The following is a 72,089-nucleotide window of genomic DNA, read 5'->3' as shown; positions in this document are numbered from 1 at the left end:
ATGGCTATATTAACTGATATAACACTGGAAGTGCGGATAACTGAATTTGATGGCAAAATGAGCTCTTTTGAAAACCGATCAAACGGATTGATAAAGGCTTGAAATTTGAAACATAGCTCACCATTTATACCAACATTAGCCCGGAACAAACATTCTGACATGACATTCACCGGGACATTTTTACACTTGTGCAAACCTCACAAACTACAAACGGATTGAGCTTTGAAAACTGGGCAAACGGATTCATAAGGACTTGAAATTTTGCATGTTGACTCACATTTATGCATAAAATTCAATCCATTTTGAAATTATCCATGATGATCAACAGGGCAAAAGATGTAATCGCTCAAAGTAGGCTACTCAATAAAATATGCATTTTAGCCTAAAATGCACTTTCAGCTCACCCCTCGAAATGGGTACCTAGTAAAATTATCCAAACTGAATTCTGAAAGTTGCACATCACTGCATAGGCCAAATGAAAGGTGTGGGACATGAATCCCGAGCCTTACCCTCTGAAAATCAACTGGCTCCATTTTACCCCCTTGCTAACTAGGCCATTCAAACTGACTTATTTTAATCATTTGGAAATGCAGGGCAAAATTTTGAAATGGGCCTATAAAATTGACTCAGTTTTAAATACTCCCAACAATATGTACAAGGGACAAATTTGATTTGTCCTTATTTTTTAGATTTTTAATATATTTGGAGCGTATATGAATGCTTTAACATGTCTTCATTTTATGGAAATATGTGCTATTACCCCCCATATCATGAGAATGTTTCTCCTACACCCTCTTATTAGCTATTTTCAAGCAACCACAATGCTGGTTTTAGTCTAAATAGCTCTGCTATTGCAAATAACCGACATACTCATCATGCTTACCACCCACCTACCCCTGATAAGTCTTCTTGCCAGCCTAACCAAGCATACAACTAGTCTCAAGAAGACTTTTATTCTAAATCAACATGATCACATTCTTAACCAACTCCAAAATGATAATTTTGGAATTAATGAAATCAAGAGTATATTGCAAGTCTACACTGAGTGAATATATGAGATTAAAATACAAGAGTTTAATCAACAACATAATGATTTAGCTTTCCAAGCTTATTTTGAGAAACTGAGGGATGAGTAGTCTTATCAAATTCATCTCCATGGGAAAGAGGAGTTGGCTTATCAAGCCTAATTTTATAAGAAGTATCTGGTGACACAACATAGGCAGTATGAGGAAAATCTTGCAAAGGAGTTAGCTATACAAAAAGAGAAATATGAGGAAAATCTTGCAAAGTTAGAAACACAATTAATTTATTCTCCTTCATTACAAAAACCTAAGCAAGAAGCAAACCCTGGTAGTATCTTTCCAAACCCATTTTTTAAAAATGGGCATCCCTTTGTTCAATACATTATGCTTTATACAAGATGCACCACATGAGAAAGTTCAACCTACAATCCCTAAAGAGGAGCCTCTTAAAGAACCTATTTTCCTTCCAACAACTAAACAAGCTCCACAAGTTGATCTAGTGGGTCCTATTGTATCCCAAGAGAGTCGTTATATTGAGCATAGCAAACTAGAACAACAAGGTATAGAGCAAGAAAATGATGATCAACATGAAGTTGTTTTTGATTTGTTTAATGAGCTTCCACTTTTTGTTGAAGAAGAGGAGGGTATGCTATGTTCAATGCCAACAAATCATTTGGGACAACAAGATGAAAAAAAATGAAGGTAATCATGATGAAGTTTTCAATTTTTTAATTGATGAACTTCCTTGTTACAGTGGCTAGGATGAAGAAAGCATGCTCATACGAATTGAAAGTCAAGCGCACGAGCAATATGAAGGAGAAAACAATGATGCTCATGTGCAAGAGGTTGTTGTTCAAGTTGAGCGAATTCTCAAATCAGAACTTGTCATTCAAGAGTATATTATTGATGATTCATCAAACCTTGATGAAAGCTACAATGAAGTCAAACATAGTCTTTATATGTAGAAAACCAACGACTACATTGAGAAGGAATTTTTTTGCGATGATTGGAGAAATTTTGTTCAATTTTAATGGATAAGGCAACATATTTTGAAGGGGTAAACAATGAACAATAAAAGAAAGATGTACAAGAGGCCATGGTTTCACATGAGCCACATGAATTGATTCTTTCCAATCAATGGGATTAGGTTGAACAAGCAGTTCATCAGCTTGTCACCTGTTAGCACATATTTTTACAAAATATTTTTGTGCTCTATATGGATGCTTTTGCATATATTTTCATCAAAGGAGCACTTATTGTTGGATTGTATGTGCAAGTGATGTGTTGCAGTGTCTTCATAAAAGGGAATCACTTGGGAATATTCAAGGGAAGTGTTGAGTGTGATGACATTCTAGCAATCCTCATCTTCACCATTAGTCTCATTGCAAGAGTACTTTGTGGAAGGTCAGCATAGAGCAGGGTTGTGAGCATGTGTAGAGAGGTAAATGGTGTGGGAGAAACCCTTCAGTATGATTATTAAAAGTTACATCCATAAAGAGGGCTTTCTTTTGCAAAAATTGCAAAAAATTTGCTTATCGGCATAAGTCATCCCGATGAGATTGCCTAAGGAGGAAGGAGTATGTTGATCGGAGTGACTTATGCCGATGATATTTCCTAAAGTGTGAGAGGTAGGAAAAGGTGTGACTAAGTGGAAATCCATTGGGGTAAGTTACAGCAATAATATGATAGGAGGACGGAGTCATCAGGATAACATACACTATCAACAATGAGGAAAAGATGTCATCCCGATACCCGATGGGGTTATTGGTGGAGCTCTTGCCGACAACCGATGGGGTGATGTCTTCATAGTGGTGACATCGGGTTATCAAGAGGTCCCAATTAATGTTACCCCGATACCCAATGCACTAAATGGAAAAGGTGACTCTATTGGAGAGACTCTCTCCGATAAAGTGATACCAAGCAAGAAAGGGAGTCAGACTCATCGGGATAACATACATTCTCAGGGAGATGCATTTTGGGTTATCCCGATGCCCCATGAGGAAGATGAGCTCGGCATAAACAAAGTTGACTACATCGGGAAAGCCTACGCCGATAGACCGAAGCAGCCCGATAAGGAGAGTAAGGTGCAAAGGACTCATTGGGATAGCTTATGCTATCAGAGAAACATTGTTTAAGTTGTGTCGATGCCCGATGGGCAGAATGCCATAGAGGGCGTATTTATCAAGGAGACTATAAGTATCAGAAGTAAGGGAAATATGCTACTCCGACGCCCGATGAAGCAATCGGTGAAAGTTACGCTGATCAAAAGAAAGTTAGATGTCATGGGACCATCAGATGAAGTGTTAAGTGATTTCATTCCAAAGGCCGATGGAGCGACTGAAGGAATGAACAGAACGAGGTTTCATCAGAGAAACATATCCCGATGTAACATAAAGAAACGCTGACTAATAAAAAGGAAAGGTGGATCCATTGGGATAAGTCAAGCCTTAAGGATAAAGGGATTTGGATTGCGAAATGCTAGAATGTACTCAACACATCCCTTAATGTTGCCCGGGCAGATATTTTGGATATGAAGGAGACATGTGAGATGATGGAGAGAATGGTTACCATGGAGATCGCTATCAGGGATACTGTATTCAACACTAGCACTCACCAGGACGGCAAGTTTTTGGAGCATATTCAGAAATGTAACACATTATGGGATGACTAAAGTTGACTTCTTAGTTTGTAATTTTGTTTTATGTCTGGCAGTTAGGCAGTTAGGTTTTAGGTTGTAGTTAAGTTTAGTTTAACAAGATGAAAGGGTGTGTCCTTTCACTTGAATCCTTTGGCTCACATATATGTAGTGAGTCATTTTTAAAGAGATAGATAAGATTATGTCACTGGCTGGGGCTACAAGTGTTATGTTTTAGAAAAGTCTAATAGGAATGAGGAGTTTATTTTGTGCAAACTGAATATATTGGAGTATTTATAAGTGTATTTTTTGTGTACATTCTTATTCCAAAAGTTAATATACAAGATTTCATGCTTTTATCTTCATACTGTTATGTGTAATTTTGCGTTTGATGGAATCATATGTCCTCTTGATAAATATTTTAGATTTTTTGTGATGTGCCATCAAATGATGTTGTATTGAATGTTAAATTGGGTTTTTATTGTTCATGCAACACATAATGAAACTTTCACAACGATGGTCTTATAATTGTCTCTTGAGTTGATAGTGATTCTTTTCCACAAAGTTATTCATTAATGGTCAGATAAAGGCACTGGTCTATTATTAATCTTTGCTGAATAAGTTTGTATGCATTAGGTCCTTATCAAAGAAAAAAATCTTCTAATTTCTATAAGTACTACTCTTTTTCATAATGGGTTAAAGTCCTAACAATAATCTTTTGCATAACACAACTATATTCACACTTATTTTATCAGTCTTAAATGCATTCAATAAAAAGCACTTATGTTAGCATAATTGTAGGAAAACCTTTTGCCATCTCTGTAATTGCTAATTCCCATAGTTTAAATTCACTTAAAATAAACCTCTTTTGTGCTTGAGAGTGTAAGGTACACCCACCTGGGTTTAGTGGAGCCTAAAGTGCAGAGGAATTTGATTTTTGACCATTCCTGTTCATTGGCCAAGGCTGATTGGATTAACTAAGGATTAGGCAAGTCTTTGGTTTCCCAATCTATGGTTTTGGGCACCAATAGATTGGTGACTCTACTGGGAAGTTGTCTTAAGAAGTATTCAGAGTCTTTGGTGGTTTGTTTTAGACTCTACTGGAGGAAAGAACCTAGAAGATTAATAAAAGATATTGTTCCTCTTAAGAGGTGGCAACTACATTTTAATACATGAATAATAGTTGGTATTTTGAGAAAGTAAGAGAAACCCCTAGGCATTTATCAATAAAATTGATGCAAGGGAGAAGGTCTCTGCATAAAGGACAAGGTAATCTTGTTTAGTTGAGTCCAAATAAAAGGTATAAAGAAAAGAAATTAACAATAAGTATGGCACCTGGGGGTTATAAGAAGTTTCCTAGTAGAGAGGATGGCTCTTCATCTGGTAATAAGTTTGAAAATCTGAAGGAAAATCCATTCTATGCCTTAAATGCAAAAGATAATAATGGTAGCCATGATGAAACCCTGACTGCTAAGGAACAGGAGGAAAGGCAATGGGATGAAATCATACTAAAAATGGCTGACTTAAATGGCGATGAATCTAAAATGGCAAAGGCTCTTAGGAGACAACCAGATTAGATATTGCAAAAACTAGGGTTACAAAGAGATACAATTCAAAGCCCTAGGTTAGAAGGGATAGAAGACAAAAGTAAAGGTGAGGGAGGTAGACTAGCAACTCCTAAATATAGTCCCCCTCATATGAGAAGGATAGAGAAGCCTTTTGTAACCTTTGATAACCCATTATTGAATGGAGGTAGAAGATGGAGGGATGTGCATAGGGATAAAAGTGAAGAATGGCAGCGAAACAACCAGGATAATGGAGGAAGAAATGGAAATGGGGAAAATGATGTAAGTTGGAATAACACAAATAGAGGTAACAATATAAATAATAGAGGAAGTAATAGGTATGGCAATAGCCAAAATAATGGAAATAATAGAGGTAACAATGACAATTATGGAAATGGTAATGGTGGAGATAGAAACAACAATAATGGCAATGGAGGTAATAATGGAAATAATGGTGGTGGAAACAATGGGAACAATGGTAATTATGGCAGAAATGGTGGATTCAACAGAGGAAATATGAACAATCAAAACAACAATCAGGGTGGTAGACGGCTTATGATCATTGAAAGATACAGACAATTGGATTTCATTGGCATTGTTGGTTATCCAAATCAGATCACCAATGATTTAAGATTAGCCATCCCTAAATTCTCAGGAAATGGAATTGATTTAGCAGAACAACATGTAGTTAATGTAAAAAACACCATTGAAGAATTTGAGGTTCCTCATGAGGATGTATTCATGAAGTTGTTTATTCAATCTTTGACAGAAAATGCAGGAGAATGGTATAGAAGCCTTCCTGATGGATGTATTGGCAGCTAGAAGGAATTTGTAACATTTTTCTTGGAAGAATTTGGAGATCACAATGATCCTTCATTTGCATCCCATGAATTGACAAGTATAAAGAAAAATCAAAATGAATCAGTAGTTAAGTTTAATAAAAGATTTAATAAAGTATTAAATAGAATACCCAGAGATGTCAGACCGGTTGATTCATTTTTTATTAAATTTTATTTGAGTGCTTTTGACAGCAAAACCCATTATGAGATTTTGTCTCATAGACCTGATACTCTATAGCAAGCATTCAAGATAGCTGCTATCATTGAGAATAATAGGAAATTTGTTGAGAAGGTTGCCAAGAGAGATGATCTGAAGTTGTACAACACCAGGGTTCCCAAGAAAGATGAGCTTACTCAAATCATGGACATGCTTAAGGACCTAAAGGGAAAGAAAAATCCTAAGGAAAAGCCACCATATAGAAACAATAAACAAATGAATTACAATAGATCGAGACTACATGATATGTCATATAACACAAATTGGAAGGATGGGAAGCTAGTGAAGCCTAATATAAACAAAGAAACTCCTGATCCACTAAAGAAGGCCACAAATATTGTAGATGAATATCCATGGTGTGATGTTTGTAATTTACCTCATGTTGTTGAATAGTGCATGATTTCCCAAGGTTTGATAGAGGAGGAAAATCATAATGAGGATTGTGAACCTACTGTAAATGTACTTTCATCTGATCCATATTGGGGAAGGGATGAAGACTCATCCAAGGGGGAGCATTTTTCTGTTGTGCAACAAATGAGAGAAAACCAGCATTACAGTATACAATAGGTTTTTCAAAGTATAATGATGAAGACATTCTAGCTTTGAGAAGATTGTTTCAAGATGATGCAGTGCCTTCACTAAGAAACTTGACTGAGGAAGAAAAGAAAGCCTTTGCTATTGCAGTAGTAGAACAAGTTAAGAGCAATTATTAGCTAAGAAATAAGAATGTAAATAATGAGCAGGGAAGGCCAGCAAGTATATTTGCCAGAATTAAAAAACCAGATGGGAACAAAGACAACACTTTCAAAAGTAAATATGTAAATGCCAAAAAGGGAAAGGGAGCAATACCAGAACAGGCCAAGAAAGAGGAAATACCAAAACTAATTAATCCCGTGGAGAAGAAGCAATTAAGAAAACCTACTCCAAATAGTAATTCTTTCATGTCTCAGGCATTGTCTCAAGTGAAGATATCTATTCCCTTGCTAGAAGTAATGAAATTCCTAGACTACAAGAATGAGACATTGAAAATTATATCCAATGTTGGAGAAGTAAGCAGGGAAGCTCTTAAAACTAAAGAATATCCTCCTATGGTTTATCTTGGCACATCTATTACCAAAAATCTCACTCAGGTAGATCCTTTCTATTTAACATTACTAATAAACACAAAAATGCTAAAAAATTGCATGATAGATTCAGGAGTAGCAGTAAATATCATGCCAGAGGACATCATGAAAGAATTGGGAATGCATGTTGATACACCTTATGGTAAATGCTATGCCATGGACAATAGGTAAGTTCCTGTAGTAGGAATTATGAAGGACATTGAGTTCAGATTCCCAACCTGCCTAGACACTGCATATAAGAGAGATATCACAGTTGTACAAGTACCTGTGAACTATGGGATGTTGTTGTCTAGGCAATGGTCTAACTTGGTGGGTGGACATGTCCAACTTGACTTGTCATATGTGTTGGCATTATGTGAACCCATATGAGAACATGATGACATTATATGTTGTCATTGATGTCAATATACTGAAAAAGAGAGAACCGGTATATGTGAGAACCGATATGTTACCAAGAACCGGTATAACATTGTGAACCGATATATGTACCAAAGTGAAGTGGTGTGTTTGTTCAAGGTGAACCAGCATGTTGATATGGGAACTGGTACATGGAAGCTTTGTATGACTACTGGTTGGTAGTCTCAACTTCAGGGTTTCCGGTTGAAGTGCTTCAAGCCTATGTGACTCAACCGGTGACTTTGTGTGATGAGTTAGCAATGTAACAAAGAACAGATTATGTTTCCACATCAGTCTTGTGCGCGTGAAGGATCTTGCATGAAGGAGATTGTTCCTATCTACCTCAGGAATGTACAAAGTCTATAAACGATGAAAACACATGATGGGTGATCAACTTCCATGAAAGCGGTGGAAAACAAATGATGGAAAATGTCTTGAGATCGGTTCAAGACTGTTGCATTTAATGCAATGAGCTCAATGGTTAGGATTGAACCGTTTGAATTGCTTAACCTAACAGGTTTAGGGTTTAGGGTTTATGATACCAACCTCTCTATTTCCTATAAGGTCCCTGTTGTGTTTCTTTCAGAGGTTGTTGGAAAAAGTTGTATGTGTGTATCCAAGTGAAGAGATACGTGATTCTTGCCAGACCAAAGGAGAGAAGTGATACCTTCAGAAGGTGAAGAGGAGCTAAAGCGGATCTGCATTGGCATTGAGTGTTGTTACCAGATCATTGTAATACTCATTGATCTCTAACCACTTCAATAGTTGAGAAATCCCTTAACAGGGTAGCTTTAATTGGCTAACTATAAATACTTTGATAGGGTGACTCAAAACCATTGAGTTCTTGAAATCCTCTAACAAGGTAAACTTTAATAGGGTTTAACCCTTAACCGGGTATTCTAGCCATCCCTTAACTAGGTGATCCCTAACAGGATCAGTTCCTAACATAACCTATTGTATCAGTTTTAACAAGACAAGGCTCCTAATAGAGTGGACTTCTAAAGAGTTCAAAAACAACTTGTGGGTATTGATCCCCACCATGTTTTTTCCCAGTTGGGTTGCCACGTGAAAAATTTGTGTGTCATGTGTGGTGTTATTCGTGTGATGGTTTAAGTGATTTATGTTTGAAGGTAAATCATGTTGATCTAGCTATTTATATATTTTGATGATAGATTACCTGTTCATGCACTAGGGTGAAATGGAAATGAAGTATTAGATTGTATGAAAAGATAAGTGTCAACCAAGTTATGCTTGTCTCAGTTATTCTGGGTTTTGCTGGTTGTACTCTATTTAAGACCGGTGTTACTGTTTGTCTGCCAAAGCACAGTGTCTGCTGACAAACCAGTTTTAGGAATGTGTTTTTGTCTGTATTGATTCACCCCCCCTCTCAGTACCGGTTTGGTACTATCCGTTCATCATTGAGTTATCAATTGGTATCAGAGCGTCCTCCAGGTCCTTTGTGTTATAAGCTTAACCCCTTGAGGAAAATATCCCAGTCTAATGACGAAGAGGGAAGGTCTGAAGTTCAACAGAGATAATTTCAATATATGGAAAGACAGAATGAAGATATACATCAGAAGCATGGGTGCTCAACATTGGAGCTATGTTGAAAATGCTTATGTTTCCCCTACCGGTACTCTCACCGATGACCAAAAGAGAGAGATGCAGGAGAATGGGCAAGTCATGGAAGCCCTATTTAGTAGTTTATCTGACATTGAGTTTATTGATGTCCAAGATAAAGTAAATCCCAAAGAAGTATGGGATACTTTTGAAAATATCTATGGTGGTGATGAGCATGTAAAACAAGCTAAGGAAGAAAGCCTTAGAGGGAAGTTTGAAGACATGTGAATGGTTGAAGGTGAGGCCATTCAACAATATGGAATAAGAATCAAAACTATTGTCAGAGATATCAAGAGTGCAGGTGGTAAAATGGAAGATTCGACCATGGTAAGCAAAGTTCTGAGATCCTTATTACCAGTCTATGCAATAAGGGTTGTTGCTATTCAGGAGTTGAGATCAATAGACAAGACTAAGGTATCCCTAGACTCCATCATTGCAAAGTTGTCATCCTATGAGCTAAATAGTTTTGATGGCAGTGTTCAAAAGACTGAATCAACTTTTAAAGCTTCTGCTATACTATGCAGAAAAGGAAAAGAAGCAAGCACCAGTGGTGAACCTAGACAGAGCAGAGAAATGGATGATGAGGAGATTCTGATGGAATTTGAAGCTCTTCTTGCAAGGAAACTTCCTAAAGGAACCGGTAAATACAAAGGTAAGCTCCCTTTGAAATGCTTTTCTTGTAATCGGATATGACATATTGCTGTAAACTGTCCTAATGGTGACAACATGGACAAACTGGAAAGGTTCAAGAAATTCAAAGGAAGAAACTGGAGAAACTATTTGTTGGCAGTAGATGAAGGTGTCATAGATGAGGAATCAGAAGATGAAGAAAATGAAGATATTGTGTTTGTTGTTGTCAAGGAAGATGTGTTAGACAAGAAGGGTCTTGTCTCTCATTTTGATAATTCCAATGAGTGGATTATTGACAGTGGTTGTTCTCACCATATGACTAGTGACTGAAGCAAGTTTCTATCCTTGAAAGAGTATGGTGGTGGTGTGGTTCACTTTGGTAATGATGCACCATGTATGGTCAAAGGCAGAGGGTCCATCTCTCTGAATGGAAAGAGTAGTGCTGATAATGTTTATTGGGTTGATGGTCTCAGACATAACCTTCTGAGTGTTGCCCAGCTGAATGATAGTGGTCTCACTCTGAAATTCAAGAATGGAGTGTGTAGAATCAAAGGAAATAATGGTGAATTGGTGGCCACTGGCATGCAGACCAAAGGTAACCTATTTTAGCTAAATGCAAATATCAGTACATGTCTTATGGCCAAGTTCGATGACAGCTGAATATAGCATAGGAGACTCTGCCATGTAAACTTTGATAACATTGTGAAGGCTAATAAGCTCAAGGCAGTTAGAGGGTTGCCGGTGCTGAGCAAATTGGAAAATACCTTGTGCAGAGAGTGTCAACTGGGGAAAATGTCTTCCTCAACCTTTAAAGGTAAACCTTTCACTGCTGACAATTTACTTGATCTTGTGCATACTGATTTGTGTGGTCCTATGAAAACTAGGAGTGTGCAGGGTGATAGGTACTTCATGATTCTCACTAATGACTGCTCAAGAATGATGTGGGTCACATTCTTGAAAGATAAGTATGAAGCTTTTGGAAAGTTCAAATCTTTCAGAGCATTAGTGGAGAAGGAAAGCAGTAAAAGGATCAGGTGCCTTAGAACTGATCAAGGAGGGAATTCACTTCCGATGAATTCAACAAGTACTTTGAAGAACATGGCATCAAGAGGAAACTTTCTGCCCCCCGGACTCCACAATAGAATGGCCTAGCAGAGAGGAATAACCAGACTATGGTTGAAGCAGCAAGAACAATGTTGATTCAAGGAAAGGTTGCTCACACCTTTTGGAGAGAAGCGGTGAGCACTGCAGTCTACACAATGAACTGGGTACTCATCAAGAAAGGTAAGGATAAAACTCCTTATGAGTATTGGATGGGTAAGACACCTGTGGTTAGCTAGTTTAGAGTGTTTGATAGAAAATTTTACATCAAGAGGAGTGAACAATAGAGCAAATTTGATGTGAAATGTGATGAGGGAATATTCCTAGGGTATTCCACCAAGAGCAAAGCTCTCAAGTGTTTCAATAATAGGACTTAGAGAATTATGGAAAGCATCAATGTGAGAGTTGATGAAACCTCTGAAAAAACTGAGGAAACCAATAGTGAGCAAGTGGTAAATGAACCGGTTGTAACCTTCTGGGAACCGGTTGCCAGTCAACCAAGTACTAGTAATAGTGTTCCTACACTAGTAGATGTAGATGCTGATATTGATGGAGATGAGGATGAAGAAGAAAAGCAAGAGGAATCTGTTAAGACCATTCCTTGGTATGTCAAGCTGAATCATGATCCTAAGTAGATCATAGGAGATAAGGATGCGGGAATCCTTACAAGAAGAAAGGTCAGAGAAAACTCATGTATGATCTCTAAATTTGAACCTAAATCATTCAATGAGGCACATAAAGATGAAGACTAGATCAAGGCAATGGAAAAGGAACTTGACCAGATAGAGAGAAATGGTACATGGTCTTTGGTACCCATACCAGAGCATAAAAATGTCATCGGTACCAAATAGGTTTTTAGAAATAAGCTGAAAGAGGATGGCATAGTGGTTAGAAACAAAGACAGATTGGTGTGTAAAGGATATGCCCAAGAAGAAGGAGAAGACTATGGAGAAACTTTTGCTCCTATAGCCAGATTGGAAGGAGTTTGTATGCTTCTTACATATGCAGCTTTTAAAGGATTCAAAGTATATCAAATGGATGTAAAATATGCATTCCTAAATGGTGTACTTGAAGAGGAGGTGTATATAGAGCAACCAGATGGGTTTGTCCTATCTGAAGATAGTGATATGGTGTGTAGGCTACATAAAGCCTTATATGGTCTAGATTAGGCACCTAGAGCATGGTATGAATGCCTGCACTCCCATCTTTTAAAGATGGATTTGAGAGAACAAGCGAAGATAGCAATATCTACTTGAAATCTGAAGGAGATCAGATCCTGATCTGTGAGGTATTTGTTGATGACATTACCTTTCATGGAGATGACAAGATGAGTCATGAGTTTGCAGATGAGATGAAGAAAGAGTTTGAGATGTCACTCATAGGGGAGATTAAGTTCTTCATTGGACTGCAAATTCAGCAGATGAAAGATGGAATCTTTATCACTTAGTCCAAGTATGTCAAAGAGGTGTTGAAGACCTTTGGCATGGAAGATAGCAAACCGGTTGGTACACCAATGGTGACTAGTTGTAAACTATCCAAAGAGGATGACTCAGCATTGGTTAATGAGAAGGAATACCAATCAATGATTGGTAAGTTGCATTATGTAGTGCATAGCAGACCAGATATTTCACATGCAGTTGGCATTACTGCAAGGTTCCAGAAAAGTCCAAGAGAATCCCAATTGGTTGCAGTCAAGCGGATTCTTAGGTATCTGAAGGGAACTATTGATTATGGATTGTGGTATCCATATAGCAAGGATTTCAACTTGAAAGTATTCACAGATGCTGATTGGGTAGGTATTGTGGATGACTGGAAGAGCACAACCGGTGGTGCATTCTTTCTCGGTAGTAGACTGGTCTCATGGATGAGTAAGAAGCAGAGTTGTATCTCTCAGTTTACAATGGAAGCGGAGTATGTTGCAGCATTTATGAACTGTACCCAAACTATTTGGATGAAGCATGTATTGAATGGCTTCAAAGTTCCTGTATCTGAACCGGTAAGTATATTTTGTGACAATACTAGTGTAATTAACATCTCCATAAATCTGGTTTTACATTCTATAACCAAGCACTTTGAGCTTAAGTATCATTTCTTGAGGGAAAAGGTTTAGAACAAAGAGATTGCACTGGAACATGTTTCTAGTAAGGATCAGTTAGTAGACATATTCACCAAGCCTCTCCCAAAGGCTACTTTTATGTACTTAAGAGGTGAATTAGGGGTGCTTCCCCTTTAGGAGGTGAACTAAAGGTATATGCTCCACATCAAAAAGGTATTGCATAGTCAAAAAATTTTTTAGGATTGATGTGTTGAAGAATGGTACTCCTCAAGGGGAGCAGCATAATGGAATAGGGAAGCTTGTGCCTCCACTTTGGCATTGTTGTCAAAGGGTGAGAAGAAGTGAAGCGGAGAAGATATCTTGTAGAAATTGGGGGAGAAGATGTAAAGCAGAAAGATATATTTGTATATTGCCATCAATGCCAAAGGGGGAGATTGTTGGCATTATGTGAACTGGCATGAGAACATGATGACATTGTACATTGTCATTGATGTCAATATGCTGAAAAAGAGAGAACTGGTATATGTGAGAACCGGTATGTTACCAAGAACCGGTATAACATTGTGAACCAGTATATGTGCCAAAGTGAAGCGGTGTGTTTGTTCAAGGTAAACTGGCATGTTGATATGGGAACTAGTACATGGAAGCTTTGTATGACTACCGGTTTGTAGTCTCAACTTCAGGGTTTCCGGTTGAAGTGCTTCAAGCCTGTGTGACTCAACTGGTGACTTTGTGTGATGAGTTAGCATTGTAACAAAGAACAGATTATGTTTCCATGTTAGTCTTGTGCGCGTGAAGGATCTTGCATGAAGGAGATTGTTCCTATCTAACTTAGGAATGTGTGAAGTCTGTAAATGGTGAAAACGCATGATGGGTTATCAGCCGCCATGAAAGCGGTGGAAAATGAATGATGGAAAACGTCTTGAGATCGGTTCAAGACTATTGCATTTAATGCAATGAGCTCAATGGTCAAGATTGAACCATTTGAATTGCTTAACCTAACAGGTTTAGGGTTTAGGGTTTATGCTACCGACCTATCCATTTCCTATAAGGTCAATGTTGTGTTTCTTTCTGAGGTTGTTGGAAAAAGTTGTATGTGTGTATCCAAGTGAAGAGATATGTGATTCTTGCTAGACTAGAGGAGAGAAGTAATACCTGTAGAGTGTAAGTGCAGAAGGTTAAGAGGAGCTAAAGTGGATCTGCATTGGCATTGGGTGTTGTTACCAGATCATTGTAATACCTGTTGATCTCTAACCACTTCAACAGTTGATAAATCCCTTAATAGGGTAGCTTTAACCGACATACTGTAAATCCTTTCACAGGGTGACTCAAAACCATAGAGTTCTTGAAATCCTCTAACAAGGTAACCTTTAATAGGGTTTAACCCTTAACCGGGTACTCTAGCCATCACTTAACTGGGTGATCCCTAACAGGATCGGTTCCTAACAGAACCTATTGTATCAGTCTTTAACCGAACAAGGCTCCTAACAGAGTGGACTTCTAAAGAGTTCAAAAATAGCTTGTGGGTATTCATCTCCATCGTGGTTTTTCCTAGTTGGGTTTCCACGTGAAAAATTTGTGTGTCATGTGTGGTGTTATTCATGTGATGGTTTAAGTGATTTGTGTCTGAAGGTAAATCATGTTGATCTAGATGTTTATATATTTTGATGATAGATTACCTGTTCATACACTAGGGTGAAATGGAAATGAAGTATTAGATTGTATGAAAAGATAAGTGTCAACCAAGTTATGCTTGTCTCAGTTATTCTGGGTTTTGCCGGTTGTACTCTATTTAAGACCAGTGTTACTGTTTGTCTGCCAAAGCACAGTGTCTGCTGACAAACTAGTTTTAGGAATGTGTTTTTGTCTGTATTGATTCACCCCCCCTCTCAGTACCAGTTTGGTACTATCTATTCATCATTGAGTTATCAATTGGTATCAGAGCGTCCTCCAGGTCCTTTGTGTTATAAGCTTAACTGCTTGAGGAAAATATCCCAGTCTAATGATGAAGAGGGAAGGTCCAAAGTTCAACAGAGATAATTTCAATATATGGAAAGACAAAATGTAGATATACATCAGAAGCATGGGTGCTCAACACTGGAGCTATGTTGAGAATGCTTATGTTGCCCCTACCGGTACTCTCACCAATGACCAAAAGAGAGAGATGCAGGAGAATGGGCAAGTCATGGAAGCCCTAATTAGTAGTTTATCTGACATTGAGTTTATTGTTGTCCAAGATAAAGTAAATCCCAAAGAAGTATGGGATACTCTTGAAAATATCTATGGCGGTGATGAGCATGTAAAACAAGCTAAGGAAGAAAGCCTTAGAGGGAAGTTTGAAGACATGCAGATGGTTGAAGGTGAGACCATTCAACAGTATGGAATAAGAATCAACACTATTGTCAGAGATATCAAGAGTGTAGGTAGTAAAATGGAAGATTCCACCATGGTAAGAAAAGTTCTGAGATCCTTATTACTGGTCTATGCAATAAGGATTTCTGCTATTTAGGAGTTGAGATCAATAGACAAGAATAAGGTATCCCTAGACTCCATCATTGCAAAGTTGAAAGCCTATGAGCTAAATAGTTTTGATGGTAGTGTTCAAAAGACTGAATCAGCTTTTAAAGCTTCTACTGTATCATCTAGAAAAGGAAAAGAAGCAAGCACCAGTGGTGAACCAAGACAGAGCAAAGACATGGATGATGAGGAGATTCTGATGGAATTTGAAGCTCTTCTTGCCAGGAAACTTCCTAAAGGAACTGGTAAATACAAAGGTAAGATCCCTTTGAAATGCTTTTATTGTAACTAGATAGGACATATTGCTATAAACTATCCTAATGGTGACAACAAGGATAAACCGGAAAGGTTCAAGAAATTCAAAGGAAGAAACCGGAGAAACTATTTTGTTGCAGTTGATGAAGGTGTCACATATGAGGAATCAGAAGATGAAGAAAAAGAAGATATTGTGTTTGTTGTTGTCAAGGAAGATGTGTTAGACAAGAAGGTTCTTGTCTCCTGCTTTGATAATTCCAATGAGTGAATTATTGATAGTGGTTGTTCTCACCATATGACTGGCAACCGAAGCAAGTTTCTATCCTTGGAAGATTATGATGGTGGTGTGGTTTGCTTTGGTAATAATGCACCATGTATGGTCAAAGGCAGAGGGTCCATCTCTCTGAATGGAAAGAGTAGTGTTGACAATGTGTATTGGGTTGATGGTTTCAGACACAACCTTCTAAGTGTTGCCTAGCTGAATGATAGTGGTCTCACTCTAGAATTCAAGAATGGAGTGTGCAGAATCAAAGGAAATAATGGTGAATTGGTGGCCACCGGCATGAAGACCAAAGGCAACCTATTTCAGCTGAATGCAAATATCAGTACATGTCCTATGGCCAAGTTTGAGGAAAAGTGGATATGGCATAGGAGACTCTGCCATGTAAACTTTGATAACATTGTGAAGGCCAGTAAGATCAAGGTAGTTAGAGGGTTGCCGGTGCTGAGCAAACCAGAAAATGCCTTGTGCAGAGAGTGTCAACTGGGGAAAATGTCTTCCTCAACCTTTAAAGGTAATCCTTTCACTGCTAACAATTTACTTGATCTTGTGCATACTGATTTGTGTGGTCCTATGAAAACTAGGAGTGTGCAGGGTGATAGGTACTTCATGATTCTCACTGATGACTGCTCAAGAATTATGTGGGTCACATTCTTGAAAGATAATTCTAAAGATTTTGGAAAGTTCAAAGCTTTCAGAGCATTAGTGGAGAAGGAAAGCGGTAAAAGGATCAAGTGCCTTAGAACTGATCAAGGAGGGGAATTCACTTCCGGTGAATTCAACAAGTACTGTGAAGAACATAGCATCAAGAGGAAACTTTTTGCCCCCCAAACTCCACAAAAAAATGGCCTAGCAGAGAGGAATAACTGGACTATGGTTGAAGTAGCAAGAACAATGATGATTCAAGGAAATGTTGCTCACACCTTTTGGAGAGAAGCGGTGTGCACTGCAGTCTACACAATGAATTGGGTACTCAACAAGAAAGGTAAGTATAAAACTCCTTATGATTATTGGACCGGTAAGACACCTGTGGTTAGCTAGTTTAGAGTGTTTGGTAGCAAATGTTACATCAAGAGGAGAGAACACCAGAGAAAATTTGATGCGAAATGTGATGAGGGAATATTCCTAGGGTATTCCACCAAGAGAAAAGCTCTCAAGTGTTTTAATAATGGGACTCAGAGAATTATGGAAAGCATCAATGTGAGAGTTGATGAAACCTCTGAGAAAACTGAGGAAACCAATAGTGAGCAAGCAGTAAATGAACCGGTTGTAACCTTCTGGGAACTAGTTGCCAGTCAACCAAGTACCAGTAACAATGTTTCTACACCGGTAGATGTAGGTGCTAATACTGATGGAGATGAGGATGAAGAAGAAAAGCAAGAGGAATCTGTTAAGACCATCCTCGGTATGTCAAGCTGAATCATGATCCTAAGTAGATCATAGGAGATAAGGATGCAGGAATCCTTACAAGAAGAAAGGTCAGAGAAAACTCATGTATGATCTCTGAATTTGATCTCTTTGGCTCTGGCAACAGTTTTACTCAAATCCTCAACATATTCTGCCATAGATTTGCCTCCACCAATACTGATTGTCTCCAAAATTTGGACCCTGTGGCTCAACTTCTTATTATCCTCCACAACTTTCTTGTAACTATTAATTAACCAATCGATATTGTCCACAAAACCTTTCAATCCCTCAGTGGGAGGATTTGAAGGGGGGGGTTTCTCAATAGAATTGTCTTGTTCATTTTTTGGGACATCACCACTAGTGATCTTATCAACATTTCCATCAACTCTCTGATCAAAACCTTCCCCTATGATCTCCTCCTCCAATTTCTAGTCGACATCAGGATCTTTTCTCTGCACTTGTTCCTCCAGCTCCATATCATTATCTTCCCACCTCTTCTATTTGTTCCTTATCTGAATGGAAGTTTTAGTTTTCTTTTTTTTGAGGAGACTGGGGTTCATCCTTCTCAGAATCCTTAGAGACCTCCTCCTTCGAGGAGGAGCGGATTTGGAAAACCTTTTATTTAGATTTTTTCTTACCCTTCAAGGAGGAGGGCCTTGTACTCACCTATTTTTTTTCTTAACAATTTCAGCTTTAGAGTCATCCAAACTCTCCTCTGACTCACTCATCAAATCACTTTCAGACTCCTCACCCATAGAAAAACCAGAATCTGACCCTTCCTCCTTAGACTCAGAGATGGAAGGCTGAGAACAGGCAATTTGGTTGGCTTTTAGATGGTCATAAATTAACACCATAAGACCTTGATGCATGGTTGTATCACCCTTAGGGTTCTCTCTATGGGCTTTAATGGTAGCATTCATTGAACACAACAGGAAATATGGAATATTAACTTTTTCATCATACCTGAAATGATTAAGCAATAGAAAATGATAGCCATACACTTTTGTGAATCTGCCATCCAAGGTAATATAACGCCTAATAGCAAACAGGACCTCCCTCCATGGCTTAACAAATTCCCTAAGTGGGTAGTAGGTTTTACTTAGCTTTACCAGGTGCTTCTTCTCCTTTTCCGTTTCAAGGTATCGCTCAATAGCCTCCTTGTTCAATTTTTTTTCTCTGTAGTAGTTGCTTCCTTCACTGTGAAGACTCGTGACCTGAGCGATGAGGTCTTCATCAATGGAGATTTTTTGATCTCCCATCTTCAGGGTTCCCTTCCTCCAGTTTTTGCAGAAAAAGTTAGTGATTGTGGCATCCCTCCCATGGAGCCTCTCCATAAACTTCATAAACATGCCCTTCTGCAAGATGTTCCAAACTACCTCCTTTTTTTTCTACTCCTTATAGTTGTTGGGTTCATAGCGACGTCTATTTCCTCCCATATTTTCACTTTTCAAAATAGAAGCCCGAGAGTTGCAGAGAGCTATAGGCAAGAAATTTATCGAAGTGACCACATATACCCAGAAAGCATGGGAAAATGTGGCTTTTGTCTTGTAATAAATGGTACTGACATTATTATAATTACTCATATCCCTCCTATTAATCCGTTTAATCATTATTTTGTCCATTTATGATCTTTGGGGTACTATTGTATTGATCCATGAATATGATCGATTTGACATCATCGAGGAGACCCTCTTCACCCTTCTAGGTAACCATATTGTTGTGATTGACTACCACGTTGGCTTCCCAGTCAGCTGGACCATTAGCTTCACAATAAATGTGGAAAATAATGCATTTCTTGAAAGTGTTGATGAGATCTCTAGCAGCCTTTATTATGTTGTTGATAGTCCATGAAGGCTTAGAGGTTCCTTTTAGGCACTTGATGATGTTATTAGAATCCCCCTCAATCCATAGATAGGGACAGTTCCATCTTTTAGCTAGGAGAATGCCTTAGAGAGAAGCCATATCTTTTGCCATGTGGTTAGTTTGGCAAACTATATGAACAACAATCATTTCCTTACAACTTCCATTTTCATCTCTGAGAATTGTACCATATCCCGCTGGGCCAGGATTGCCTTTGGCATCTTCGTTGAAGTTGATTTGGAGCCAACCATGAGGGGGAGTGTGCCATCTAGCTTCTAGTCTCTTTTTTTGTTTGGGATCAGTACTACCAGCACTCTTCAGATTCCAAGAGCTGAAAATGTGAGTTTCCAAGGGGTTGGCAGAATTGCAAGGATCCCTAATGATCCCAATATTCTCCACAATAGCCCTTTGAATTTTCTAGAAAACAACAGCCTGGGTGAGATATGTCTCCTTGAAGATGTGGTCGATCTTTTCTTTCCAGATCCCCCACAGAATGCAAGGGAGAGATAGCTGCCACAAAGATCTCAAAGTGGGGTTAAACCAATGATAACTCCAAGAATGGAACAATTCACTGATAGTGTTAAGAAACACCCATTCCATGCAAAAAATCTTAAGAAATCTTTCCCAAATTGAAACAGTGAAGGAACAGTGGATAGCTAAATGGTCCACAGACTCTTCCTCCTCAAGACATAAAGCACATCCATTTGGGAAGGAAAAACCTCTAACCTTAAGATTATCTAAGGTCAAAATTTTGTTTTGAAGGATTGTCCAATAGAAAAAAATGATCTTAGGGATAAGACCCTTTATCCAGAAATTAGACCAAAAGGGATTCTTTGAGGGGGTAGGGGAAAGAACACCATACATTGAAGAGACAGTAATGTTGCCTTTAGGTTCATATTTCTAAATGATACTCAGAAAATAACTTTAAAGCTTCAAACATCTAGGTATGTATTACTTAATGGAGATTTATACTGGAAAAATAGAGATAGTATTCTCTTATTGTGTCTAGATGAGTGTCAAGCATCTACTATTTTAAAAGACCTACATGAAGGTGTATGTGGAGGCCACTTCTTAGCCAAAACTACTGGTCATAAAATTCTTAATGCCGGTTATTATTGGCCCCAAGTTTTCAAGGATTGTCATGCTTATATCAAAAAGTGTGAAACATGCCAAAAGTTTTCAAGGAAGCTTAAGTATAATGGAGCTATTCCTCTCAGACCCATGCATATAAAAGAACCATTCCAGATGTGGGGTATTGACTTCATAGGGGAAATAGAAAACAAATCTAGTGGTGGGTATAAATGGATTTTGGTGGCTACTGATTATTTTACTAAGTGGGTTGAAGCCATTCCCACAAGACATAAATGGGTTTTGGTGGCTACTGATTATTTTACAAATCTAGTGGTGGCATAAATGGATTTTGGTGGCATCACTTTGTCCTATTCATCACCTTACCATCGCCAAGGAAATGGAAAGTAGAATCAAGCAATAAGAACTTGTTGAAGATTATTAAAAGGATTTTGGGGGATAATAAAAGAGCTTGGGATTCAAAATTGATCTTAGCAGTATGGCCTGATAGAGTGATAGTCAATAAGTCCACAGGATTTGATCCATATGAGCTTGTATATCGCAAAGAAGCAAGATTACCCTTGAATAATTTGTTTCCAGTTTATAAGTTTGTTATAGAGGAGTGTTCAGAAGAAGTAAACTTCATGGGGGACATGTTGATGGCGTTGGCTGAATTGGATGAGTGTAGAAAAGAGGCTCAAGAAAGAAATATTCAGAGGCAATAGATGGTTAAGGCTTTACATGATAAAAAGGCTTGTGACAGAATATTTGAAGAAGGAGAATGAGTACTTAAATGGAATGCCAGGGACCAAGACAAAGGAAACATGGAAAATTTGATGCACTTTGGCTAGGACCCTATATCATTTTGGAAAAAAGTGGAGAAAATTCATATTACTTGCAGGATATTGATGGCGAAGTGTTGGAATTTCTAGTCCATGCTCAATACCTTAAGCATTTCTTCTCTTGATAATCAAGGAGTATTTCTTGTATCATAGTAATATAGTTTTCCTTTTGTTTTCTGTTATGTGTTTTCAATTTTCTATTTTGGTCTCCTTTCCAGAGATAGCTGAGATCTTGCTATGTCCCTAAAGAGAACATACATCCCCAGAAAGAGCCACTGTTAGCACATATTTTTATAAAATATTTTTGTGCTCTATATGGATGCTTTTGCATATAGTTTCATCATAGGAGAACTTATTGATGGATTGTATGTGCAGGTGATGTGTTGCAGTGTCTTCATAAAAGGGCATCACTTGGGCATATTCAAGGGAAGTGTTCAGTATGATGGCATTCTGGCAATCCTCATCTTCACCATTAGTCTCATTGCAAGAGTACTTTGTGGAAGGTCAGCATAGAGAAGGGTTGTGAGCATGTGTAGAGAGGTAAATGGTGTGGGAGAAACCCTTCAATATGATTATTAAAAGTTGCATCCATAAAGAGGGATTTCTTTTGCAAAAATTGTAAAATTTTGCTTATCAACATAAGTCTCCCCAATGAGATCGCTTGAGGAAGGAGTATGTTGGTCGGAGTAACTTATGTCGATGGTATTTCCTAAAGCATGAGTGATGGGAAAAGGTGCAACTAAGTGGAAATCCATCAGGGCAAGTTACGATGATGATATGATAGGAGGACGGAGTCATCATGATAACATACACTATCGACAATGAGGAAAAGATGTCATCCTGATACCTAATGGGGTTATCGGTGGAGCTCTTGCCGACAACTGATGGGGTGATGTCTTCATAGCAGCGACATCGGGTTATCGGGAGGTCACAATTTATGTTACCCCGATACCTGATGCACTAAATGGAAAAGGTGACTCTATCAGAGAGACTCTCTTCGATAAAGTAATACCAAGCAAGAAAGGGAGTCAGACTCATCAGGATAACATATATTGTCAGGGAGATGCATTTTGGGTTATCCTGATGCCCCATGAGGAATATGAGCTTGGCATAAACGAAGTTGACTACATTGGGAATGCCTACACTGATATACTGAAGCAACCCGATAAGGAGAGTAAGGTGCAAAGGACTCATCGGGATAGCTTACGCTACCAGAGAAACATTGTTAAAGTTGTGCCAATGCTCGATGGGCAGAATAATACAGAGGGTGGATTTATTGGGGAGACTATAAGTATCAGAAGTAAGGGAAATATGCTACTCTAATGTCCGATGAAGCAATCAGTGAAAGTTACGCCGATCAAAAGAAAGTCAGATATCATGGGACCATCAGATGAAGTGTTAAGTGATTTCATTCTAAAGGCCAATGGAGTGACTGAAGGAATGAACATAAGGAGGTTTCATCGAAGAAACATACCCTGATGTAACATAAAGAAACACTAACTAATAAAAAGGAAAGGTGGATCCATCGGGATAAGTCAAGCCTTAAGGACAAAGGGATTTGGATTGCAGAATGCTAGAATGTACTCAACACATCCCTTAATGTTGTTCGAGCAGATGTTTTGGATATGAAGGAGACAACTGAGAAGATGGAGAGAATGGTTACCATGGAGATTGCTATCAGGGATATTGTATTCAACACCAGCACTCACCAAGACAACGAGTATTTAGAGCATATTCAGAAATGTAACACATTATGGGATGACCAAAATTGACTTCCTAGTTTGTAAATTTGTTTTATGTGTGGGAGTTAGGCAATTAGGTATTAGGTTGTAGTTAAGTTTAGTTTAACAATATGAAAGGGTGTGTCCTTTCACTTGAATCATTTGGCTCACATATATGTAGTGAGTCATTTTTGTATCATAAAGAGATAGATAAGATTCTGCTACTAGTTGGGTCTACAAGTGTTATGTTTTAGAAAAGTCTAATAGGAATGAGGAGTTTATTTTGTGCAAACAGAATATATTGGAGTATTTGTAAGTATATTTTTTATGTACATTCTTATTCCAGAAGTTAATATACAAGATTTCATGCTTTTATCTTCAGACTGTTATGTGTAATTTTGTGTTTGATGGAATCATATGTCCTCTTGATAAATCTTTTAGATTTGTTGTTATGTGCCATCACATGATGTTGTATTGAATGTTAAATTGGGTTTTTATTGTTCATGCAACACATAATGAAACTTTCACAATGATGGTCTTATAATTTTCTCTTGAGTTGATAGTGATTCTTGTCCATAGAGTTATTCATTAATGGTCAGATAAAAGCACTAGTTTGCTATTAATCTTTGTTGAATAAGTTTGTATGCATTAGGTCCTTATCAAAGAAACAAATCTTTTAATGTCTATAAGTACTTCTCTTTTTCATAATGGCTTAAAGTCCTAACAATAATCTTTCCCATAACACAACTATATTCACACTTATTTTATCAGTCTTAAAGGCATTCAATAAAAAACACTTCTGTTAGCATAATTGTAGGAAAACCTTTTGCGATCTCTATAATTGCTAATTCCCACCGTTTAAATTCACTTAAAATAAACTTCTTTTATTCATGAGAGTGTAAGGTACACCCACCTAGGTTTAGTGGAGCATAAAGTGCAGAGGAATTTCGTCTTCGACCATTCTTGTTCATTGGCCAAGGCTGATTGGATTAACTAAGGATTAGGCAAGTCTTTGGTTTCCCAATCTATGGTTTTGGGCACCAACATCACCAACAAAGACAGATCAAATTTCATTCACAGTTGGCTCTCAGAGTTGTACTATGAAAACCTCTAGGATGATGACCCAAGAGTTCAAAGATAGTGGTTATCGAAAAAGGCAAATTGATGTTGAATTTATAGGTTCTTGAAGGATGATTAAAATGGTTGAGATTCATTTGAGAACTAAATTGATCAACGATTGAGATTTCATGTGACAAGTTGTTGGGAGAAAATTGCTCATGCTAATTGAATCTGATTGATAGATCAACTAGATTGATGGAAGAGTTAGCTGGTTTGATTGGGATTTATACCAAATTGATTGATTAGTAAGGGCATTTGATTGAATAGTTAAATGGATTGATTTACTAGTGAATTGTTAACTAAATTGATTGGTCAGTTAGAAAAAGAACTGATTAGTTAGAAAAGATTGATTGGGAGTTGACTGGATGTTATGTAGGAAATTAGCATGAAACATCATTTAATTTGAATTTTGGTTTTCAAAAATGTTAAATTAAATGCAAAATAATGAGAAATGAAATTAATTAGAATTAGAATTAGAAGAAATTTGAATTTGGAGAAATTTGATTTATTTGAAATGGAGGGAAATTAAATTAAATAAATTTATTGAATTCATTTATTTTGGGGGGACATAATCAAATAAAGAAATTATTTAATTATGAGAGAGATAGGAATTGAACTTAATTAAATAATGAAAACCATTTAATTAAGGTAGAATATCCCAATTAACTAAATATTTAAATAAATTATTTAATTATGAGAGAGATAGAAATTGAACTTAATTAAACAATGAAAATCATTTAATTAAAGTAGAATATCCCAATTAACTAAATATTTAAAGAAATTATTTAGTTATGAGAGAGATATAAATTGAACTTAATTAAATAATTAAAATCATTTAATTAAGGTAGAATATCCCAATTACTTAAATAATAATATAAATATTTAATTAATTTTAGAGAGGTATGGTAAAATGATTAAATGATTAGAATATAAATTGAATAATTAATCTATGATGAAAAATGATGAATATTAATTTACAAGAATAATTTTAGATTAATTAAATAATTAAAAATTAGTTAATTATTATAGAGGAATAATTAGTGATATTAATAACATTCCAATTTTAGGTGTCTACATTTTGCCTCTCTTCGAGACAATGTTCAAAGTAGCATTGTTTCAAAGAAAAACTGAAAAATTTTGCACCAGTGTGCCCCAACAATGGTAGGGTATAATGACAAGGATTCATTGTTTCTAGTTTGGTGAAGTTTTGAGCTCATTTGACTGACCTACAAGGCATTCAAAGTTGATTTTGACCATGACCATTAGGGTGGAAAAACCTTATTCTGTCTCTAAATAGGTTTCATTTTGCTCATTTTCATTTTAGGAGTTTGGAGAATTCAAAGTGGTTTGTGAGCATTATAGGAGCAATGGCAGGTATTGGAGTTCGACAACACTTGTCTGAGCGGGTTTGATAGTTCAGTCGACCAAAGGGAACGAGTGGCATGGTAGGTGCTCTGACTTGACTTGTTGAATTTTTCCCTAATTTGTCTTCCAATTTTTTTTGTCTAATGTTCAAATCTTAATTGTTTCACATTTGTTCAATGATTTTTTTGTATTTTTCATTGTTGTTCCGCATTTGTCATTTATATGCTGCCTTTGTTAAGTAGTTTGCATGTGATTGATAAATTTTGCATTTGCAAGCTCTTTCTTTTGCATCTGTTATAAGAGTGCCGAATTTGTGTAAATTGTTTCACATATCTTTTAATAGTTTCGCATGTGTGTTTAGTGTTTCGCATATGTCACAACGTTTTTGCATATGTTATAATTTTTTTGTATTTGACTGTTGATTTCCATAATTACTATATTTGGAATAGACCTGTGCATCAGACTTTTGAGGTTTTTAGGTGTACTTAGGCTCATAATGACATGCTTTTATATACTATGCATATCGTTCTTGGTACGCACGAGAATTAGCCTAGGGGCCTCACATTGCATCATCAACTAGATGATGAGAAGTGAGCTTTCTTTCAACATGTCAATTTATATCACATTCTTTACATGCCCAAGGTTATGACCAATAGGGGCCTGATTACCACACTTGTATAGAGATGTCACTCAGAGATGTGATCTTTCCATTTACCAACTAGTGAGGCATCTATGACTCTCGAGGATGTGTGGTGGATTTTGCACATTCCTATTAATGGAGAGAGAGTTATCTATGATCATCTATTAGCGATAGCCACCTTGTGTGAGTTTTACGAGTGTCAGAGCATGATCTTGGGATCAAGGCACTATATGAGATTGGATGAGATCACATGATGATGTGAGTATTGTGTTATGCAATTTGATTGTAGGTACTTTGGTTCCAGATCGACACAATCATGGATTCCCAGTGGGAACTAGGGGAGGGTATTGGTTGGGATGATAGGATAGAGTTGATTATATTCTTGGGGTCCATATATTTTGGGCATTATTTATTATCAGAGATTCAGATGCATACAATCTCTTATTTGGGTGCTCGATCAGTCAGTTGTAGCATTAAGCTCCTCCAATTTTGGGCACAAGAGCATATAGTTGTTTTCAGGCTAGTGGTGCATGTGTATCTACATGATGAAAAACTATTTTACCTAATTTATCTTAGGGGGAGTTTGTTGGAGATTTTTTCTTTCTTTGCATTGATTCTTTTCACATCCATACGTTTCCATCAATGCCAAAGGGGGAGATTGTTGGACATTATTGTTGCTAGGATACGTTGTTGTCATTGATGTCAACATATTCCTATGATTTATTGCTCTGGTGGTTGCAAATTGGTTTATTGGGATCATGGTTCAGTTTATGGAGTACTTCTAGTATCATTACATCTTTATATTTTGGTTTTGGTGATCCAAAAGCTTATCTGATCATATCTTGTGATCCGGTTTGCATTTTGGTTTTTCTAATCAGTGCTTTACAGAGCTCAGTATTCCCTCCAGTATATTTTGGTGTGATTAGATCTTGAATTGCGATTTTGGGAGATTTTTTGGAATGTTCTTGTGTATCTTCATTATAGATGGATCATGATTTGGTGCTCTGCAAGTTATCTTTCCTTGTGACAGTTGTTGTTTTAGTGTTCTTGAGTTTCAGATGTTGATCGATGAATATTTGATAAGTGGTGTTGGTACAACTATTACAGTTGATTCTAACATACTTGCTGGTATTTCCTAATTGTTTCCTATTAGTTTTGATGGTCTATATTGATCGTTGTGCTAGTTTTTGGTGATTTTGTTGAACCGGTGATATTCTTCATGTTATGCGGTATTCTTGGTGGGGTTATGTGTTGTGGTGGATATTGGCATGATTTTTGGTGGTGTTGCATGCTTGAGCATTTGATTTAGGTCCATGTTATATCATGTATATTATTATATTGGTCCGATGGTCGATCTTTGTATCATGTGATGTAATTCTATAATTGTGAGTTGAGGGTTTGGCTGACCTTGTTGTCAAGGTTAAGGAATTGTATAAATAGGTGATTTAGTCATGTAATTTGAGTGTCAAGGTAGTGTCTACATCATCAGAGAGTGGTGTATGTGTAAACAAAGGAATTCATCTTTTGGAGTGGTGTATTCCATAGAGATTGGTGTTGAGAAGACAAATGTGCTTAACTGGAATTGTCATCAGGCATTAGCAGATGCTATTATTGCAGTTCATTGCTTTCGGATTGTAGTCCAAATATTATTGTAAGTCAGTGAGACTTCCTTGAGGGTTGTATCCTTCTGGGTTATTATATCTCAAGAAGTGAGCTCTAGGCAGTGAGCCTAAATGCATGTGCATTCCCCATTGTAATTATTTTCGCATACTACTGCAGAGTATCATCTTATTGTGGGTAGGTTCCCATCGTGGTTTTTCCCTTAATCAGGTTTTCCATATAAAAATCTTGGTGTTGTGTGTTGTGCTATCAATTCTCTTATCTTTATTGTTACTGTAGCTAATCAGATTTGTATTTGTGGTTAAGTTTGATAATCCATCGAAAATTGATTCACACCCCCTCTCAATTTTCCTTCATTGGTGTTGCCAACAATAGGTATGCAGATGCATTTAGGTAGAGGTGCATGGGGTACACTTTGTATTAGAGACATTCCATTGATATACTACATCACATCACTTGGCGACCAAACCCAAGTTGCCTAGTTTGGCCTAATGACTCACAATACCTACCATATTGTAGACAATAAAGGTACTTGATAGGGTAGACAATGAGCTTGAAACAAATCATAGACATACATCTTCCTGACTATGTTTTGAGATAGTTTGGAGAGGTACAAATTTTTCCTCAAGGTAAAACATATTTTCCTAGATCATCTTGAGAGGTCTAAGACTGGGGACCTTGTATTAGTGCATAGGTAGCATACACAAAGTTTGATAGTCTCTAGCTATTATAGTGGGGATGGAGTGCAAGTGTGGTTGATCCAAGGATGAGGCCTCAGTATGAAATCTGGATGGAAGTTCATAGGTCTACTCCTTTGATAGATCCCTCAATTCCCATTTTCAAAGGGATTGGGTGATAGGTGAGATAGCGATGGGGGCCCAAGGTGGTGATGGAGGTGATAGGGGGTGGTAGGAGAGGAGTGGTGATTGGAGGGAGGATTGGATGAGGGAGATGAAGAGTTGGAGGGAGGAGAGGATGTAGGAGAGGGGGTATAGGAGATGAGGGTGGTGAGCATGATGTTAGAGGAGATGCCCTAGTGGCAGCACCTAGAGGGGAGGGGATGAGGGGATGGACATTGATATTGAGGAGATTAGTGAGTCTGAGGAGGATACTGATGATTCCACTTTTAGATCATATTTTACTAAGGAGGATGAGGAGTATGATGATGGTGATGATGATGCGAGTGATGAGAAGATGGTAGCTGCAAAGGAGGGGTTGATAGGTAGAGTTGAGGATATAAGTTTTTCCATGGGTGAGGTGTCTAGGGATCAGGTTGAGGTAGGTGGGGGTGATGATCAAATGCTAAAGTTAGAATATTTTCTTGTAGGTGAGGATGTACTATATATTCTTGATCCTTAGACCATTAAAGAGTAGATACATTCTCTTGAGTCTCAGGCTCAGGATTTATAGATAGCATTGTCCACCACATGATGTCTCAGATGAGGATAGAGATTCATTTATGTGAAAACAAGAGGCCTAGATACAAGAGAGAGATTCCCTTATTATTGAGAGGGATCAACTCAAGATTGAGTAGTACCTTGCCATTGCAAAGACAGACTTATTTCGCTAGGAGAGGGATGATACTATGAGGAAGGCTCAATTTTTCATAGATTATTATCAGCAATATTTTGTAGTAGCTACAAATACATGATAGATGACCAATTATTTATTTGAGGTGGGGTATGAGATAACTTACTTGCATAGGCACTATGAGGCCATTTTTCTTGAGGGTTAGAGGGTGCCTAGCTATTGGCCAACCAGATCACATAGCAAGTCATGAAGCCAAGCTACCAATAGTGGTGGTGTTATGGGTCCACCTCCACCATTGCCAGGTCATTTGGGTGAAGTATCTAGTGCATAGGCTCATGTTGCTCCTATAGAGGATAGAGGGATCATAGGTTAACACTTTATTGAGCCTTCTGTAAGGAAAGCAGTGTGCAGAAAATGCTCTCCTAAGGTCAATTCTAAAGGGATTTGTCAGCAAGGAAGTATTTTAACTCTTTTGCAATACATTAAGATGACACAGAAAGATGATTCACATATCCAAACACATATAGAAATGACACCAATATTTACGTGGGAAAACCCTTACAGGAAAAAACCCACCACCCAATTTCAAGACTACTTTATTTACAGTAAACAGATTACAATAAAGATACAGTCTGCAACTACAGGAATTCATTCTCAGATTCTCATAGTTCAGAACTCTGCTAGAACATCATGCAGAACCCTCAAGACTACTGGTATGCAAGACTACAACAATTTAGCCTCTCTGCATCCCTTTGTAGTCACTTTGTTCTGCTCTGACCAACCACTGTTCAGCCTCTCTTCGGCTCAGCTTCTGCAACTACCTCTCTAGCTACACACCCATCACACATCAAGCAAGGAAAAACATTCTGGAGTTACAATCATACTTCAATGACACTCCATGCCTTCTGCTCTGTGCCAGTCTGAGCATTTCACTCATCCACTCTATGTAGCCTCACAACCCCTGCATCGATTACATCTATGGCAACATATATCAGCCATCGAGCATAACCGTTCTAGAGTCCAACAGCCTAACCAATCATCCACCTGCATTTCAGTTTCCACTGGCCACTCTGATTACATCTGTCAGATGTGGTTCAGACAACCATCAGTCGCACCAACCGCCAGGAAGTCTAACCATCTACGTCGGTCTGCATTTGTGAGAAACACAATATCCCACATGCATCAGGAAGTTGGATCAGTTCGTATTCATATACACCGACAGTCTCATCCTTAGTGTCTGAGTGTTCACATTTTGGATCTCGGTTCAACCTCACTCCCATAGTTGGTCTCCTCTCCATTGGCCATCGGTATAGCTTTCAACCGGTAGAGCCGATCACCCGATGATACCCAATCGCCAAAGGCGACTCCATCGGGTCATCGACACAACCTTCCTACTGTCTCCCCAATCTCCGATCACTCTGAGGATGCCAACACCAAACCATTGGGTCTTCGGCCAAACAATGAACAAGTAATCCCAATCATTGAAAGCAACTCCATCAGGTCATTGGGGTAACCTCCAACAGATAGACCCAATCTCTCGATAACCAGAGTGGACTGCACACGAGTCACCTCATTGGCATATCGCTCCACAAGTCATTCCGATCTCCGATGACACTATCGGGCCATCGGTGAGATTTATTCCAAGCTATCCTGATCGCCAATACCAAGAGCATGAACTCATCGGCTCATCGGGACCATCACTCAGAAGTTACTCTGATCATCAATCAACAGTAGATGCCTCCATCAGACTTTGGCATAGCGTCGAACAAGTAATCCCAATAGTTGATGCTACCCGATCGCCGAAGGTGACTTCATCGGGTATCGACATAGCTTCAAACCAGAACCTCCGATAGCCGATGACAAGCCCAACCACCTAAGGCGACTCCATCAGGCATCGACACAGGAACACAATTGCTACCTCGATTGTCGATACCAGGAGCATGGACTCATCGGCTCATTGGATCAAGTCCAAAACTATTATCTCGATCTACATTTCTAGCCTGATAGGATGATTTCATCGGGTCATCAGAACACAAAGAATAACACTATGCCGATAAGATAAACACTCTGAGACTAGGTAGAGTGATCTCATCGAGACATCAGCATGACATTTAGAATGTCAACTTGATAGCCGATATGCGACCCAAACGCCAAAAGGCGACTCCATCAGATCATCAACAAATCGCTGCATAAGTCATTCTGATAGCCTAAGTTACCCCGGACTTCATCGGGACATCGGGATGACTTCAAACTTGCTATTCTGATAAGTGAAGCATTTCAGCCGGAAGACAACTAACCCATCGGGACTTCAGTGTAACAAATAACGACCTCTCCTGATAGCCGATACTGAAACCAAGAAGTCAAGTTCATCGGCCAGAGTTGTCCCAATCGGCCTAAGTCACACCGATCAAAAAGTGTTCAACAACCAAGAAGGTAACACTTTGCTGCTCCATCGGTGTAGGCTACTCCAATCAAACCAAAAATGGTCAGCAGAATTCGAGGCATAATCCCAACAATCTCCCACTTGTCGAGGAATCCACTGGACCTGTCTACCATGCCGAACATTTACAGATTTCACTGAGAACCATGGACTCAAAAGCCCATCAATGCTGATATACCATTCGATCATACACCACAAAGAAATACAGTTTACTTTGTGTACCACTGAGACACATGCAGAGAAGTATCATCTCATCCCTAGATACTCCCACCTTCTATCATGCCACTGCCACCAGACACAAATAGAAGCTATCTACTGAGAAAAACATAACTTTGACTTCTAGAACACAAAAAAATCTCATTCTTAAGGCTACTCAAATGTACCAACATTAGTCACAATCATAGCTAGAATAGCACCCACAACAAGTGCTAATACATCCAACTATACATACCTTCATGGTATACCAAGATGAATTTCAAAACATCCACATATACAACCTGTTACTTACAGTCTCATTCTTCAAGTGCACTATCATGTGCACACCAAGAAACTCCCACTGCACAGGTAATGTCAGAATTGAAAAAGATCCTTCTTTCAACATTACATAGAAGTAAATAAACCTTTGTACTGAGAGAATTCACAATACTAACTATATACAAAGAACCTGCAAGCAAGTCTTCACAGTACCTTGTATCATACCCTTTCTTCACTTCTAAATGCTAACTGTGTTATCATAGATGAGTGCCTCTCAGTTGGACCTCTTAAAACATTCCAACACATACATCTCTAGTCATAAGAGAAAGACAACACCATCTATTGTTTCCATGTATCCATGAGCACCTATAACTAATCAACACATGCCAAACTCCAAATGCATAACCACATTATTAGGAAGTACCAAACAAATGATCAGTGTACTCAAAACACAAAAATAGAACCAAGATCATTGTCAAAATTCCAACTGCAGAATCAGGAATTTAAACATGACAACCATGATCTAAAACATCTCAAACAAAGAGATCATATGCTCCACATGAACATACACACATTATGTCACAACTCTAAATGCATCTCAAGAATATATCCTGACATAAAAACATCCTAACTAAGGATTACAACATCTCTACCAAAGACCCCTTATGAATCTTCAAGATGTTAACATCTTCAGTCACATGAAGAACATTCACCAATACATGATGAATCTGCATCACTGCCAAAGACCCACGATACCCAGTCTTCATAGCATCATGATTAAGGCTTAGTGGTTGCAATCATAGCACCCCAGAGATCCCTATCAACCAGCAAGTCTTCCATCTTGAGTTTCCATAACTCAAAACTTGCACCATTGAATTTATCGATCTCCAGTCGCCCAGAAGCATTTGCCATCTTAATCTGCAAACAAAATACTTTGCCAGACTCCCTCTGAAAATAGAATTGACACAAAACAACCCTACCTGACAAGGATAACACAACTAAATCACTCTGATACCACTTGTAAGGAAAGCAGTGCGCAGAAAACGCTCTCCTAATGTCAATTCTAAGGGGATTTGTCAGCAAGGAAGTATTTTAACTCTTTTGCAATACATTAAGATGACACAGAAAGATGATTCACATATCCAAACACATAGAGAAATGACACCAATATTTACATGGGAAAACCCTTACGAGAAAAAACCCACCACCCAATTGCAAGACTACTTTATTTACAGTAAACAGATTGCAATAAAGATACAGTCTGCAACTATAGGAATTCATTCTCAGATTCTCATAGTTCGGAACTCTGCTAGAACATCATGCAGAACCCTCAAGACTACCGGTATGCAAGACTACAACAACGTAGCCTCTTTGCATCCCTTCATAGTCACCTTGTTCTACTCTGACCAACCACCGTTCAGCCTCTCTTCGGCTCAACCTTTGCAACTACCTCTCTGGCTACACACCCATCACACATCGAGCAAGGAAAAACATTCTGGAGTTACAATCATACTTCAATGATACACCATGCCTTCTGCTCTATGCTAGTCTGAGCATTTCACTCATCCACTCTGTGCAGCCTCAGAGCCCTTGCATCGGTTACATCTCTGGCAACATATATCAGCCATTGAGCATAACCGTTCTAGAGTCCAACGGCCTAACCAATCATCCACCTGCGTTTCGGTTTCCACTAGCCACTCTGATTACATCTGTTGGATGCAGTTCAGACAATCGTCAGTCGCACCAACCGCCAGGAAGTCTAATCATCTACGTCGGTCTACATTCATGAGAAACACAATATCCCACATGCATCAGGAAGTTGGGTCTGTTCATATTCATATACACCGACAGTCTCATCCTTAGTGTCCGAGTGTTCACATTTTGGATCTTGGTTCGACCTCACTCCCGTAGTCGGTCTCCGCTCCATCGGCCATTGGTATAGCTTTCAACCGGTAGAGCCGATCGCCCGATGATACCCGATCGCCAAAGGCGACTCCATCGGGTCATCGGCATAACCTTCCTACTATCTCCCTGATCCCCGATCACTCTGAGGATGCCAACACCAAACCATCGGGTCTTTGGCCAAACAATGAACAAGTAATCCCGATCATTGAAAGCAACTCCATCAGGTCATTAGGATAACCTCCAATAGATAGAACTGATCTCTCGATAACCAGAGTGGACCGCACATGAGTCACCTCATCGGCATATCGCTCCATAAGTCATTCCGATCTCTGATGACTCTATCGGGCCATCGGTGAGATTTCTTCCAAGCTATCTCGATCGCCAATACCAAGAGCGTGAACTCATCGGCTCATCGGGACCATCACTCAGAAGTTACTCTGATCGTCAATCAGCAGTAGATGCCTCCATCGGACTTTGGCATAGCGATGAACAAGTAATCCCAATAGCCGATGCTACCCGATCGCCGAAGGCGACTTCATCGGGTATCGGCACAGCTTCAAACTAGAACCTCCGATAGCCGATGACAAGCCCGACTGCCTAAGGTGACTCCATCGGGCATTGGCATAGGAACACAGCTGCTACCCCGATCACCGATACCAGGAGCATGGACTCATCGGCTCATCGGATCAAGTCCAAAACTGTTATCCCGATCTGCATTTCTAGCCTGATAGGATGATTTCATCGGGTCATTAGAACACAAAGAATAACACTATGCCGATAAGAGAAACACTCTAAGACCAGCTAGAGTGATCTCATCGGGACATCAACATGACATTCAGAATGTCAACCCGATAGCTGATATGCGACCCAAACGCCAAAAGGTGACTCCATCGGATCATCGACAAATCGCTGCACAAGTCATTCCGATAGCCGAAGTTACCCCAGACTTCATCGGGACATCGGGATGACTTCAAACCTACTATTTTGATAAGTGAAGCATTTCAGCCAGAAGACAACTAACCCTTCAGGACTTCGGTGTAATAAATAACAACCTCTCCCGATAGCCGATACCGAAACCAAGAAGTCAAGCTCATTGGCCAGAGTTGTCCCGATCAGCCTAAGTTACACCAATTAGAAAGTGTTCAACAACCAAGAAGGTAACACTCTAGTGCTCCATCAGTGTAGGCTACTTTGATCAAACCAAACATGGTCAGGAGAATTCGAGGCATAATCCCAACACCTTCATGCCATTTGTATCATTATGTTATACTGTAATACAATTTTCATATATATGAGATGCATTTTTTTATGGAGACCTATATGATGTGTTTGAGTTCTATATGCATGATGGTGTCATCTATATGCATGATGGTGCGATCTATATAAATCCAAGTATGTTGCTTGAAGTAATGTTACCAAATAGAGATCAACTTGAGAGAAATCACCCAAAACTTGAAGAGGAGACACAAGAGCTTTTGAAAGGGAAAAATAAAAGAAAAACCCCTTATGTATTATGAATGAAGGAAAAGCCTAAAGAGAGAGAGAGAGAGAGAGAGAGAGAGAAGCTCATTACAATGATATCCAAAGTGAAGAATGAAAGGAGAATCATCTCTTAAATAGAGATGAGAAGAGGAGATAAAAAATAACTCCCAAATCTATGAATGCCACCATTCATAATATGTGTGTGCAATGTGTCAACATCCTCAAAAAGGAGGATAAGCTAATATTCCTTAATAAAGAAAAATAAAATAAATGACTTTTCCTCACATATGTACTAGAGGACAAATTACATGTAGGGATTCCAAAGGAATATCCTAAACTAAACACAAATAAACCCAAGCCAAGTAAAGATTAAATATTCTAACACCCCTCCTTAAGCTTTACTTGGGGATTTTACACCAAACCGTTCAATGGGTTGCAATCCAATATTTTTACAATGAAATTGGAACTTTTCTTTACAAAGTGGCTTTGTTAGAATATCGGCAACTTGATCTTCACCCTTGCAATATAGAAGTGAAACTTGTTTGTCTTCAATTTACTCTCTAATAAAGTGGTGTTGGAGAGTAATGTGTTTGGTCCTTGCATGGAAGATAAGGTTATTAGCCAAGGAAATGGAACTTTGAGTGTAACAATACAAAGGTGTTGTATCTTGTTGAGGTTGTTGGAAATTTGGAGGAATTGTTTATGTGTTGCATCGATGTTTTTTCATTGATGAGAACACCGATTGTTTTGGTTGTTTATCAGTTTCTAGTTGGTTTCAGATATTGATCCGATATGATCCGATATGCTTTGGTTTGTGGAATTAGTTTGGATTTTTTATTCATGCTATTCAAATGTGTATCACGATCAGTTGGTTCAGGATTTGATGACTCAGGAGATATCATTTATTCTAGAAAGCCTTTTGGTCACCAGTAAGGGTTTTACCGGCAAAGCTTTGTTGAAGATCTTTTGATGCACATGATAAGTGGTGTTGGTGTGTCTTCTATATGGCTTTCAAGATGTTGTTGGTTATCTTGTTCATGTTCCATTTCATCGATGGTGTTGGATTTGGTTTATGGCGACCTATTTTGGGTCTAGTGTTATCTAGGTTATGGATTGGTTTATGTAACATATTGGAGGAATTTCCTGATGCATTACTAGAGATATTTAAGGATTGGTTTACATTGTTTTCATCCTAATCTAACTTGGTTGATCATTGGATTGTGGGTTTATGTTATGAATTTATTGTATTATCTTTTAGGTGGCCGACCTAATTGTTTAGGCCCCGGGTTGGTATAAATATGATGTAAGATCTCCTTGTAGATCATGGGTACATGGTATGTGGGCTATAGGTTTATCTATGTGCAAATAATGTTGTAATCATATGCAAAAGGTTTGGTCAATCATAGGTGATCGAATTGGGTTTGTAAGAGAGGTTGAAGGCCTCTCGTATTGAGCTTAATCAGAATTGTACTCAGGCATAGGAGATGCTATACTTGCAGTTCACTCTTCTTTTCGGATTGTAGTCCAATGTTTTTGTAGTCAGTGAGGCTCCTTTTTGTGATGATAAATGTCCTCTAGGTTTTTGCCCTTCATGCATGTGCAGGCCCCTCATATTATAATCACATACTTATTGCAGAAGTATTATCTGACTGTGGGTAGGCTTCCCACCATGGTTTTTCCCTTTACTGGGTTTTCCACGTACAAATATTGGTGTCATGTGTTATGGATGGATGTTAATTGTTCTGTGATTTATTCTTATTTTTAATTGCTATAGCAGTTATTATGGTATTTGGTTTATGCATTCTAGTATTAAGTCTATGTTCCAGTAATAAGGTTTTGAAAGCTTAAAGTTATGCAATCTGGTGACAACTGATTCACCCCCCCTCTCAGTTGTCCTTTGGTTATTTGAGTTGTCTAACAATTGGTATCAGAGCATGGTCCTCTCTGCAGAAGCTTAACCGCTTGAGGAAGATCCTATGGCATCGAGTAGTTCAAGTTTATCAAATACATCTGCAACTATTTTTTGGAGAGAAATTCCTAGGCTCGATGGAACAAATTACAAGGTATGGAAGATTCGGATGGAGACATCTAATATGTGTTAGAAAGGAGATTGGGAGATTACTGAGAATGGTGTTACATAATTTAATCCGGCATCTAGCAATCCTCCCCTGATAGGTTTGGATAAAGAGCTTGAGAATGATTGTAGAGCTAGAGAAGCTCTTTTGTGTGCACTTTATGATCAGCAAATAATGGGACTAACTGAAAAATCAATTGAAAAGGCTATATAGGAAAAATTAGAGACTCTGAATGAAGGTGAACCTACTATTAAAATTTCTAAACTTGATGGTTACCGGGTGAGGTATGATAACCTAAAGATGGAAGAAGATGAAAGGATTACTGCTTGTATGGAGAGAGTTAATGAGATTGTTTTGAGAATTCAATGTTGTGGTGGATCTCTGAGCGAAGATGAAATAGTTTGTAAAGAACTGAGAGATTTGCCACTGACTTATAAGATGAAGGCTACTGCAATTAATGAGTTGATAACTATGGAAAACACCTTTGTTAATAGGGATACCTTGGTTGGGAAGTTATCTGCTTTTGAACTTGAGGAATTTGGACCTTTTGGAGCTATGAAATTTGAACCTTCTTTTTATGCATCTACATCATCTACCAGCAAGAGTGATTGGAAATATTTATATGCAAAGTAACTAGAGGATATGAAGAAAGAAAATGAAGATTTTGAGCAACTTGAAGCCCTATTTGCTAGAAGAATACCTAAAGGATTGATACAAAGTAAGTATGAAGTAAAATCACCTTTTAAATGCTTTGCATGTAATAAGATAGATCATTTTTCATCTAGATGTCCTGAAAGGAATTCAAGATTTGAAGAAAGAGCTAGAAGATATTTTAGGCCTAACCATGATTATCAGGAACAAGCATAAGTACAAGAAAAACAAAGACAAATCATGCTTCTATGTGAATGAGGAAGGTGTGACTGTTTCTGATGATGAACCAACACAAGATTCAGCTAGTGGATCCGGCAATGAAAAGGAATGGGTATTTTTGGCTATCAAGGAAGATGATAAAGCACCTGAAGAGAAGACCCTTCATATTAAATTGAAGACAAGGATGAATGGGTAATTGACAGTGGATGTTCACATCATATGACTGGAGATAAAAGGAAGTTCTTATCTATGCAAGAATTTGATGGTGGTCTAGATTTGGAGATGACAAAGCATGCATGATGAAGGGAAGAAGAACAATATCATTGGATGGTAAGCATAACACTGATAATGTTTATTATGATGAAGGTTTAAGGCATAATATTTTGAGTGTAGGATAGTTGGTGGATAAGGGATTTCAGTTACAGTTCAAGGGTGGAAAATGCAAGATTATCAACAGGTCTGGATTGGAAATTGCAATCGGTACACAGACTAAAGGTAATATCTTTCATTTGAACTCTAGTGAGAAGACATGTTTGATTGCACAAATTGATGAGAGTTGGCTATGGCATAAGAGGTTGTGTCATGTGAATTTTGATTGCATTGTGAAGATCAGTTTTACTAAGGCAGTTAGAGATATACCTAAGATTGTAAAGCCCTATAATCTGGTATGTAAGGAATGTCAAATGGGAAAGCAAGTCAAAACTCCTTTTAAGAGTATACAAGACAAATCTAATGATGTTCTTGATATTATTCATACTGATTTGTGTGGTCCTGCTAGAATCAAAAGTTTTCACGGTGATATATTTATCATGCTAATCATTGATGATTATTCTAGAATGATGTGGGTTACTTTTCTAAGGGAGAAGTCTGAAGCATTTGAAAATTTTAAAATTTTTATAGCTAAAGTAGAGACAGAGACATGATTGAAGATTAAATGTTTAAGGCTAGATCAGGGTGGAGAATTCACATCTGGTGAATTTAATAGCTATTGTGAGAAGAATGGGATAAGGAGATAGTTGTCTGCACCCCAGACACCTCTGCAGAATGGAGTTGTGGAAAGGAATAACAAAACTATCTTGGATGCAACTAGAATTATGATGATGGAATCTAATCTACCTCATATCTACTAGAGAGAAGTTGTAAGCACGATGGTACACACATTCAACATAGTTCATATCAAAGGAGATACCGGTAAGACACCTTATGAGTTATGGTTTGGTCATACACTGATAGTTAAGTATTTCAGAATCTTTGGTAGTAAATGCTATATCAAAAGAGATGATTCCATTGGAAATTTTGATCCTAGATGTGAAGAAGGAATATTTCTTGGTTATTCTAATGAAAGAAAAGAATATAGATGTTATAACAAAAGATTGCAGAGAATTATGGAGAGCACAAATGTCAAAGTGGATGAGCAGAATAGAAGTCAAATCAAAACCTATGAGAGAGAACTGGTAGTCGAAATAATCATAACTGAACCAGTAGCACCTACACCGAAACATAATATTGAACCAGTTACTTCGGTAGTATCATAAAATTCAATAGTAATTGAAGATCAAGATAGAGGAACAGAAAATCTGAAGATGCCTAGGTATGTAAGGTTGAATCATTCAGAAGATCAGATCATTGGAGACAAAAGCAAAGGAGTGATGATAAGAAGAAGGTTGGCAGTTGATGAGGTATGTTTTATTTCTCAAGTTGATCCAGCATCAACAATTGAATCTTGTAAAGTTGAAAGTTGGATGAAAGCTATGGAAGAAGAATTAGATCAGATAGAAAAGAATAACACTTGGACTTTAGTTCCCCGGCCTAAAAATAAGAATGTTATTGGAACTAAATGGGTTCTTAGGAATAAATTGAATGAGGATGGACAAGTTGTGAGTAATAAAGCTAGATTGGTTTGTAAAGGATATTCTTAGAAGGAAGGAATTGATTATGGTGAAACCTTTGCACTGGTAGCTAGGATTGAAGCTGTGAGACTATTTCTTGCTTATGCTACACATAAGAACTACAAGGTTTATCAGATGGATGTTAAGTGTGCATTTCTGAATGGAGATCTTGAAGAGGAAGTTTATATTGAGCAACCTAATGGACTTTCACTTCCAGATGACAAAAACATGGTTTGCAGGTTAAAGAATGCTTTATATGGATTGAAACAAGCCCCTAGAGATTGGTATGCAAGATTGGATAAATATATTTTGAAGCTTGATTTCACTAAAGGTAATGCTGGCAGTAATTAATATTATAAGATCACTGATGATGACATATTGATTATTGAGGTCTTTGTTGATGATATCATTTTTGGAGGTGAAGATAAGTTGTGTATGGAATTCTCTAACAATATGAAGAATGAATTTGAGATGTCTATGATTGGAGAGATGAGATTTTTCTTAGTTTTACAGATTACTCAAACTGATAAAGGTATTTTCATCTTTCAAACTAAATATGCTAGAGAGTTGTCGAAGAAATTTGGTATGGAAAATTGTAAACCAGTTAGTACTCTGATGGTTACAAGTGAGAAATTGACAAAGAATGATGCATCTACATCGGTAAATCCTACTAGGTACAAGTCTATGATTGGTGGTTTGTTATATCTGACTCAGACTAGACGACATATAATGAATGCAGTTTGTATTGTATCAAGATATCAGAGTGAACCTAGAGAAAATCATGAGAGTGTGGTGAAGAGGATTTTGAAGTATTTGCAGGGAACAATTGCATATGGTTTGTGATATTTTAAAAATGATGACTTTAAATTATGTGCATATATAGATGCAGATTGGGCTGGAGATGTTGATGACAAGAAGAGCACATCTGGTGGAGCTTTCTTTCTTGGAAGGAAACTTGTTTCATAGATCAACAAGAAGCAGTCATGCACTTCTTTATCTACTATTGAAGCTGAGTATGTTTTTGTTGCTACTAACTGTACACAAGTTCTATGGATGAAGAAAATATTGAAGGATATAAAGGTGTAAAGTAATGAATCGGTAGTTATTCATTGTGATAACTCTGTTGCTATTGATATATCAAAGAATCCAATATTTCATTCTAAGACAAAACACATATCTATCAAGTATAACTTTTTAAATGAGAAGGCGGAAGGAAATGAAGTCAAAATGGTTTATGTGAACACTAAAGAGCAAATTGTAGACATTTTCACTAAACCTTTGCCTAAAGAATCATCTGAGTACTTCATAGATAGATTGGGGGTTTTTGCCCCTTTGGTAGAGACCTAAGTGATGCTGATTGGCATTAGCCCAGTATGCATTATCAGAGCTATTATTTATTCCATATTGATGTGGTGGTGGTAATACTTAAGGGGAGTAGTCAACTGTAAGAATAAGAGGATTTATGACAGATTTGTGGCATTGATGTCAAAGGGGGAGAGATATATGTGAAAAATAGAGATTAACAAAATATCAGTCAAAGGGGGAGAGATCAGAACTTCATTGCTATATCATTTTGTGGGAGATTGTTGGTTGTCTTCCATTGGGGGTGACTTGTTTGGAATTTCTTGGCACTTGGATATTTTTCACATCTAGTACTGCCATCAATACCAGAGGGGGAGATTGTTGGAAATTTGGAGGAATTGATTATGTGTTGCATTGATGTTTTGTCATTTATGGCAACACCGATTGTTTTGGTTGTTTACTGGTTTCTGGTTGGTTCTGGTAGAGTGGTTGGTTTATGATATTGATCCGATATGATCTGGTATGCTTTGGTATGTGGAATTGGTTTGGATATGTCATTCATGCTATTCAGATGTGTATCATGATTAGTTGGTTCAGAATTTGTTGACTCAGGAGCAATCATTTGTTCTACTAAGCCTTTTGGTCACTACTAAGGGTTTTACCAGTAGAGATTTGTTGAAGATCTTTTGATGCATGTGATAAGTGGTGTTGCTGTGGCTTTTAGATGGCTTTCAGGATGTTGTTGGTTATCTTGTTTGTGTTCTGATTCATCGATGGTGTTGGATTTGGTTTATGGCAACCTATTTTGGGTCCGGTGTTATCTAGGTTATGGACCAGTTTATGTAACATGTTGGAGGATGTTCCTGATGCGTTACCGATGGGATTTAAGGATTGGTAATCATATGCAGAAGGTTTGGTTGATCGAAGGTGATTAAATTGGGTTTGTAAGAGTGGTTTAAGGCCTCCGGTATTGAGCTTAACCAGAACTGTACTTAGGCATAGGAGATGCTATACTTGCAGTTCACTCTTCTTTCCGGATTGTAGTCTGATGTTTTTGTAGTCAGTGAGGCTCCTTTTTGTGATGAGCAGTGTTCTCTAGGCTATTGTCCTTCTTTCATGTGTTGGCCTCTCATATTATAATCACATACTTACTACAAAAGTATTATCTAGAAGTGGGTAGGCTTCCTATCATGGTTTTTCCCTTTACCGGGTTTTCCACGTACAAATATTGGTGTCATGTGTTATGGATGGATGGTAACTATTCTATGATTTATGCTTATGTTTAATTTCTATATCAGTTATTTTGGTATTTGGTTTATGCATTCCGGTATTAAGTTTATGTGTTTCGGTAATAAGGTTTTGAATGCTTAAAGTTCTATAATCTGGTGACAACTAATTCAGCCCCCCCCCTCTCAGTTGTCCTCTAGTTATTTGAGTTGTCTAATAGAGGTAGCCCCAAATCTTCAAGAAATTTTCTAAGCCATAAGGCCTCTTTAGCGGCATTAGTGCATCATTTATATTTAGTTTCAGTGGAACCAAGAAAATTAGACTGTTGTTTCTTACTATTCGAAGAAATGGCACCTGACCCAACAACGAAACAATATCCAGAAGTAGATTTCCCATCATTGGGATCTCCCCCTAGATCTGAATCAATAAATCCTTTTAAAGTAAAATCACATTTTGCATCATAGAATAAACCAACATTAAGAGTTCCTTTAATATATCTCAAAATTCATTTTGCAGCTTTAAAGTGAGTTTGTTGAGGTTTAGACATAAATCTAGAAACTAAACCCACACTATAAGAAATATCTGGTCTAGTAAGTTAAATAATTTAAAATTCCAATTAATTGTCTATATAAAGTAGCATCAACTAAAGGAGTATTCATATTAAGCATTAACTTTGTTCCTAATTCATAAGGAGTAGAAACATGATTATCATCATTCATTTTAAACTTGTCTAAAAGATCTTGAGCATATTTACTTTTAGATAGAAAAATACCATTACTTGTTTGCCAAATTTGCATTCCCCAAAAAATGTGTAAAAGTCCTAAATCAGTCATTTGAAATTTTTGATTGAGTTGAAACTTAATTTTCAAAATCAAATTATTGGAACTTGAAGTTATAATTAAATTATCTACATAAAAAATAATAATCACAATGTCATCTTCACTATGTTTAATATATAAATTTGGATCATTTTTACTTCTAATAAAACCTTGAGAAAGAAAGAATGCATTAATATTTGAATACCATTCCCTAGGAGATTGTTTTAAACCATAAATTGATTTCTTTAACTTGCAAACTAAATGTTCATTACATTCCTTAACAAAACTTGGAGGTTGAGACATATAAATTTCCTCGTGTAAATCACCATTTAGAAAACACTTTTAACGTCCATTTGATGAATAGGCCAATTCATATTAGAAGCTAAAGCAAGAACAAGTTTAATAGTAGTCATTTTAGCAACAAGAGCAAAAGTTTCATTATAATCTAAGCCTTCAATTTGAGAAAAACCTCTAGCAACTAATCTAGCTTTAGACTTAGTAACTTCATTATTTGCATTCAACTTGGTTTTATATAACCACTTAAAAGAAACAAGATTTTTACCTTGAGGTATAGGAACTAAATCCAAAGTTTGATTAGGAATCAAAGTATCATATTCTTCTTTCATATCTTTGCCAATGAGGTTGATTTTTTATCTTTCTCAAAAGAATTAGGATCATTTAAAATCATAACAATAGACATCAAAGCATAATTTCAATAATTTATCCTTCTAGCCTTAAGTTTATCCATTCTAGCTAGATAATCATCACTTTCTTGTATCAAAGTCTTAAACCATTTAGGTTTCCTTTTAGAAGTAATAGAATCATCACTAGAAGAAGAATCACTAGGAGTAGAATTATCATGATCATCATCACTATCAATTTTAGAAATAGATGCATTAGGAGTAGGGTTGAGAGAAGGAGGTGTGTCCTCCACAACCACAACCTTACTTTCAACAAATTCATTATCCTGCATATTAGAACAATCATGAATACCATTTTCAGCAATACAAACATCTCTAGCAACTTTAACTTTGTTAGTGATAGGATTGTAAACTCTATATGCTTTATAATGTTCATCATAACCAATAAATATACATGGAGAAGATTTAGATTCTAATTTGCGCCTTTTTTGTTTAGGTTTATGAACATAAGCAATGGAACCAAAAATCCTTAAATGCCTCAAATTGGGCTTTCTACCAGACCAAGATTCTTCAAGAGTTATATCCTTTAAGGATTTGGTAGGTGTTCTATTAATAAGATAAGTAGCACAAGCCATAGCTTCAGCCCAAAATTTATAATCCATATTGTTAGCATGCAATAAACATCTAGCCATTTCAACAATGGTTCTATGCTTCCTTTCTGCTACACAATTTTGTTGAGGTGTATAGGGAATAGTAAGCTTGTGTTTAATACCAAAATATTTCAAATAACCATTAAATGCATTATTAACATAGTCTTTACTATTATCATTTCTAAGGATTTTAATCTTAAAACTAGATTGCTTTTCAACAAACATATGAAATTCAGTAAAAGCATCAAGAACTTGATCCTTTCTATGAAGGAAATAGATCCAAGTTCTCCTAGAAAATCATCAACAAATGTAAGTGCATACCTTCATCCTTGGATGGAGGTATTCTCCATGGGTCCCAAAAGGTCACTATGAATGAGGTGCAATTTATGATTTTCCCTTCATGATTGACCATGAGGAAAGGGATCCCTATGCATCTTACCACTCATGCATCTCGTGCATACAATCTTAGAAGGAACAATGCTAGGAAATCCATCTACCATATTTTATTTTTTCATCAAGGAAATATTAGTAGAATTTATGTGGCCAAGTATTTCATGCCAGACATTAAAATCAATGGTAGTAAGAAAATAATACTTTGAATGAGCAAACTCATAAAATTTGAATAAGTTATCATTGTCCATTTTAGCATTAGCAATAACTTGGTTATGCTTTGGATCAATGATATAACACATATCCTTATAGAATTCAATCTTATAATCTTGGCAAAGCTTAGCAACAAAAAGAAAATTTGATTTTAATTCAGGAACATAAAGAACATCATGTAATTTACTGTCATGCCCAACTTTTGGGCACGAACGGGAAATTTTTTTTAAAAAAAAAAACTTAACTAATTATCGACTTACTTAATTAATATAATGCAATTTGTTGTTCCCAACTACATTTGTGTAATTCAAGTAATTAAATTCAGTTAGGGATAAAGTTTAACTGAGTTTTTCGAAGGGCTAATATTACTCCCAAAAAGGTTATCACTAATCTCCGTTAAAAATTATTTAAAATCTCAAGAATAACGATTAATCTCGAATTTAAACTTATTAAAATTTGCCTTATCTTTCTTAACCCTCTAAGATTCCTAAGTTTATTTATCCTCTTAATTTAAACACCTTATTTAAATGAAACCCCCATAATTTAATATTACCTTATAATCTTATACTTAATTTGGCCCTCTTGGCCCTACAAGAACTCAGTGTTTACACCCCTTTATTTTTTTTTTAAAATCTAATCCACCTAATATTAAAATCCTTCTATAAAGTTTCTTCTACATATGCCCAATATTTAACAAGAGTATTCAAAACTTAACTTTACATCTAACAATTTTAATTTAAAATTAAATATCAATTTAATCCTACTTATAAATATATATATATATATATATATATATAAATATATATATATATATATATTTATATATATATATATATTTTTACATAATTATCTATCTATTCACTTATAACTTTATATATATGAGTTTATAATTATATATCATAAGGGAGGGGAAAAAGTGGTACTTATCTTTCTCTTTTTTTTTTTTAGAAAATAATTCCCCTTTTTAAAATATACTTCCCTCCACACCCATCTTTTATTTTAAAGGCTTTTGGTGTGATGCCCTAACCCGTAACTAGGGTTAGGGCAAATTTTAAAGCATCTCTTTTATTTTTTTTTGTGCTGTGTGTGTGTGTTGTGTGCAGGAGAGACGGCGGCCGCGTGAGGGGCGTGCAGGGCCGAACCCGAGCCACCCCCCCCACCTTATTTCCTTACAAGCTTGACGGGTAACAACGGGCAGAATTAGGTTTTATTTTTTTTTTGTTTAAAAACAACGATGAAGAGGGGGGAAGCGCCCGTAGCGTGGGGCACCGCCGGCTGCGGACGGCGCCGCCTGCAGGCTGCGGCCCCCCGCAGGCTGCGGACGTCGCCGCCCGCAGTCTGCGGGTGCCGCAGGCTGCGGCCGCCGCCGCCCGAGAGCGCGGCCCCCACCTGGCCTACGTGCAGTCTCCTATTTTGTTAAACGTTTTTGTTTGGTGTTTTATTTCATTTTTAAAGCATTCAAAATTTTATAAAATGTTTTTTTTTTAATAACATTTTTATAAATATATATGTATATGTAAATATATATATATATATATATATATATGTGTGTGTGTGTGTGTGTGTGTGTGTGTGTATAAGTTTGGTAAAATAAAATGCATAACGTTTTATGTATGAAACTGACAGATTTCTTATAAAAGGGATATATATATATATATATAGTGAGAGTCTTAGCATTAAATCAGTCCCCTTTTTTTTTTTTTTGTATTAAAACCAGATTTGTAATTATATCTTTTCTTTTTTTTTTGAAACAGATACTTCAAATGATACTTAATGTTTAAATTTGTATATGTATATATATATATATATATGTATATATATATATATATATATATATATATATATATATATATATGTATGTATATATATATATATATATATATATATATATATATATATATATATATTTGTATATGGTTAATTTGTAACTCAAGAACGCATATTTTTCTTTAAAACTAACAAGGTAATCTATCAGCAAATAACAATGTGATCTTTTGAATAACAAAAAAAACCTAAAACTAAGTGCTCTCTTTTTTTTGAAGGAAAAATAGACTAGTATAAAAAAAAAGATTTATTTCTGCTATTCAGAGAGAAATACATAACTGGTTTATTTATTTGCAGCAGCTTATTATCATAAGGAACATGCAGTAATAATTTTCATTTTCTTGCAGAAATCATAATAAATGCATTTGCTTCTCTTTCTTTTGTAAAACATGAAAATCTACATGAAATCTAGTGCATTGCTTTCTTCATTTGCAAACTAACTAGAGTAGGAATGACATTATGTATTTCATTAGCAAGGTAGATACAAAATTATTATGGATACAAAATAAACATGAATACAAATGGGATGAAATCCCAACAATGTTTTTCTCTACATAGTAACTTGAATATAATACAACACTTTCTCTTTCTTGAAAGTAAATACTACACATGCTCACTTTTCTCCTTTTATACAAACTACTACATTGAATCTATCCTTTTCTTTTTTTTTGAAACACTTTTCTGCAACACAAAACAGCAACATAGTCCTTTAATCCTTCTTTTCCCATCCCATGCAACCTACAATAAAAACACATCTTGACCATGGAGAGCTCACCTCCCAGCTTAGGCTTACTAGAAGCCACCCCCGAGCTTGGAGAACCAAGCACTAGACAGGTTACAAACAAGCAACTTTACAACAAACATAGGAAGACACTCAACATACAAGTTTTTCCTTCCCAAGCTACACTTTCACCACATTCATGGTGACTCTTCCATGGGTGGAAGTGGACCAAGTACCAATGGGGAGATTTGCAAGCCAAAAACAATACAAGCCAACTCATGGCAATACAAATGCAACAAAATACTTCCACAATCCTTATGCCCCCCAAATAGGCTCAAGGCCATATTTACTCCCCTTATGACCCCCAAATGCATACACAAGGCTATGCAACAAGGGCCACAAGGGACACCCTTGAGATCACTCTCCATAAGGAGAGCCTCTCACCCATGGCTGTCATACTCCTTCCACCCCAAGATCTTCCTACCCTCCCAAGAGTAGGAGATCTTGGACACTCCCAAAAAACAACAAGAACACAAAACAAAACACATTGAAAAGAAAACTACACATTCTTAACTTCAACAAAAAACTTCATAAAACACTTTCTTTACAAGCAACTCTTTTCTACAACAAAACAACATAACTAACACATACAACATAAACAAGAGGAGATAAGAAGAAACCAACCTTATTCTGCCAATAGGTATGCTAAAATTAGTTGGGGATGAGCTGCCCAATTCCACACTAACTTTCTCCAAATTCCACCAAAAGTGCTAATCTCCTACTAACTTTTTCAAAACAAGCATAATCTCCAAGAATGGAGAGTGGGTGATTACTCACTAAGTCTCCAAATTCTTGCCTAAGAAGGCCTCTCACACACTTCCCAACCCCTTGGGTGAGGTGTGAGTTCCCATTGGTTGCCCTTCCCAAACTCTTACACATTACCAAAATTGGAAAGGGAAAAGGTGGAAGAAGATGGGGAAGAGGGTTTGACATCTAAAAGGAAGGTTCTCTATCCTAGGAAGAACTTTCTAAGTTGAATTTTCGTTCATCTTGGAAACACCACTTTTTGAAGTGACTAAATAGTCACATGGGAGAAGCCACATGTTTCAAAATACCCCTAACCCATAGGTATACCCTTTGGACCTTTGGAAAAGCCTTAAAACTTACCCTAGGAGTCCATTAAACCTTTTGGAAACCCAACTGAAGTTTACCTACGGGTCAAACTTGAGTTGACCACTCCCAAGACTCCCTACCCAAGGCAAATTTGGGACCACACTCATGTTTTTGAATGGCTTTGGTAGAAACAAAACTCCCTCCAAGAGACAAGTCAAAATCAATGACACTAATCAGCACATGTGTCAAGTGACACAATAAAAATACAATATAAAAATCACACATGGAATTTGTCTCTTGTAGGATTACACATATACATATAAATTAATTTTAACACTCAAGCATTATACACTTCACAAATAAAATACATTACAATGGGGTGTTGTCTCTCCAAATAGACAACTCTCGGTTTAACAAACGCACTTTGGTCTAGGCTTGGTTCTCCATTAAATTTCATGGTCACATGGATAATTTTCCTGCGCATCTCAATTAACACATTAGTAACTCCAAATAATCACAATTATACATAATCAAATACATGGATTTTATTACACATCAAACACTCATACATTTGACAACAATAATTCAATATCTCATTTGTTTCAAATTCGATTTCACATAAGCAATTAACATAATTTCCCAAAATTGAACCATTCATAAATAAGCATCATTTTTCTATCATCAAAATGAAGTCCTGCAAATTTCCAATAATGACATTCACCATCATAATGTAATTCTATTCTAGCAACATATCTAAAGTTTCATAATCATCATGCATGAAATAAAGCATCAACATATGTCAGTGTGATCCAAATCATGGAATCATATAAGTTCTAAGTCCATAAAACATAAAATAAAGCGTCCATAATAGTCTCAATATGCAAATAACTGAAAATGCCAAACTGAGTCGGGGTAGGGCCTCACACCCTCCCCCTCTAGGCATGAACTTCCTCCTGGAGTTCATCAAAAAGGTGGGGGTACTGTGATCTCATAAGTGCTGCATCCTCCCATGAGGCTATGACCTCATCATAACAATCCCACTGGACCCTAACCTGGTCCAGCTCTCGCCCTCGAAGGCTCAGCGTCCGGCATGCCAAAATGCGAATGGGCTCCAAGGCTAGCTGCCCGTCCGACTCCACTTGCAAGGCATCCCAATCTAGAATATGAGACTCATCATAGATATACTTCCTCAAAACTGAAACATGAAACACATCGTGGATGCATGATAGGCTAGGTGGCAATGCTAGACGGTAGGCAACTGGCCCTATCCTCTCAAGGATCTCAAATGGTCCTACAAATCGAGGTGCGAGCTTAGAACCCTTTCCATAACGGATTGGACTCTTATGCGGTCGCACTCTCAAGAAGACTCTGTCTCCAACTAAGTAGCTACGATCAACCCTCTTTGCATCTGCATATTTCTTCTGTCTATCCTGTGCCTCTCTAAGACGCTGCCTAATCAAATCCACCTGCTGCTCCATATCCCGGACTATCTTTGGACCAATAGCAACTCTGTCCTCTATGCGGTCCCAACTCAATGGTGTCTTACAAGGCCAGCCATATAATGCTTGATAGGGTGGCATCCCCAAGGACGTGTGATGCCCATTGTTATAGGCAAACTCCACTAAGGGAAGATACTCTTCCCATCTGGTCTGGTGATCCATGACATACATGCGAAGCATATCCTCTAACACCTGATTAACTCTCTCTGTCTGGCCATCTGTCTCCGGATGATAGGCTGTACTGAAATTGAGTTTGGTACCCATAGCTGCCTGTAATGCCTTCCAAAAAGAAGAAGTGAAGAGGGAATCCCTGTCGGAAATGATCTTACGTGGAACACCATGAAGTCTGACAATGTCTCGCAAAAACACCTGTGCTACTGCTGGTGCTGTGAAGGTGGTACGAACTGGTGAAAAGTGAGCCGCTTTGGTCAACTTGTCAACCGTCACCAAGATGGCATCATGGCGACGAGATGACATAGGGAGACCAATGATGAAGTCCATGGATATAGTATCCCACTTCCACTCTGGTATAGCATGAGATTGGAGCAACCCACCCGGATGGTGGTGCTCCGCCTTGACTCTCTGACACTCAAGGCATCGGGCTACCAACTCGGCAATAAGCTGTTGCATTCCTGGCCAATGGTATAGTTCTCTCAAGTCTACATGCAACTTCTTGACTCTAGGATGCGCTGCATAAGGAGCTCTATGAGCCTCTGTGATAATGAACTCCCGCAATCCCCCGGAAGAGGGTACATAGATGCGCCCTCTATGGCGTAATAAACCATCTGACTCTAAGGAGTAATCCACATATTTCCCTTCTACGGTTTCTTGAGATCGAATAGCCTGGCAAACCTCTAAATATCATCTGTCCTCTGGCAATTGCTGCATGATCCGGTCTCTCAAATCCGTGCTCATAGACATGGTGTATACCTCGTGACGTCTCCTACTCAAAGCATCTGCAACTACATTTTCTTTCCCTTTGATGTAGTGAACGTCAAAATCATACTCACATAAGAATTCCATCCATCTCCTCTGTCGTGCATTAAGATTCAGCTGAGTGAATATGTACTGAAGACTCTGATGGTCTGAGTGCAACTCAAAGTGATGACCCAAAAGGAAATGTCTCCATCTCACAAGTGCATGCACTACGGCTGCAAGCTCAAGGTCATGAGTAGGGTAATTAAGCTCGTGAGTCTTGAGTTTCCTAGACTCAAAAGCTATAGCTCTGCCATTCTGCATAAGTACTGCTCCTAAACCCTCTAGGGAAGCATCTGTGCAAACCATGAAATCAGCTGATGGATCTGGTACTACAAGGATAGGTGCGGTAGTAAGTGCCTTTTTAAGTTCCTGAAAGGCCTTCTCGCACTTCTTCGTCCACTCAAACTTCTTCCCTTTGCGCTGAAGAGAAGTGATAGGATGAGCAACTCTAGAGAATCCCTCAACAAAACGTCAGTAATAACCTGCTAAGCCCATGAAGCTTCTGACCTCTGTCACACTGGTAGGTGCTGGCCAATCCATAATGGCTCTAATCTTTGATGGGTCTACTGAGATCCCATCACCGGATATAACATGACCAAGGTACTTGATCTTAGTTCTAAAGAAAGCACACTTCGACAAACTGCCATACAACTGATTTTCCCTCAAACACTGCAAAACCTGTCTCAAGTGCTCCTCATGTTCCTCCTCATTCCGTGAATATATCAAAATGTCGTCGAGAAACACAATCACAAAGCGGTCAAGAAATGTACGGAATACTCCATTCATGAGACTCATAAAAACTGCTGGGGCATTCGTAAGACCGAATGGAACCACGGTGAACTCATAGTGGCCATATCTAGTGCGAAATGCGGTCTTGTGGATATCACTTTCCACTATTCTCAACTGATGGTACCCTGACTTTAGATCAATCTTGGAAAATACTTTGGCACCTTGAAGTTGGTCAAACAAATCGTCGATCCTGGGCAATGGATATCAGTTCTTGATGGTTACTTTGTTCAACTGACAGTAGTCCATGCATAATCGGAGAGATCCATCTTTCTTCTTCACGAAGATGACTGGTGCACCCCAAGGGGATACACTAGGGCGAATGTGGCCCTTCTCTAGGAGTTCCTCAAGCTGAATCTTGAGCTCATTAAGCTCATTTGTAGTCATTCTATATGGTGCTCTTGAAATTGGTTTGGCTCCTGGAACAAGGTCTATATGAAAATCAATCTCTCTACGGGGCGGCATACCAGGTAACTCTGAAGGAAAAACATCTGAAAATTCCTTAAGGATAGGATAGTCATCAATAAATGGTTCCTTTTCCTCTTCTTCTTCTCTATCACTAATGGTGATGGCAAATAACTGACACCCCTTTCGCATGCTCCACTTAAGCTGCATGGCGGAGATCATACGAAGAGACACGGGTCTCTGAATTCCAGTTATCACTATTGGAGAGCCATGATCATCCTCACACTCGATCCTTTTCAGGCGACAATCCATCTTGGCTCTGTGGTCATAAAGCCAATCCATGCCAAGTACAATGCCATATGATCCAAGTGGTGTAACTCTAAGGTCTACTACGGTGGTGGTGTTACCAATTAGAATCTGACAACCCTTAACCTCTGATTCCACTGACACTCTAGCCCTTGAAGCTAATTCCACTTCCCAACTGACCTCTTGCCTAATTGCCACTAGCCCGCAACGCTCCACAACCAATGGAGATATAAAAGAATCAGTAGCTCCTGAATCAAATAATATAGATACACTGCTACCTCTGATCATACCTGCTACCTCAATAACCGTGGCCTGATGCTCTTTCTGGCGGTTGTCAACCGTTGCGAAGACCCTGTGGGACTTGCCCATATCTCCAACTGTCGGCTCTGATGCTGCCATCCTCTGATTCCCTGCCATCTGACCCTAAGGACACTCTCTCGCCATGTGTCCCATGGCTCCACATGTGAAGCAAGCACCTCGTGCTTGAAACTGTACTCCCTGTGGTCTGGAGAAAGACTGTCCCCCTGTTCTACTAGAACCACTGTACCCACCTCTAGAGGACTGTTGAGTCCTAGCCGGAGGTGTGTAAGGAGCCTGAGATCTCTGATCTCGCCTCTGACCCTGTGACTGCCACTGCTTGGGCTTCGTGCCCTACTGATTCTGCGGAGGCCTTTGCCTCTGGTTTTGCTGTGACTATTGCTGAGGAGGGGGTTTGGAGAACCCCGATGAGTGCCTATTGTTGCCTTTCCAATGGGGTTTCTGAAACCCATAAGTCTGTGGTGAAGGGTTACGGTTCTGAAACTGATCCTTCGAGTCATGTGGTCTGGCCTGAATCTCCTCGGCTATCAAAGCCTTCTCCACGGCAACCCGGAGGCTCCCTGGAGCAGCCATTCTCACTGGTCCTGCTATGTCAGAATTCAATCCTCTGATAAATCGGTTGACGAGAAGCTTTTCATCTTTCAGGTAGTCTACATAAGGTAAGAGTTCAAAGAACTTGTTCTCGTACTGTGTCACTGTAAGACCCTTCTGCTGGAGGTCATGAAACTCATCCAACCTACGCTGTCTGAAATGTTCTGATAAGTACCTCTCCCTGAATCTCTCTGTGAAAATCTCCCAAGTGAGGGTCTCTATCTCTAAGCCACACTTATATTCTTCCTGTCTCCACCATGTGGAGGCTGTTCCTTGCAATAGGTGAACTGCTGCACGTACTTTTAGATTGCTCTCATAAGAGCGCAATGCAAAGCACCTATCTAGGCTTAAAAGCCATGCCTCTACCTCTACCCCATCGATAGATCCCCCAAATGATGGTGGCTGAAGACGCATAACCTCTCTGATTAGATCCCCTGGATCTCGACGTGCCCTCTCAATATACACTGGTGCTACGGCTGGAGGTGGTGCTGGTAGGTGAATGGGTTCGGGCTCATGCCTAGCCTGACTCTCTACGGGATTAGGAGGTGGACTCCTACTCCGTTCCCGTTCTACTATTCTATGACTTCCTGAGTTCTGATTCTCAACATTGTGATCTACTGCTGGAAGCCTATCCTGTACTAGTCCAATCAGGTTCTGAAGAGCTACCAAGATGTCTCGGTTTGGGTCAACTGATTGCTCGGGAGGAGCTGTTGGGTTCACTTCCTGAACCGATTCCTCCCTAATGACCTCTTCGCGTGCCATGCGTGCACGCCTAGGGCCTCTATCACGTTTGCGAGCTAGTCGCGTAGTTGGAGGCATCCTTTTTAAGAAAATAAAATAAAATGAAATAAATAACTTAATTTTAGGAGAAAGTATTTTAGCTAATTTAAAAATAAATATAAATAAATACAATTTAATTAATTAAATAATTGTAGCGAAACGTAATGGAGTAAGGTTCCTAGTGTTGGCAACCTGGCTCTGATACCAAAATGTCATGCCCAACTTTTGGGCATGAACGGGAAATTTTTTTTAAAAAAAAAACTTAACTAATTATCGACTTACTTAATTAATATAATGCAATTTTGTTGTTCCCAACTACATTTGTGTAATTCAAGTAATTAAATTCAGTTAGGGATAAAGTTTAACTGAGTTTTTCGAAGGGCTAATATTACTCCCAAAAAGGTTATCACTAATCTCCGTTAAAAATTATTTAAAATCTCAAGAATAACGATTAATCTCGAATTTAAACTTATTAAAATTTGCCTTATCTTTCTTAACCCTCTAAGATTCCTAAGTTTATTTATCCTCTTAATTTAAACACCTTATTTAAATGAAACCCCCATAATTTAATATTACCTTATAATCTTATACTTAATTTGGCCCTCTTGGCCCTACAAGAACTCAGTGTTTACACCCCTTTATTTTATTTTTTAAAATCTAATCCACCTAATATTAAAATCCTTCTATAAAGTTTCTTCTACATATGCCCAATATTTAACAAGAGTATTCAAAACTTAACTTTACATCTAACAATTTTAATTCAAAATTAAATATCAATTTAATCCTACTTATGAATATATATATATATATAAATATATATATATATATATATATATATAAATATATATTTATATATATATATATTTTTACATAATTATCTATCTATTCACTTATAACTTTATATATATGAGTTTATAATTATATATCATAAGGGAGGGGGAAAAAGTGGTACTTATCTTTCTCTTTTTTTTTTTAAGAAAATAATTCCCCCTTTTTAAAATATACTTCCCTCCACACCCATCTTTTATTTTAAAGGCTTTTGGTGTGATGCCCTAACCCGTAACTAGGGTTAGGGCAAATTTTAAAGCATCTTTTTTTTTTTTTTTTGTGCTGTGTGTGTGTGTTGTGTGCAGGAGAGACGGCGGCCGCGTGAGGGGCGCGCAGGGCCGAACCCGAGCCACCCCCCCCACCTTATTTCCTTTCAAGCTTGACGGGTAACAGCAGAGAGAATTAGGTTTTATTTTTTTTTTGTTTAAAAACAACGGCGAAGAGGGGGGAAGCGCCCGCAGCGCGGGGCACCGCCGGCTGCGGACGTCGCCGCCCGCAGTCTGCGGGTGCCGCAGGCTGCGGCCGCCGCCGCCCGAGAGCGCGGCCCCCGCGTGGCCTACGCGCAGTCTCCTATTTTGTTAAACGTTTTTGTTTGGTGTTTTATTTCGTTTTTAAAGCATTCAAAATTTTATAAAATGTTTTTTTTTTTAATAACATTTTTATAAATATATATGTATATGTAAATATATATATATATGTGTGTGTGTGTGTGTGTGTGTGTGTGTGTGTGTGTGTGTGTGTGTGTGTGTGTGTGTGTGTGTGTGTGTGTGTGTGTGTGTATAAGTTTGGTAAAATAAAATGCATAACGTTTTCTGTATGAAACTGACAGATTTCTTATAAAAGGGATATATATATATATATATATATATAGTGAGAGTCTTAGCATTAAATCAGTCCCCTTTTTTTTTTTTGTATTAAAACCAGATCTGTAATTATATCTTTTCTTTTTTTTTGAAACAGATACTTCAAATGATACTTAATGTTTAAATATATATATATATATATATATATATATATATTTGTATATGGTTAATTTGTAACTCAAGAAGGCATATTTTTCTTTAAAACTAACAAGGTAATCTATCAGCAAATAACAATGTGATCTTTTGAATAACAAAATAAACCTAAAACTAAGTGCTCTCTTTTTTTTGAAGGAAAAATAGACTAGTATAAAAAAAAAGATTTATTTCTGCTATTCAGAGAGAAATACATAACTGGTTTATTTATTTGCAGCAGCTTATTATCATAAGGAACATGCAGTAATAATTTTCATTTTCTTGCAGAAATCATAATAAATGCATTTGCTTCTCTTTCTTTTGTAAAACATGAAAATCTACATGAAATCTAGTGCATTGCTTTCTTCATTTGCAAACTAACTAGAGTAGAAATGACATTATGTATTTCATTAGCAAGGTAGATACAAAATTATTATGGATACAAAATAAACATGAATACAAATGGGATGAAATCCCAACAATGTTTTTCTCTACATAGTAACTTGAATATAATACAACACTTTCTCTTTCTTGAAAGTAAATACTACACATGCTCACTTTTCTCCTTTTATACAAACTACTACATTGAATCTATCCTTTTCTTTTTTTTTGAAACACTTTTCTGCAACACAAAACAGCAACATAGTCCTTTAATCCTTCTTTTCCCATCCCATGCAACCTGCAATAAAAACACATCTTGACCATGGAGAGCTCACCTCCCAGCCTAGGCTTACTAGAAGCCACCCCCGAGCTTGGAGAACCAAGCACTAGACAGGTTACAAACAAGCAACTTTACAACAAACATAGGAAGACACTCAACATACAAGTTTTCCCTTCCCAAGCTACACTTTCACCACATTCATGGTGACTCTTCCATGGGTGGAAGTGGACCAAGTACCAATGGGGAGATTTGCAAGCCAAAAACAATACAAGCCAACTCATGGCAATACAAATGCAACAAAATACTTCCACAATCCTTATGCCCCCCAAATAGGCTCAAGGCCATATTTACTCCCCTTATGACCCCCAAATGCATACACAAGGCTATGCAACAAGGGCCACAAGGGACACCCTTGAGATCACTCTCCATAAGGAGAGCCTCTCACCCATGGCTGTCATACTCCTTCCACCCCAAGATCTTCCTACCCTCCCAAGAGTAGGAGATCTTGGACACTCCCAAAAAACAACAAGAACACAAAACAAAACACATTGAAAAGAAAACTACACATTCTTAACTTCAACAAAAAACTTCATAAAACACTTTCTTTACAAGCAACTCTTTTCTACAACAAAACAACATAACTAACACATACAACATAAACAAGAGGAGATAAGAAGAAACCAACCTTATTCTGCCAATAGGTATGCTAAAATTAGTTGGGGATGAGCTGCCAAATTCCACACTAACTTTCTCCAAATTCCACCAAAAGTGCTAATCTCCTACTAACTTTTTCAAAACAAGCATAATCTCCAAGAATGGAGAGTGGGTGATTACTCACTAAGTCTCCAAATTCTTGCCTAAGAAGGCCTCTCACACACTTCCCAACCCCTTGGGTGAGGTGTGAGTTCCCATTGGTTGCCCTTCCCAAACTCTTACACATTACCAAAATTGGAAAGGGAAAAGGTGGAAGAAGATGGGGAAGAGGGTTTGACATCTAAAAGGAAGGTTCTCTATCCTAGGAAGAACTTTCTAAGTTGAATTTTCGTTCATCTTGGAAACACCCCTTTTTGAAGTGACTAAATAGTCACATGGGAGAAGCCACATGTTTCAAAATACCCCTAACCCATAGGTATACCCTTTGGACCTTTGGAAAAACCTTAAAACTTACCCTAGGAGTCCATTAAACCCTTTGGAAACCCAACTGAAGTTTACCTACGGGTCAAACTTGAGTTGACCACCCCCAAGACTCCCTACCCAAGGCAAATTTGGGACCACACTCATGTTTTTGAATGGCTTTGGTAGAAACAAAACTCCCTCCAAGAGACAAGTCAAAATCAATGACACTAATCAGCACATGTGTCAAGTGACACAATAAAAATACAATATAAAAATCACACATGGAATTTGTCTCTTGTAGGATTACACATATACATATAAATTAATTTTAACACTCAAGCATTATACACTTCACAAATAAAATACATTACAATGGGGTGTTGTCTCTCCAAATAGACAACTCCCGGCTTAACAAACGCACTTTGGTCTAGGCTTGGTTCTCCATTAAATTCCATGGTCACATGGATAATTTTCCTGCGCATCTCAATTAACACATTAGTAACTCCAAATAATCACAATTATACATAATCAAATACATGGATTTCATTACACATCAAACACTCATACATTTGACAACAATAATTCAATATCTCATTTGTTTCAAATTCGATTTCACATAAGCAATTAACATAATTTCCCAAAATTGAACCATTCATAAATAAGCATCATTTTTCTATCATCAAAATGAAGTCCTGCAAATTTCCAATAATGACATTCACCATCATAATGTAATTCTACTCTAGCAACATATCTAAAGTTTCATAATCATCATGCATGAAATAAAGCATCAACATATGTCAGTGTGATCCAAATCATGGAATCATATAAGTTCTAAGTCCATAAAACATAAAATAAAGCATCCATAATAGTCTCAATATGCAAATAACTGAAAATGCCAAACTGAGTCGGGGTAGGGCCTCACATTTACCATTAGGAACATTGGCATCACCAATATCTTCTACTTTACAAGTATAATTGTTAGCAAGTTAAACATGAATATTTGAAGTATCAGGATGCATAGAATCAAAAATTTATTTATGAGAAGTAACATGTTGAGATGCACCAAAATCAATAATCCATTCAAAAGGCTTTGAAACATTGTAACTACAACTAAATGCATGATGAGATGAATTACCATTATTATTACCTTTCTTATAATGAGGTTTAGGTTGTTGATTATTTTGATTTTTTTGGTTCATGGGCTTTTTACCATTTTTCTTCTTAAAACAATTATTAGTCACATGATCATCCTTACCACAATATGTACAATGGAGCCTCTTAGAATAATCATTCTTTTGATTATTATTAGAATTGTTATTATAGGATTTAGAATGAAATTTATTATTAGAATAATGATTATTATTATTGGATTTAAAATGATTATTATGATTTTGACTTTAAGACGTAAAAACATGTTCACTACTTTTAAGAGTACCAAACTGAATTAATTTAGCTTCCTCTTGACGTAATAAATTACAAAAAAATATCATAAGTTAATTGAGTAGCTAAACTAGGCATAGCAAGATGAGCATGAATATTAGTAATAAATTGTTGAAATTGATGAGGAAGACATTTTTTAAGAATAAGATGAATTAAACGTGTATTAGCTAGTATAACTCCTAAACCAGTTAATTGACTATTAATAGAATCAAACTTTAATAAGAATTCATCCATGGATTTAAAATTTGTATACCTGACGTCTTCAAGTTGATCTTGAAGCTGAATTTTCTGGGATTTATTTGAGCTATTATAAGTTGTTTTTAAAATTTCCCATGCTTCATATGTTTTTGTACAATTTCCAATAAGAACATACAATTCAGGAACCATCGAAATACCTATTAAACCAAGTGCTTCCTCATTTTGAGCCTTCCACCTATCTTGGTTGGCTTGAGGAGCAGTTGTAGCGAGCTCTGAACTTTTATCAGTTGCAACATCCAAAAGGTGCTTGAAATGAAAAATAAAAGAAACATGTTTTTTCCAAGAATGATAATTAGTGTTATTTAATTTAATTTCAAGATTTAAAGTAGACATGATAGAAAGATAAAGTTGAAGAAATAATTGTGAGTATAAAAAAATTTATCCTCTTTGATTAAAAAAATGAATAATAACTTCCTTGATTAAAAAAAAACCAAGTTTAAATAATTTTTTAATTTTTTTTAAATCTTTGATTTAGAGCTTAAAAGAAACATTTATTTGCATTTAAAAAAAACTTTAATTTTTTAAACTAAATTATATGATAGAAAATTTAATAAAATAAAACTTATTTTTTTAAATGATAATAACAATATTATAACAATATAAGAAAAATTACAAAAATATAAAACTAAGCATACTTTATTGTTTTTTTTTTATGAATAGGCCTTCTCTATTAAGTATAAATATTAAAGTACATATTCACAAAAAAAGGTTGGGGGATACAAGATCACACAGCGAGAGTCACACGGCCAGAAGTTGGAGCCAAAAAACAAAGCTATTCATCAAAATACTTTATTGTTTTTAAATAAACTTTTATTAAAAATCCAACTTTTTTAAAAAGAAACTGAATAAAACCTAACTTTTTATTAAAACTTTTTAAATAACTAAACTTAATTTTTTATGAGAATTAAATAAGCACATACATATAAATATGGGAGGAGTTTAAAACGTGATAGGGCTTAAGAAATACATTTTTTTTAAAGTGTTGTCAAATAATAATGAAACGAATTTTTATTTATAGTTATGCCAAAAGATAATAAAATATATTTGAATGACAACGGACGAACTAGTGATTAAAAAATGTTATTGTGAATCATTATTATGTAGAAAGAATGTGATAATAAACTGCAGAAAGTATAATACAGAGAGAAAGAATAAAACCAAGATAAAGAAGTGTTATTAATAAGATAACTGATATAATGAGACGTTGAGATATTTTGATTGAAAAGATGAAAAATTAAAATGTATTACTATTTGATGATTGCAAAATAAAAAACTTTATAAAGACTACAGAAAAAAAAAGGAAAACTGCAGACATGAGAGTTACCAAAAAGATAGAAGAATAACTAATTAATATTAAATCTTTTCCTTCAGAAGAATAAATTATGAGATTTTAGCAAAACAAAATTAGAGAGCTTATGGAGATTTTTAAGATGAGCCTGCAAATAAAATATAAACACAAATTTGTGATGTTAAAGTTTTGGTAGCAAGCCTTCCAAAATAGATATAAAGAGGTTAGAAACATAGTTTTGGTGGCAAGCCTTCCAAAACTAAAACTCAACCTAGAAACAAGACTTTGGAGGAAAGCCTTCCAAAGCTTTAAAAAATCTTTAAACTATAATTTAAAAAGATTAAACTTGCATGCTAACAAGTTTGAAAAAAAAAATTAAAATCTGAAATCAAAACCTGCAGAAAACAAGCTAGAGAACAAACTTCTTCTCTTCTCTCAAAAAGTGCCTCTAAGAAAGGTGAGCTCCAAAATGAACAATTGAAACCTTCATCAACTTCCACTTAAACAAGGATTAGTAACCTACTCTGATACCATGAAAGGAAATACAAGAGCAAGGAAATGAAAAATAAATCCAAGTAAGTATGTTGCTTGAAGTAATGTTACCAAATATAGAGCAACTTGAGAGAAATCACCCAAAACTTGAAGAGGAGACACAAGATCTTTTGAAAGGGGAAAAGAAAAGAAAAACCCCATGTATTATGAATGAAGGAAAATCCTAGAGAGAGAGAGAGAGAGAGAGAGAGAGAAGCTCATTACAGTGATATCCAAAGTGAAGAATGAAAGGAGAAGCATCTCTTAAATAGAGAAGCGAAGAGGAGATACAAAATAACTCCCAAATATATGAATGCCACCATTCATCATATGTGTGTGCAATGTGTCAACATCCTCTTAAGGAGGATAAACTAATATTCCTTAATAAAAGAAAATAAAAGAAATGACTTGTCCTCACACATGTACTAGAGGACAAATTACATGTAGGGATTCCAAAGGAATATCCTAAAATAAATACAAATAAACCTAAGCCAAGTAAAGATTAAATATTCTAACAATGATCTATACATGTTTTGTCTATATGTTGTCTATTATGCATGTATGGATGTATGGATATATTGTCATGTTCATATGCGCTAGAAGCTTTATGATTTAAACTTTTTATATTTATGTGAATGCAATCTATAGATGTTTTTTTCATGTATGCATCTATATGGTTTATGTATAGAACTATATAATGATTTTTATATGTTTGATGGTAATACATGGTTTCTAAAATGCTTGTATGGGTGTTAGCTATTGTGTACATAAATGATTCTATTATGATATGCTTATATTCTAACATGAATGTAGGATGGATTCTTTTTTTGTGCCAGATTACTTTATGCTTCATGACTCGATACTTTAACACAACAAATGTTTGTATGAAAATAAATTAGTACGAAATGAGTAAAGATTGGATGACAAATTATAGGTAGATATACTATCACGAATTCTTGTGTTTTTATTATAGTGCAACATTTTTATCATTGAGCCTTATTATATAATAATGAAATTTCGTACACCAGTGTATGAGAAACCAAGGTGTAAATGATATCCCATTGTGGAAACAAACACTTAGCAGACAAGGAGTGAATCCTTCCATTCCAGGGTTAGAGTACTAAGGGTCTAGGTATGTGTGATAGTCACAAGCATAGCTATACTTGACTTCTTCTTTTTTGCATTGGACACTTGTCAAATTAGCGTACCAACATAGACACCCAAAATACCTTTGCCCTAGAACTTCATCGAATCACACCACAAATAAAAAAGAAAAAGGATCACAAAGCATCCCATCTCCTCTAGTTTCTTTTGGGCATCCTCGACTAGCATAGGAACATGACCCATCATAAATCAATAAAGATAAGACTAACTAGGACAAAAGACAACAACCATAGGGATCTATGTCATTGTTTTGATTGCTTGATGTGATGGTTGATTATGAATGTCTATTTTCAGATATTCAATACCCCATGTAAGACTAATATGTCTAGTTTTGAGTGTACCCTCCTTAGTTGAGACAAGCTCATGTTGGATTGATAGGGTTGGATGAATTGATTGACAAGACATTTGATCGGGTTTGACTGCAAACTTTGATAATAGTTTGCCTATTGTTGACTTGTTGAATGCTTGTTGGGTATCTTCTTAAGAGTTTGATTTTCACAGGATAGTTTATTGTATGGATTTTTTGAGTTTTGTGATTTTTAGGGCTTTCTATAGGAAATTTTCAAAATTTTAATGGTTTTTTTAAGACATTATGTGATTTTTTTGGATTTTTTCAGGACATATTTGATTTTTTGGGATTTTTTCAATACATTATATGATTTTTTTGGATTTTGTCAAGACATGATTTTTTTGTATTTTTTTCAAGGCATTATATGATTTTTGGGGATTTTTTTAGGACCTTTTATGATTTTTGGGGAATTTTTTAGGAGATTATATGATTTTATGGATTTTTCAGGACATTAAAAGAATTTTCCCCCAATTAGGACTAGGAGGATAATGATAGGAAGGGGGTAACTGGTGTGTTACGAAGGGTTTCACGATTGAAGATAATGCATTCAAAGCTATAATGGGAACCCCTTCATTTTCACTGATGTGTTGGACTCACTAACTTGATCAACACTCAATGACAAGATATTACATGACTTCATAAATTCAAGATCAATGGTTAGAGAAAGTACTATCAACTTAGACAAGAAAGAAAAGGAACTAACACACAGACAAAAAGTAGAAGTCTCCATTTGCATAGGGGAATTGTGTGAAAAAATCACATTATCTTTCACCATCCGAATAATGTGTTCCTAAGCATTTCAAAGATAGAGATCCAATCCATGCTCAGAATCTTTGAAAAAATCAACCAAACACATCTAATGACTAGGATGTATGCTCAAAAGGGAAGTAGAGTCCCAAATTGGATCAAGGTACTTAGTCTTTGATTACCTATGTGTGTGCAAGTGTGTTCATTATGACTCATATGATCATTGTAATCCTTAGAATCTAGCGTGATTAACTACTTGAGTTATCCCGACTTCAAAATCATCTTGGATATAACCTCTCTACTAGCAAGAATCTATATCCCTAATGAGGTTATTCGTGTAATCTCATGAATATTATTCCATTGTCAACCAAATGTCTATATCCCCAATAGAGTACTCACATGTTCCCAAAGCCAAGTATCTTGATTTTTCCTTTCTAGTCTATATTTTTTTTTCTTTCCTCAATTTTATTTGTCTTGCTCATTCTTTTGTTTTGATCTTTTGATATTGTTTTTCTGCTATCCTTTATTTTTCACATATTGGCTCATAATAAATGAAGCTCACATGGGTTAGAATATTACAATGGTGTTGAAGCAGGATTTTAGATTTTTCACTAGCCACATCTTCAACTGAGAAACCACAATGACCTAGAGCAAACCATTCAGTGTGTAAGATATAGTAATTGAAAGGTGTTGGTATCCAAATACAACAAGTGATCCTCTTCCAAGTTAGGTACAAATCCTAACCACAGGATGATGTTAAAGAGGAGCAACCTTGGATTCCAAAGCATTTCAATGGATATTAATGAAATAGATTGAACATAAGATTGATCATATGCAAGTGGGTGACAAAATGACACAAATTCCTTCTTTACAAATGAAGAATCCTACTTTAGACACCTATGAATATGTAAAACAACTAAAGATAAAGACTTAAAGAAAACTAAAATTAATGCAACTAAACTACACAAACTCAAATGTAGTACTTCTTTAAGTGCATGTTGTAAATTGTATTGGCTAATGGATCACCTTTATTTATTGCTAATTGATATGCACCATTTCCTAAAACTTGCATGATCATATAAGGCCCCAACCAGTTTAGTTTAAATTTTCCTAGCCTTTCTCTTTCTTGAAGATTTCTTTGATTTTCCCTTAGAACCAAGTATCTGATTTTGAAGAATCAAACTCTTATCCTCTTCTTGTAACTCCTCCTTAGGAGGATTTGATATGCTTACAAATTATTAAGGGTATCTAAGCATTTCCAATTCTTGCAATCTAGCAGCCCTATAGTCTTCTTCTAAAATAACATGTTGTAATGAGACCAAAAGAGATGTTAACTTGACCTCAATAGGGAGAATAGCTTATGATCCAAACAGTAGGGAATAGGGAGTGGCACCTATATGGGTACAAAAAAAAGTTTGATAAGCCCAAAGAGTAGGGTTAAACTATAAATGACAATCATGATCAGCTTCATTAACAAATTTCTTGAGGATCTTCAAGATTTTTTTATTAGTTTCCACTACTTGACCATTACTTTGTGGATAGTAAGGAGTGGAATAATGATGTTGGATGTGAAATTGATCACAAAGATCACATACTTCTTGGTTCTTAAAAGGGTGACCATTATCTGTGACTATGGTCATTGGGATTCCATACCAACATATGTTGTAATTAAAAAGAAACTTTGCTATTTGTTTTATTGGTTATGTAAGTGGTATTGCTTCCACCCACTTAGTAAAGAAATCTATAGTAGCCAAGATAAATTTGTGTCCATTGGAAGTAGGTTAGATCTTCCCTAAAAGGTTGAGTCCCTATTCCAAAAAGGACCATGGTTATGTTATAGGTTGAAGATCCTATGTAGGCGCAAGAATGAGATCACCATGAATCTAATGCTACTAAAACTTCTAAACATACATGTATGTATCCTTTTCCATGGTTGGCTAGTTATATCCTATATGCATGAGTTTCTTCACCAAAGAAAGACCACTGGAGTGAGCCTCAAAAGTACCTTCGTGTACCTCCCTCAAAGAATTTTGTGCTTTGTTTGCATCAAGACATCAGAGAAAAGTTCCATTCAGACTTTTTTGATATAAGGTATCAACAATGATGATAAATATGGAGGCTTGTTAGATCAAGGTCTTTTTGTTGATTGTGGGAAAGGTCTGGGGATAGGTATTGGTCATGCAAATATGAATAGATGTATTTTTACCATAGGGAGTTAGGGCCAACTATTCCACACACACATTCAAACTTGAGGCTTTCACAAGTCAAAACCATCAGCTATACTACTAAAAACTCGAAGTGTCTCACATTACTTAGCATATCCAGAAGATTCCATTATCGCTATTACATCAACTACCTTGTTTTGAGTGTGGGAGACTTGTTCAAAGATGATTCTATCAAAATATTGCTTAAAGTCTTCTACCATACACTTTTGTGGCATCAACTTATCATATTTATTTAAGTAATCATCATTAACTTGATTGATTCTCAGTTGTGAATCCCCATACACATGAAGATCCTTTATTTTCCATCTCTATTGTTCAGAACCCTATGATGAGAGCCTCATTTTCTACCATATTGGTTGTACAAGGAAAATTGATTATGTAGGACTTCAGAATTACATCCCCTTGTGATGTTATAAATAGCATCCCTGCCCCTACTCCATGATTTGTGTAAGAGCCATCAAATTATAGCTTCCATTTTTTCGGTGCAGTTATAGTGGACATTGATTCATCAGGGAAGTTAGCCAAAAAAAAGTGATCATCTTGAAGTGGAGCTTCTACTAGTTGGTCTACTATGATTTGTCCTTTGATTGCTTTCTTGTCCATGTACTTGATATTAAACTTTCTAAGGATCATGACCAATTTTTCCAACCTTCTTATCAATGCATCTTTATTCAGGAGATATTTGAGTGGGTCTATACTTGCAATAAGTTTTACTTTATGAATTAGCATGCAGTGCCACAATTTTGGGGATGGAAAAATCACAACAAGACATACTTGTTCTATTAGAGGGTAGTTAAACTCATAGGCTACCAATGTCCTACTGATGTAATATATAGCCCTTTCTCTCCCTTGGTCATCATTTTGTGCCAAAAGCGCTCCAAGGAATTAATTGGGTGTGTTTTCAGGCAGTAAATAAGTGTAAATTACATAATCAGATATCAAAGAGTGAATCACAACTCTAATCTAATCAATATTACTCCTAAATTATAATGAAATAATGCAATATCAATTGAATTGAAAGAATGGTCTATTTAAGACTCCCTCAATTGGAATATCAAGGCTTCCATTTCTCTTCTCCATTGTTGTTGATGTAGGTGGCTCTCGGGTATTGCACTTGATATCCTGCATAAGATAGACAACAATATTGAAGACTATGATTCTGTGATTCTAGACTGAATTGAGAAAAGAGGTTGAACTTATAGATTTTCAACATAAAGGAGGTGAGAATTTGAACTCAAGTGTTGATTGATAGATAACTGATTTAGATTGATCAGTGAACTCAATTGATTGATTTGTTAACTCATTTGATTGAGTAGTCAAGTGGATTGATTGGAGAGTGAACTCAATTGATTGACCAGTAAACTAAATAGACTAGCTAGTTGACTAGATTGATTAATTAGAAGACTGAATAGATGGATTAGTCAGAAAAAGGTGATTGAGAGTTAAAAAGGATGATTGATGAGTTAATTGAGTTAACCGATTAGACAATAGATTTGATCAATCAGTTCTAATTCTAGCACGTGCTATAGTAATTTGAAATTGAATTTGACTTTCATTTTCAATTTGGATTTGAATTTGGTCATTCAAATGCTGAAATGCACATGAAATTAACTGAAATTCAGATTTGGGAAAAATGTGAATTTGATGATATAAAATTAGATGAAATGAATTGAAATTCGAATTTGGGAGAAATGAGATGAAATTAATTGGAATTAGAATTTGGGGAATTGGAAGAATTTAATTAATTAATTTAAATAATTTAAATGAAATTATTTAAACTTAGGAAATAGAATTAATTAAATAATAAAGATTAGCTAACTAAGGAAAATATCATAATTAATTAAATAATTTATATTTAATTAATAATTGAGATAGGGTTAACTGATTAAAATGATTTGAGAATAGAAATAGAATAGTTAGAAGTGTTGAAGGGCGATGATTAGAAGAAATAGTTGATTTAATCAAATAATTAAAGAATTACTTAATTAAATAGGCGAATAATTAGTGTAGAATTAATGAGAAATTTTTAGGTGTCTACATTTGCCCCTCTTTGAGACAATGTCGAAACGACATTGTTTCAAAAGAAAATGAAAAGAAAAACTACCCCAGTATGCCCCGACGACGCTAGGGCATAATACCCCCTCAGAAAAAGTGGTCGGGAAAATGTGAAATGGAGACCAGTTTTTCATGAATGTGCTAGATAGTAATTATATGAAGTTTGAAATGTTTTCAATCTCATTTGTTATGTGTACAACTACATTGAAGCTGGAGGGGTCCATGGGTGTTATGTTGAGAAACCCTAATTTTGAGCTTATAAAATGAAGATTGGTATTTATTTAAGCTCATTTGCATTGTTTTATTTTGAAAGAATTGCTTAGAGATATTTGTACTTTTGGCGTCAATGGAGAGAAATGGCAGGTAATAGAGAAAGGCTGCATTTATCCGAGTGAGTGTGGCCATATCAGAGACCTCCCAACACTGGTGGCATGGTGATTTGCATGATTTTTAACTTGTTTCTGTCTATATTTTGCAAAAAATTTAATCATTTTTTGGTGTGACATATGTCATTAATTTCGCAATTGATTGTCGATATTGCCACAATTGATTTAATCATGTCGCAATTGATGTAAATGCTTCACATTTGATAATATTGAATCGCACTTGACAAAACTGTATCGCAATTGAAAGTTTTGACTCACAATTGATAATATCATGTCGCATATGTTAATTTTGATTCACATTTGGCATAAGTATGTTGCATTTGATAAATTTACTTCGCAGTTGATAATACCCTTTTGCATATAATAATAAAGGCATGTTTTTCTTCTTATTTATGCGTCCTGATATTTTTGATGATGTATTTGATTCATTTTTATATTTTCCAAATGCAGGCGCATTATCCAGTACTTCTTGCTAGGTAGACAAGACCAGATGGTCTTGATTGACATCATGAGTTGAATCCAGACGATACCGATTTGTTACGATAGGTTGGATTGTATTATATAGCACATTTGCCTAAGGTTATGACCAACAGGGCCATGATTACTGCTTTGATTGAGTAGTGTCATTCAAAGACATGGTCTTTTCATCTACCGACTAGTGAGGCATCCATCACACTTGAGGATGTGTGGCATATTTTACACATTCTGATATTTGGTAGACGAGTTACTTTTGATCGTCATGATGGTATCTCTACTTTGTGTACCTTGTTCAAGTGTGAGGAGCATGATCTACATATCCATGGTCATTACGAGATTCATTGGGATGATTTTGATTATGATGATCTCACCGTTGTGCTTTCTTGCATTGTTGCTAGATTACTGATACCTAATAGGCACGCCCATGGTTTTCCTATTGGATGGGGACATGTCATACATGATATGATTATTGATAGACATGTGTTTTCTTGGGGTCCTTGTATTCTTGCGACTTTTTATCATCAAATGCATGGGATTGTTTACTTGCAGCAGAAATCAGTTGAATGTGGTATTACTTTGCTCCAGACATGGGCTTGGGAGCACATAGCTATCTTTCATCCTACATTACATATGGATTTAGATCCAAATAAAAAATATGCTTTTGGGTATACTGTTGGTGTGAGGCATAGGGTATCGAGTAACATCTTGTATTGGCATCATCAAATTGATATCTTACAGTATTTCTCATGGAGACCTTATATTACTTGGTTGGAGTGATGATGCTCAGCATCTTCCTTTTTGTCGACAATAGAGATATCTTATTGGTCGAGACGTGGGTGGTCATAGGGTTATTGATATGCATCTTCCTGGTTGTGTACTCAGACAGTTCAGGGAAGTACAGGGTATTCCAGACGTGACAACTTATTTTGCTCGCACTACTCGAGAGGTTGGTGATTGGGGTGCTTGCGTGCAGCCTCATGTTGCTATTGTTGAGTTTGATGCTCTTGCTCTTGTTTTTTAGGGATGGCATGTTGGTGTAGCAGATCCAGGGTCCAGAACGCAGTATAGTGTATGGTGGATACAACATAGGCCTATAACTTTGACAGATCCGATAGTCCCGATTGGTGCTCCGCAAATTAGACATGGCAGGGGTCCTAGGGGGAGAGAGAGAGGTGGAGGAGGTGGAGATGGAGGAGGTAGGGGTGGAGATGGTAGAGGTGGAGGAGGTAGAGGTGGAGGAGGTAGGGATGGAGGAGGTAGGGTTGGAGGAGGTAGAGGTGGAGGATGTATAGATCTAATAGCGACATTTGCAGGGTAGATGGATAGTGGAGAGGAGAATGTTGATATTGGTGGAGAGACTGCATCCATGAGTAGTTTTGATGAGAGTGGTGAGTCAGGAACAGGTTCATCGAGCAGTGATGGAGATGAGGGCAGGGATGATGGTTATGATGTGGAGATGCCCCAGGCTGTGGAGTTAGTAGGTGTGAATAGAGGAGATGAGGAGGGATTGAGAGATCGAATTAGGAATTTAGAGGACTTGGTTGCTACTTTGCAACAACAACGGATGGAGGATAGAGATCAGTATCGACATGCAATGGAGGAGTTGACTGCAGAGAGGGATCAGATAGCTGCTGAGACAGATTGATTACAGAGGGAGAGGGATGGGGCAGTTAAGAGAACTTGGATCACCATGGATGCATATGATCAGTTATCTGGGCCGATGACAGAGGCTCATAGCCAAGAAGATAGATATTTTTCTGCTACATATGAGGCTATTTATTATCGGTAGGCCTTATGAGAGAGCTATTCCCAAGGGTTAGAGGGAACCTAGTTTTAGTGCTTTTATGGGGAGAAGATCGAGTTGATCTACCTCTTGATACCTCTCGATAGACTAGTAGTGGAGGAGTGATGGCTCAACCTAGAGCGCCATCGGGACAGGCTGGAGTTAGTCGAGATGCACATACTGATAGAGGCAGTATAGGTTGAGAGATTGGATGTTGATGTTGATGTTGTAGAGATGATATATTTTGACACATTTCTATATGATATATATGATATGCTTTCTTGATGAGCTTTTGATGGTGAACTTCATGGTATAATGTTTATTTATTGTGATGATGAATTCTATATGAATGTGATATAATGCAGTGGTTTGATGTAGCTCTATGTTGTGATGCATAATGGTTGATGAAAATCTTATTATAATGCAATAGAATGAAAATGTGATGATGTTTATTTTTGTGTGTCAAAATATGTGTTGAAGAACTTGAAAGAATTGTTAGTTGTTAGACGTAGAATAGATATAAAATGATCAATCAACTGAGTCAATCTTTATTTATTCTAGATTTTGATGTGATAATGGATGATTTGATAGAAATTTTGATGAGAAAGTATTCATTGTTTTATTCGTAGTGCAATACATTATCATCATTGACCCTTATTG

Source organism: Cryptomeria japonica, chromosome 4, assembly GCF_030272615.1.
Source record: "Cryptomeria japonica chromosome 4, Sugi_1.0, whole genome shotgun sequence".
NCBI classification, from domain to species: Eukaryota; Viridiplantae; Streptophyta; class Pinopsida; order Cupressales; family Cupressaceae; genus Cryptomeria; species Cryptomeria japonica.
The sequence above is the reverse complement of the archived record's forward strand: the minus strand, read 5'-3'. Positions refer to the sequence as shown.